This window comes from Musca domestica, unplaced genomic scaffold, assembly GCF_030504385.1.
Source record: "Musca domestica strain aabys unplaced genomic scaffold, Musca_domestica.polishedcontigs.V.1.1 114, whole genome shotgun sequence".
NCBI lineage: Eukaryota > Metazoa > Arthropoda > Insecta > Diptera > Muscidae > Musca > Musca domestica.
Genome location: NW_026712144.1, coordinates 2,000,425 through 2,072,513, shown reverse-complemented (window position 1 = coordinate 2,072,513; position 72,089 = coordinate 2,000,425).

Here is a 72,089-nt window from a genome sequence, read left to right as displayed (position 1 = left end):
ATTGCAAATGGTGGAGGGTATTCACCGGCCGAACTTATTGCTTTTTAACTTGTTATATTTAGTTTTCTATTTATGAAGTGCATTAAAAGTACTTTCCTGCTGAAATTTACAGTTTTCTATATTTGTTCCTCTCTTCTTAAAGTTTTATTAATATTTTCTCTTTTACCTATTTGTTAAAGGTTTTTATACCCTCCACTATACTATGGAGGGTATATTAATTTTGTCATTCTGTTTGTAACTCCTCGAAATACTCATGTCAGACCCAACAAAGTATACATATTCTTGATCAGCGTAAAATTCTAAGACGATTTAGCCAGTCCGTTTGTCTGTCTGTGTGTCTGTCTGTCTGTCTGTCCGTCTGTCTGTCTGTCCGTCTGTCTGTCTGTTGTAATCACGCTATCTTTCGAACAAATTGAGATAGAAGGCTAAATTTTTGCAGACGTGTATATTTTGCCAGTAGGCAGGTTAAGTTCGTAAATGGGCCATGTAGGTCCAAGTTATCATATAGCCCCAATATAACGGTACCTCCCGATATTCGGTATTTTGATGATTTTAGCGACATTATTTAACGGAATTGTTTGAAATTTGCCATTTGAAGTTCGTAATGGATACTACCGCCTAAGACAGAAATTATCTGTGCAGGTTCACGTCTTCGTATAGCCCCCATATAACGGTACCCTCCGATATTCGGTATTTTGATGATTTTAGCGACATTATTTACCGGCGTCGTTTCAAATTTGGTATTTGAAGTTCGTAATGGATACTACAACCTATGACAGAAAATTGTCTGTGCAGGTCCATGTTTTATAACTCTCATGGTACCTCCCTATATTCGGTATTTTGATGATTTTAGCAACATTATAAACTGATTTTTTTCAAGTTTCGCATTTGAATATTGTATCTCATTTGAATATTATGACAAGAGCTGCTTATGCAGGTCTATGTCCTCGTAGAGACCCTAATATACGGCTACATTCAGTATTTTTAAAATTTTAAAATAATTTTTAACGGATTTTATTATTATTAATTATTTATATTTTGAAAATTATCACATTTGTTCCAAATCGTGGAGTGTATTCAAAGTTCGGCCCGGCCGAACTTACAGGTTTATTACTGGTTTTGTATTTAGTTTTCTGTTTATGAAGGGTATTAAAATACGTTCCTGTTGAAATCAATATTTTTTAAAATTTTTTCCGCTCTGCTTAAAGCTTTATTTATATTTTCTCTTTTACCTATTTGTTATAGGTTTTTTGTTATTTAATTTCTTTATTATTTTTAAACACTACCTATTTCTATTTCAATATTGGTATTTTTTATTAATTTTACTAAATTCATCCACATCTCTCCCAGACTGCAACTACTTAATTGCAAGTATTTTTTTTTGTGAATGATAAATGAATTGACAAAAGGAAACCAAACACAATACCGAACTCAACAAACATAAAGTTCATTTTCTCACCCACTGACCTACCTACCCTCCGGCACAATAATTAATGTATATCACATTACTGACATACAATTGAACAGCGGCAACTACAGCCAAAGTTTAGCATAGCGAATTAATGCGATACAAAAATATTATTTGTTAATAAATTATAATTGCCAAAGGTATAGCATTTCATAAAACAAAACATGACAATCAACATGAACAAATGGTGGCACCGAACAAACAAAAAAGAAAAAAGGAACGCTCAATGATCCATAGCCAAGTGGAGTTCAACCTCCCAACGGATTTCTGTCATTCAAAATTTTGGTCCGAAAAGATCACTGCTATTGTTCCACAAAATTTCAATTGAAATGAATACACGATGTTTAATTGAATTGAAGTTAACGAAATGAATATGTCAGTCAGTCAGTCGGCGAGTGAATCAATGCGAATGCAGTGGCAATCAAATATGTTGCATTTGAAACGGATGTTGGGGTTATTCGAGTGGGGATGGCTGACTAAGGATGACTAAGGCGTTTGCGATTACATAAATGCCAACTCCCATCGAACCACCCCGACAAATTACACATGCCACACAAAATATCTCACATCGGAATATAAATTCACCTTTCGGTGCCAAGAAATGACATTAAATCAGTCAAGATGGCGACATCATCAATCTTATGACGAACAACAAACACTGCAGCAACAGCAATCTCTGGCCTCATCGGGTCGACACGCTATGTCATCTGAACATATTTGGCACTACAAATGCATATTCGAAAAGCAACAACAAAAAATGTATATAAATATCAAAACTGTATAAAATTCAATAAACAAAGCAATGACAATAACGATTGCAATAACATTAGCAATAGCAAACGCTTCTACCATGCGATCTCTCGAAGACAATGCCGATGATAAACGTCATATATGAATGATAAAAACAAATATTATAATAAAATGCACATTATGCAAGTTTGTATGTTTCTAAGGGTGCCTCATAGAGAGTGGAGGAATGGGAATGTGCGAGAATGAATGGGTCACAACATTGACCCCACTGTCCATTAAGATATTGTAATTACGCTGGAGGGTTGCGGAATTGAAGTCAAGGAGGTGTTGTCAAGAAACTTCGCTGCATTCGGAAACTCCATTCTGACTCCGGATATATCTCTTATTTACACGCCAGAACAGTATGTGTTGGGGGTGACAAAAAGTTTGTAACACCTCAAAATATTGGTATTGGACAGTTGTTCTGAGAGTTTAAAGTGACGTCTTTACTAAGTATTGTTTGGCAAATCATCATGAATAGGTTAACTTCAGAACAACGCTTCCAAATCGTGAACATTTATTTTCAAAAAACAGTATTCAATTAAAATTTTTATAGAGCACTTTATGGATTTTATGGTGCTTATGGTCCGTCCGAGACTATCAGAATTACCAAATTTGGTCTATATATACTCTTCTTGATACCAAGCCACCGAAAAGAAGAAAATATTGCTGTCTTTTGAAAAATGACAATTTATAGATTCGTCGTCGGGACTAGAATTTGACTTTGGTGCAAGAATTAAAGCCACACGATCATCATAAGGGCCATGAATACAGTAATTGGTTGCTTAATCAATTAAACGAAGATCGGCCTTTTACCGCAAAAATCTCTTCAGTGATTTTGGTTGAATGGATTTCCCTGATTTTAAAACCACTCTGCAGGCTACAATTATACACGAATTGACGTGTTATTTTGCACGGGGTAAGACTTTCAGTCAGGGCTGAAGCCTACCGATTTGGATGGTCATCGGATAATATTGAAAAAGTGAAAAAATAAAGAGAAAAATATTCAATCTATCGGGCGGGGCCGATTTTATGATACCCTACACCATAGTAATAATTAAAAGTCCAAAGGACTAATATATGGGAGGAAAATCCTCCTCTGATTCGATTTCTACTAATTTTTTAAGGCATTTGCGCCTTTTCAATTAGAGCTTTTATTATCCAATTGGGGCACAATTAACTTGAAATCGGATAGATATATATAAGAGCTATATCTAAATCTGAACCGATCTCATAAATTTTGGCAAAGGTATTTCTGAGTTGTATTTGATGTATTTCCCTGAAATATCGTTACTACGGAGTCCATATTACGGCTATACAGGGCAAATTCAACAAATCGGAAGAACAATATATATGGGAGCTGCAGCTATATCTGAGCTGATTTTCACCAAATTTGACATACGTGTTTCTAGACTCAATTTGATCGTAAGTGCCAAATTCCATCTTATTGGGGCAAATATTAAAGGTTTGGTGCACAATTAAAAGGTAAATCGGACGAAGATATATATGGGAGCCATATCCAAATCTGAGCCGATCTCGATGAAATTTAGCAAAGGTATTTATGAGTTGTATGAGTTATGGCGTTGCCAGATGGGTCCGTCGAATATGGGCAACCCTGTATATGGGAGCAGTATCTATATTTTGACCGATTGCTTCCAATTTCAATAGGGTTCGTCTTTTGGCCAAACAAATTATTTCTGCAAAATTTCAACTGGATCGGACAATAAATGCGACCTGTACTTTGTTTACATAATACATGGAAAGACGGACGGACGGACATGCATAAATCGACTCAGAAAGTTATTCTATGCATATCATCAAAAAGAACTATGGGTCTATCTCCTTTCCTTTTGCCTGTTACAAAAAATACACAAAAATATAATACCCTGACCACCCTGTGGTGTTGGGTATAAAAAATATATATATTTATGTATGAAAAGGGTAAAAATTAAAAAAAAAAAATGTTTAACTTTTTAAGTTGATTATGACTTTACATTTGTGTGACTGTTCGAAGTTTTGAGGACTGGTATCTAGAAAAACAAAAATCGGAACATTTTTCTGAGTAAATTTTTGACATCAGTGGGGATAATTTTCTTTTGGAGTCTCGCTTGGAAGCCAAAATTAAAAGCTAAAAATAATACTGATCAAACTGTAGGTAATACTGTATTATTTTTTCTACAGCATACGACAATTTGAATATACAGGTAAGGATTTTGATAGAAAACCCGCACATCGAAAAAGTTATTTGTAGTGCTGTCAATACATAGAACTACTGATGGAAGGCTTTATATTTTATTTATATGCAATATTTTCTACGCAGTAAATAATCTAATACCCAATATTTTTTTTATTAAGTTCATTTTGGTACCAGTGTCTTTTTTTACAAAACAAATTCCAAACCTATTACCTACTCCATGCAGTCACTACTCATTATCTAGTGTGATGAAGTTAAATTTTTGTTACCATGCAAATAAATAGGAACTTATAGAGAATAAGTCTTCTGCCAATTCTAGAGATGTTCTATATATAGATTTTCCATTTCAATTATTTTATCCAGTTAAAAATCCCTGCAACTTTGTCTATGATTTCGCATTATTTCATTTTTTGGGGTAAAGAACTATTCAACCCAATAATAAATATCTTAAAATTCACTAAGAACCATAAAAAATCCATCAAAGCGTAACTTCTCATTGAATCTAACTTTCATTAAAATGATGAAATATTTATAATGTAACATTGGTATGCTATATAATTTATGACTCTATGTAATAATATATGCTCATCCATTGGAAACACCCTTTGATTTGAGATAGCATACCAATGATGCAGTGATAATAATCATTAATTTCCTAACAAATATTTTTAGCTTTGGAATTTTTATAAATATTTATTACTATTTAATTGCACGTAACTTTGGTGACAGCAAATTGCAGAACACTACAAAGTTCGTAAATGCAACAAACTTAAAATTCTCACGCTACAGAATAGCAATGATGTATTAGTTGTGAATTAATTTAATTTTTGTGAAATAATGTTGATTTTAATTCATAACAACCGTCTATAAAACAAACATACTAAAAATAAAAACTTTTAATTTAATTTTCCTGCCAGGTTTATGTTGTACCTCCATCTAAGTTTCATTGTTTAAATAATACTGTTTAGTATTAAATAATTGACATATTGTCAGTTTATAATTTATGTATAGATAGAATCGAAATTTACATTTTCTAAATGTCAATGGGGTTAAGCGAAACGAAACAAAAAACGAAGTTATTTAACAGCTCGCGCTGTTAACACTGATGGTGGGCTATGATAAGCTGCTACACAGGGTGCATTGGTTTAGTGGTGCGACAAGAAGCAGAAGAAGAAAAACATTATTTATTTGCATCTTAATTTGTTAATTTGCTGATTTTAACAAGCTATTGTTTTCCTAAATGTATCATGATAACCTTAAATTGAATATTATTTAATTTGTTTATTTTTATTATTTAATGGGAGACAACAATGATTGGTGAGACTAAAATGATTAATGTGGTCTAAAGAGAAAACAACTCATTTTTGTTCGAAATGAGGAAAATGGAGTAAAATAGCTGACATAGCCGAATAGAAGAATATTTTGAATTATTGAAAATATACAGGGTGAGATGAAAAAACTGCAACCAACTTTGACTGCTGTTATTTCTAGGCAACTCGTCCGACAGCTGTTAAAATTATTCCAGTGACAGCTTATATATTGTTTACAAGTGTACAAAAGCATTCTGGTGAGAATTTTCAGAAAAAAGTTATTCGTGATGGAATTCAAGCGTGATAGTGTGATTTCTTTATATTTGGCTGGAAAACCAGGGGCTATCGTTAGAGCACTCCAGCATTTAAATGTGAATAAATCGTTACCGAGACACTGGTAGCGTCGCCCGATGCCAAGGTAGTGAACGGAAGAAAACAACGACATCAGCAGAAATGGTTCGAGCGACGAAAGTAAAGAAACGTCTTGATCGAAACCCGCGTCGCAGTTGCCGAAAATTGCTCATGAGCTGAACACATCGCAATATTCCATTCGGCAAATATTGAAAAATGAGCTCGGGGTAAAGCCATTGAAATTCCAAAAAGTGCAAGAACTTACATCGCAACAGAAAGAAAATAGACTCAAAAGAGCTAAAGAGTTGCTTCGCTTGGCCGAAAGTGGTGAACTGCCGAATTTGGTTTTCTCCGCTCCGATGAGAAAACATTCGTTGTCCAGCAGTTTATAAATAAACAGAATGATCGTGTTTATTTGCCAGAGAGTTCAGCTGAAAATGTTCACCTTTTGTTGGCCACCGGAACTCAAGCGCCGGCCATGGTGACGGTGTGGGCCACCATAACTGCATATGGTCGCTCTCCGCTCGTATTAATCGATCGTGGCATCAGAATAAATTCCGAATAATATCGCGAAAATATTCTGGAGGGTGTATTAAAGCCTTGGACACGCAAACATTTTGGCCGCAGACCTTGGACATTCCAACAGGACTCAGCACGCGCCATCCAAAATGGTTACAAAATGAGGTTCCTCACAATGGCCACCAAAATCTCCGGATACCAATTGGTTGGACTATTGTGTTTGCAGTATTTTGAAAAGCAAGGTTGGCATTAAAAAATACCAAAGTGCCGATCACCTCAAGCAAGCGCTTCACCGGAAATAGGCCAAAATACCGCAGAGCAACATTCGGGTAGCGTGTGACGGTTTCATTGGCCGTTTTAAGGCCATAATTCGTCCCAAACGTGACCAATTCGAACAAATCTAAACTTATTCTAAAATTTGATGCTATTCTCGACATTTTTTTGCTTTCATCCATTAAAATTTACAAAAAATGTAAAAATTATTGCGTTTGATATTGTTACAGTTTTTTTATCTCACCCAGTAAATGCGAATTATCTACTGCTTCATATTGAATATTTATGCACACATATGTTTGTTACTTTGTAATTAAATTTCTTAAATTAACATTAATTTTTCATTATGACTAAAACCATAAATATAAAAATGTCAATCAAAATTGCCTATAAATAGCTATCTTTTTTTGATATTTCCTTCGCCACCTACTGATGATTTATTTTCAATTTATTTATTAAAATGAAACATTTATGGTGATTGTTTCGTGGTTGAGGCGCTATCTTTGAAGTGTAAATAATTTATAAACTAACTATTACTAACTTCAAGTGACAATAAAGCAAAATTAACCGCGTGCATATTTCAAACTTTAATTCGTGGCTTGCTCATCTTTAAAGTAATAAAAAAATATATGAAAAAACGTGCAACTCAAGAATGCTTTATATTTTTAAACACTATTGAAGTAAAGTAGAATTAAAAATGAACTGATTGACAATTTATATCAAACTGTTTTATTATTAGCGCCTAAAGGTATGCAATGAATTTGTACAATTAACGGAGTCCCAAAGAGCAATTTATACACACACTCAAAACGAAAGACTTAAGACACAAACCTTAGTTTTACAAATATTTTGTTGCATGCGAGAACAATAAGCTTAATGGAAATAAAATGTAAAAAATCTAGTTAAGCTTCATGTTAGCAATAAAGCCCTGTTGAAACTTTTACATTTAATATTATACGTTAAGTTATTAGAAAAGGCGGTTCGTTGGAATATTAACTGCACAGATTTTTTTTTCAAAAACTTTTAAAACACGTTCTTAAAACCTTTTGCACTTCCGTCGCGACTTTTGAATGCTGCAATAGAAGTGTATTTGACCAGAATTTATGCATAATAAGTTCAGAAGAGGCCACATATTATTTTCTGTTGTTATCCAGAATAAAAGAAAAATGGGAGATTCGTGTCATTAAAATATTGAAAAGTTTTTCTTCGTTTAGCTGAGATATTTGAAGATAGCGTTGAGTTTACTAAAGGCTTGCATCTTTTGTGTGAATATTAGTCAAATGAATTTATTGGTGATTACAAAACAAATTTAGGGAAACCTGTAATTAGGGGATTTAACATTTTTACATATCGATATGGATATTTTAAAATTATTTACACCGGTCAAATTCTTAGGTTTTTAAAATAGGTCCAGGTGTTCAAAATTGATTCAAGTGCAAATTCCAAACATTTGATATTTTTATTTTTTCGTTCCGTTTTTAAATACATTTTATTTTTAATCAAAATTACTGTCGAGCTCTACAATATTATTTGTTTATTTCTTATTTTTATTTATTTATTTATTTATTTTTTATTAGATCTAAGGCTGATACAAAATATTGAAATACACTAAGTTTGAAGAAAATCTCTGACATGTTTCACGAACTACGATAATTACAATAATTCAAAATGTTAGCCCTTTGTGGGGGAGGTACCAGAAGAAATGTGTGGATATATTCCATATGCACGCTAGATCTAGGTGAAAGTATTGCGTTGTGTTAAGTTAAAAGAAACAGCGAATATTGGAATTGAATTTTTGGAATTTAATGAAATTTAAAATTTTTCAAAATTTTGACCTTTTGTGATCAGAAGATCAGTATCAGAAGGAGTAGATCGAAAATTCCCCTGTTCACATCAGATCTATAATTGCGTGCGTTATTGTTATATTCTTAGTTAAAAGAGAATCTCTGAATGAGCGAAGTTAGAATAAAAGTCGGATGTTTTTTTTTTCTCAATTTTAAGCGTACTTCGAAAATGTTACTCTTTGTGTGTGAGGTGCTTGATAGAGTGGGCTTATAGTGTTTATTTTCGCACTTGACCAAGCACTAGTACAAATGGTAGTATTTGCTAAGTTTAAAAAAAATGGGACTATCATTTCAATTGAGACAATTATACAACCCATCTCTTAACTCGATCTAAGTTCGATAATAATATTATGATGTATCAAGTTTGGGCCGAATCGAATACTCCGGAAGTTATCGTGCGCACTAGCTAGACATACAGACACCCCTAGATCGAGTCCAAAGGTCTTGAAACGTATTTGGTCCAAGGAGAACTAGGGTTTAAAGCCGTAATTTCGATGAGACACGTTTTCGTCGCATCAAATGCTATTTACTTTTCTAGACACATGGTTGAGGATATAAAAATCGATGATTGTGGTCCTGATGGTCCTTTCAAAGGATTTCCCTAAATATCCATAAATTTTGCTACCAATACTATCGTACAAAAATATCTTTAAAATTCCGCGTTTATGGACTTGGATGTCTTCAAAAGACTTTAAAAGTCCACAATTTAGATTTAAAGAACTTTCAAAACATTTTTTAAAAATGTACGATTGTGTGCGAATGGTCCTTCAAAGGAATATGTTCAAAAATCCACATACCTTTCACTCTGATGGACTTTAGACATTTTTTTTAAACATTAACGATTGTAGATCCAATGATTCTTTAAAAAAACGACTCTCAAAAATTCACCATTGTGGGCATGAACACACAATAACTTTTTTTTTAAATACAAGACAAGTTACGTGATTTTCCTTCAAAATAAAAAAAAAAAAAAAAAAAAAAAAATAGTACGAACCTCATGAACATTTTACATAATTTCTTTGAAAATCCCTGATTACAATCCTGATTATCCTTCAAAAGAACTTCTTAAAAAATTCACCATAACGAACCCGATGAACCAAAGTAATTTCTTTAAAAATTATCCACTTCGGAACTGATGGGCCTTCATAGTTATTTCTCCATAAAGCATCCATTACAAAATTAATGGACCTTCAAAATAACTTCTTTAAAAAAAGAAGTTAAACGGTTTTTTCGAATCGATTTTAGATATGTATGAATCTTTTAAATCGAATTTTTATGATCTTTGAGAAAATGTCGTTAAATATACACAATTTTGGACAAGATGGTCTTTTAATTCCTCGGTTATGGTTCCAAGGGTCCTCCAACATAGTTTCCTTGAAAATCCACGATATGTGGCTTCTCAAAAGGATTATTTTAAAAACCAACGATTATATACCCGATAACCTTTGTAAAAATTATTTAGACCTTAACTTGCCTCCATACTATGGTGGAGAGTATACCATAGTATGGAGGCTATATTAAGTTTGTCATTCCGTCTGTAATACCTCGATATAGTCATGTTAGACCCTTGATCCAATGACGATTTAGCCATGCCTGTCCCTCTGTGTAAATCACTCTAAATTTCGAACGATGTTAAAATGTTACTCGAATGTAATTTTGGTCAGCAGTTATTGCAAATAACTGTATCGTATAACTGTACCCAAACAATTTTAAAGCGAATTCCCTGCAAATTGGCAGTTTGTGTTCCCATTATGTGGGAAACATTATTGCAGGGGACTGTCTAAATAGGTCAAAGTTTCGGTATAGTCCACATATAGCTGTATCCCCAAATACTCGGTATTTTTGTGATCTATGTAACTTTGTTCCCTCCACCCCAATTATTTTGGTATTTGGAGTACATGACGGATATTATCTCCTTTTTCAGAAAAGTGCCTAAACGGGTCCATGTGTTCGTTTAACCCCCATAGAAGTATATCAAAATATCCAGTTAAGAACTAAGAGTACGAAATGGGTACTACTTCAAAAACCTGCCTTATCGAAATAACGGTTTTAGACCCTAGGTCTCTTTGGGACATTTGGAGTCAATCTAGCGATGTCCGTCTGTCTAACTGGTTCCAACTTTGCAAAACCTAATATTTGCATCTGTGCTAGGTCAGGAGCTAGAATGGACATCAAGTACCTGAATGATTATAAATCTTATAAAATGTGATATAAGAGTCCGTTTGTCTTCAAATTATATATATCACGATATTTTTACTAACCCAAGGTCCGGTGTGAAGATAAAACATATCGCTCCATTCCTTCTGCTACCTCCCCCACAAAAACATATTTTACAGCACAGAAAGGGGAAATATAATCCGATTTTGCTCCAACTTTGCAAATCCTATTATTTGTATCAGTGCTAGTCAGGTGAGAAAATGGACAATATTGGTCCACTCCATCATGTACCTCCCCCACAAAGGGTCAAAATTTTGAATAATTATAACTCTTATAAAATGTGATGTAAGTGTCCGATGGTCTTCAAACTACTCACATTACATTATTTTTATAAACCCACAGTCTATTGTGAAGATGGAATATATCGGTCAACTCCTTCTGGTTCCTCCCCCACAAAAGGTCAAAATTTTGAATACCCATGAAGCTTGGTACTTCTCAATATTTCCACCAACACAAGATCTGTTATAAAGGTGATCTCTACTCTTTCTTCGGGTACCTTCCCCATAAGATTTTGAAAAACAAAACGATCGGCTGTACATCTGTCGGCAAAACTGACTGACCGACTGATACTTTTTAACCCATGAGGGTCCACGTCTTCGTATATAATAGTACTCCATATGATGGTACCTTTCGGTATTCACTACATATCCTTCTTTTCACTCTTCAACGAAATTGTCTCAAAATTGCTATTTGAAGTTAACAATGTGCCTTCTCTGATAGATAAATAGAAATACTATCACATACCCCCATATAACTGTACCACCACATTATTCGGTATGTACCACACTATTCGGTATGTAAATTAATTTAGAGAAATTGTTAACATAACGTCAATATGAGGCTGTTCATAAAAGCTTATTATTATATTATGTGACCCCATTCATAAAATTGAATTTACCAATATTATTACCCTTATAATTTTACCCCAATTGAAATTCCTTTGAATTCACAGTCACCTCCCAATGTGAAAAATTGTAAAATATTTGCAATAACAAAAATTTAAATATAAAAACTAAATTTTAAAACTGTTTTCCGAGAAGAGACAAATTCGAAAAATTTACTTAGATTAATAGTTTTTTGTTAATGTTTTAAGGTTATCGATTTTGGTCACACACAAACCAACACATTGCCTGTAAAATTTGAAAGCCAATTAAATCACATGTCATTAAAACAATGAATTATGATGCGAACAAATAATATTTTCCACTTGGAATTCAGTCATTAATCATTGCAAATTTACTCTAGATCCAATGACAAATTATTGATGAAATTCGAGAAACACAAAAAAAGATGAGGTTTGTTTTGAAAAAAATGAAAGTGGTTGGATGAGTTCGAAAATCGCACATCGAGAAATGACAAATAATCTGCACCCACAACATGTCAACGAAACTAGTTTGCTTGTCTCATATCAACATATATGAATATTTCTTTTTTTTTTTGCATAAATTGGTTTGTTTTAATTATATAAAATATATTGGATGTTTGTTCGTGTTAGTTGTAGATAAATTAATTTTATTAAATATTTAAATTGATTTCAAATGTCAACGTCAACAATGAAAAACAAGCGGAAGATGCTAAATTCCCCCGTCACTTTTACTATGGTTCAGCTGGTTCAGTGGACTCTTCTGAGTGACTAAGTCAAGGTTTGAGCCAAACACACAACAGATATATCAATTCAATATCAAATATCTTTGAAATCTGTGTTACGACGAAGCGTTCCGTTGGATCAAAACAAAAAACGGCGACAAAACCCACAGATTAACATCATCAGCATGATCATCAATACAGCCAAAAAATCGTTTATTTTTTTTAACAATCTTTTTCAATCAAATAAACAAAAAATAAATAAAATAAAGCCTGCAGTTAAACATAGTCCGACATAGACAGTTATCGACCCCAGCACCAACGGAAGACGTCACCATATCAAATTTACATGAACATAATTGGTGACTGGTGAAGAAGAACGCAACTCCGAACACAACAAATTAAATTAAAAAGGCATTAAAAAGACGCAACACAAAAGTCATTGCCATGGCTAACTGAAATACAATCGACGACGAGCTGTGGTGACAACAAAGCCAACTAAATTTCCCGCCAATTTGGAATGAATAGAATGCCTAGGTTAAGATTTAAATTCAATCAATGAATGAATGGACAATCGTGAAGTTTGTAGAGAAAAATGTTATTATTTAGCCTTGGCTAATTCTATTCATCTGAGGAAGCATGATCTTGTTCAAACTTTGTTCAAATCTATTGTTCGCTTGAGAGTGGGTCACTTTTTAATTGTCTGATAGAAGTGATGAACTGTGTTTTTGGCACGTTCACAATTCTGGATATTAGATTTTTAAATACACTGTCAAAACAAGTAAGCAAAATCTGTAGGCGTGCGGGGCCGACCAGATGACACCTTAAAGTCATTTTGCTAGCAATTTAGTGGACATTTTGTATTTTTTTTTGTTTTACATAAAGTTTTTGGTAAATTGTATCCGATGACCAAACAAACTCGTAGGATCCTGTCCAGCTCCACACTCTAGCCCCATTCTGAATTGCATTATTGCCACTGAAAGGTCTTCTGGCCACAGAACACCACGAGATATTTTTTGGGCTTCAGAAGTCCGATGAGACGTCTAACTACTGAAGATCTCTCAACGGCCTTCTGGCTACAGAAACCCTCTCAGAGATATTCTGACTTTATTCTGTCTTCTGTAGCAAGAAGACCTTTGGGAGGTTTATTGTAGCCAGAAGACCATTGAGAGGTCTATTGTAGTCAGAGGACCTGTGAAAAGTCTTCCGTAGTCAGAAGACCGTTGGGAGGTCTTCTAGTCAGAAGACTTTTGAGAGGTGTTCTTTAGACAGAAGACCTTAGTTAAAAACCGCTGAGAGAAGCCCTCTCAACAGTTTTCTGACTACAGAAACCAATCAAAGGTCTTTTGGCAACAGAAGAACTCTTAAAGGTCTTTTGGCTGCAGAAGACCACTCAACGGTCTTATTGCTATAGAAAACCTCTCAAAGGTCGTCTAGCTACAAAAGACTTCTCAGCTACAGAAGACTTCTAGCTACAGAAGACTTCTGACTACAGAAGACCTGTAAAGGGTCTTCTACCTACAAAAGACCTCTCAAAAGTATTCTGGGTAAAGAAAACCTTTCAAAGGTCTTCTGGCTAAAGAAGGCCTCTTAAAGACCGCTTTTTCATCGCAACATATAAATAAATAATTGAAATGAAATAAAGTGATTTGATAGTGCAAATGTGCAACCTTTAGAGCAATTGCATAACCAATAGATTTTTTGCGATTGGTTCTATTCACCCCCTAAATATTTTTCCGTCATCTCAAAATGCAATGGTCTTCTATTGCGACCATAACCCCACCCCCATGCAAAATTTAATGAGGATTGGGCCATAATTGCTATTCGTACCATGATTACATATTAACATGGACAGACTAGCGGACGGACGAACACACATACCTAGCTCGACTCAGCTCGGCGAGACAGGAATTTCCATATATAACATCGTGCGCCTACCACCATTATTTCGAGGTGTTACCAACTTTTTGGTCCAATCAAACTTATAATACCCTAATATAAAAATTAACTTCTGATATACACTAGGCAAGTAGAATTGCCGCAAGTCCCATTTTGTGCGTACAATGGCCACCAAAATCTCTGGATACCAATCCGTCGGACTATTGTATCTGGAGTATTTTGAGAGAAATTGAGATATATCGATTAACATTTTGGTATAGCTACAATGTTATGGCACCTCCCGATATTCGGCATTTTGATGGTTTTAGTCACATTTGTTTATGGATTTGTCCAAAAATTGCAATTTTAGTTTCCAGTTAAGGTTGCTAGCTCCGGTGGTGTACAGGGTGAAATAAAAAAAACTGCATCAAAATCAAACGCCATAATTTTCAATTTTTTTTTTTTAATTTATTGAACGAAAGCAAAAAAACGTCCAGAATAGCATCAAATTTTGGAATAAGTTTGATTTGTTCAAATTGGCACGAATTACGACCTTCAAACAGCCAATGAAACCGTCATACGCTGTCCGAATGTTGTTCTGCGTTATTTTGGCCCGTTCCCATTGACACTTTGGTATTTTTCAGTGCCAAATTTTCTTTCCAAAATACTCCAGCTACAATAGTCCAACGGATTGGTATCCGTAGATTTTGGTAGCCATTGTGCCCTGAAAATGAAGCAAGGAACACCATTTTCTAACCATTCTTGAATGGCGCTTGCTGAGTGGGATGGTGCTGAGTTCTGTTGGAATGTCCTAGGCCTGCGCCCGAAATGTTTGCATGGCCAAGGTTTTAATTCACCCTCCAAAATATTTTCGCGATAATATTCTGAATTTATTCTGATGCCACGGTCGATTAATATGAACGACTATCGGCTGTTATGGCGGCCCACACCATCACGATAATTTTGTTTGTTTACAAACTGCCGGACAACGAATATTTTCTCATCGGAGAAAACCAAATTCGGCAGTTCACTACTTTCGGCCAAGCGAAGCAACCCTTTAGCTCTTTTGAGTCTATTTCTTTTCTGTTGCGGTGTAAGTCCTTGCACTTCAATTCAATTCAATTCAATTCAATTCAATTTCAAAGGCCTTACCCCGAGCTCACTTTTCAGTATTTGAAGAATGGAATATTGGGATATGTTCAGCTCACGAGCTCACATTTTTCGGTCACTGCGACGCGGTTTTTGATCAAGTCGTTCTTTACTTTTCGAACCATTTCTGCTGATGTTGCTGTTTTCTTCCACCCACTTCTTTGACGTCGGGCTACGCTACCAGTATCACGGTAACAAGCGATGGTACGAAACACAAAATATTTATTAACATTTAAATGCTGCAGTGCTCTATCGATAGCCACTTGTGGTTTTCCAGCCAAATATAAAGAAATCACACTATCATGCTTGAATTCCATTACGAATAACTTTTTTCTAGAAAGTTCTCACCAAAATGCTATTGTTTGCTTATAAACAATATAATGAACTGTCACTGGAATAAAAGGCACTCGTCCGACAGCTGTTAAGGACGAGTGCCTTGGAAATTACAGCAGTCTAAAGTTGGTTGCAGTTTTTTCCATCATCATTTTTTCATCATTTTTCATAGTCTATGTTACAATCGGGCAATGTTGTAGTATACTTGGAAATTTTCAGGAAAATCTGTGCAGCGGTTTTCGAGCCCATAAATTACAAACATTTTCTTCTTTTATAGATATAGATTTGTGTATATCTCTTTTGGAGAATGTTGATCTTTTGATCGGGAGATACCAGAAACTGTGGTCTTATATATTCTATATTTACATTTTATGTAACACTGATAAAAGCAAGTAAAAAAGTATCGGTCGGTTTTGCCGACAGATGTATACCCTCAGCCAATGTTTGATTATTTTAAAATATTTTAACTTTTGTGATGAATTTTCAAAGTTTTGATCCTTTATGGAACGTTTATTTCGTATCTGACTTAAAAAAATATGACATAAATGTTATTATGAATATATAAGATAATCGAACATTTATATTCAAATTATTGGAAATCTTAAATTCCATATTCATCTCAGGATTCTGGTTGAGAGACATATATTTAGATATAGCAAGTTGTAAAGAATCGCTAAGTTGTTTCGCAATTTATGACAGATAAAAGTATTGAAAATTGTGTCCCTTTTTGGGTGAGGTACCAGAAGGGGTTCGCAGACATATAGCATCTTCACAACAGATTTTGTTTTAGCAAAATTGTTTGTATGTGTGAAGTTTGATTAGAGTTGGATTCTTATTTCGCTTTCTTCGAACCCTATGTGGAGCAGGTAGCAATAGAAATGGTCCGATCTCTACCATCTTTATAACAGATCTTGTGTTGATGGAAATATTTTAGATGTACCATGTCTGGAATGGAATCGGATGTTGATGTCACTTTTTATGATCTTCATGGATATTAAAAATTTTCAGCGTATGTGAGCGAGGTACCAGATGTATTCCATCTTAACACCAGACCTTGGGTTAATATAAATATTAGGATGTGTGAACTTTGAAGACAATCGGACTCTTACATCACATTTTATGAGAGTTGTAATTATTTAAAATTTTGAATCTTTGTGGGGGAGGTACCAGAAGGAGTGGGCCGATATTGTCCATCAGACAGACAGCAACAGACCTATCACTGACGCAAATATTAGGATTTGCAAAGTTATAGCAAAATCGGGTTATTGTTTCTCTTTCTGTGCAAAAAATACAAACGTTTGAAAATTTCGACCATTTGTGGGGGAGGAACCAGAAGGAGTGTACCTATATATTCCATCTTAACACCTGACCTTGGCTTAATATAAATTTTGGGATGTGTGAAATTTGAAGACAATCGGACTCTTACATCACATTTTATGAGAGTTGTACTTATTCAAAATTTTGACCATTTGTGAAGTGCTTGATGGAGTGGACCGATGTTGTCCATTTTCGCACTGATGAAAATATTAGGATTCGCAAAGTTCGAGCAAAATCGGATTATCCTTTCGCTTTCTGTGCAAAAAAATATTTTTTTTGAAAATTTCGACCTTTTGTGGGGTAGGTACCAGGAGGAGTGAACCGATATTGCCCATCTCCGAACTCGTTCTAAGTTTGACAATAATATTACGATGTAACAAGTTTGGACCAAATCGGATACTCCCTTCGAGAGTTTTCGTGCGTACCAGCCAGCCAGACAGACAGACAGACGGACGGACGGTTTAAGAAAGTTCAGACTAATTCAGCTAAACATTTTATGTTTTTTTTTTTTAGATTGAATTTCATATAGTCTTGTATCCCAAGAATATTACGATTACTAGTCTTATTCTGAAATTAAATATCAATTTCTCTCTGTGTATAGGTTGCATGTTTCGTGCTCAGAACGCCCTTCTTTAACATTTTGCTGTCACCCGTTATTAATACAAAAGAATTATAATTACTGTCAGCTTGACTTTGTGTCAAATGTCTACTTCAGAAGTATAATTCGACAATTTGTGTGAATGGCCCAGCACAAAAAAGACAGACAGACACACACAATGGGACAACAATAGATATCATCACCGCGCAACCTATTCATGTCATCTGACAGAGAAGAAAACACAGCTCAACAAAGCATTGTTTGAGGCGAACATAATTATTTTGACCATGGCCTTAGCCTGCGGTAAAAAAATAGCAAAATAGTAACATCCAGTTAGCTAAGATCCAAGAAAAAAAGAAAAAAAAAAGAAAAACAAACAAACCAACAATAGCACATGTCAAAGTAAGTGTTGCCAATAATTGATATATGTATGCATGTATGGTGTGTGGTGTGTTTGTTGTCATGGCTTGCGGGTCAAATTGTGTTAGAAAATTGGGTTGTGGCGCTAAAATTAATGTGAGCAAATTATCAACATTCTAACAGATTAAAAATAAAAGACACACGAATATTAATAATTGTTTAAATAGTTTGGTGGTAACAGGAAATATGCTAGCCAAAAGTAGTTATGTGTCAATTAATAAACTCTAATTTGAGCTGAGATACTTTTGTTTGGTGAATCTTAAAGAGAATACAGTATATGAGACGTTCCATGAGAAATGGGAAAACTTATTTTTATTTTCTTTGACTTCAAATATTAGATTTTTTTTTCTTTATTATTCATACCACACAAGCATAACTATCCGTTAATAACTGATTTTTTAGATTTTTTTTTTCAAAAATTAATAAACTTATATTTTTTAGAAAAATATTTTAAAAATTTAATAAGAGATTTTCAGAATATTTATTGAGACATACAGAGTGAGATGAGAAAACTGCAACTAACTTCAGACTGCAGTCAATTCTAAACCACTCGTCCGACAGCTGTTAAAATTATTCCAGTGACAGCTCATTACAAGCGTAAAAAAGCATTTTAGTGAGAATTCTCCAGAAAAATTTGATGGAATTCAAGCGTGATAGTGTGATTTCTTTATATTTGGATGGAAAACCACAAGGGCTATCGTTAGAGAACTCCGGCATTTAAATGTGAATAAATCTTTTGTTTCTCTTACCATCGCTCGTTACTGTGGTACTAGTAGCGTAGCCCGACGTCAAGGAAGTGGAGTGGAAGTGGATGGAAGAAAACAGCAGCATCAGCAGAAATGGTTCAAAAGGTAAAGAAAAGACTTGAGCGAAACCCGCGTCGCATTGGCCGAAAAAATGGCTCGTGAGCTGAGTATATCTCAATATTCGATTCGGCAAATATTGACATTGAAATTCCAAAGAGTGCAAGAACTTACACCGCAACAGAAAGAAAATATACTCAAAAGAGCTAAAGAGATGCTTCCCTTGGACGCATTTGGAATTTGCTTTTCTCCGATCAGAAAACATTCTTTGTCCAGCAGTTTGTAAACAAACAAAATTATCGTGTTTACTTGCCAAAGAGGTTAGCTGGATGGCGACGGCCATCGATGGCGACGGCCATCGTGATGGTGTGGGCTGCCATAACAGCCGATGGTCGCTCTCCGCTCGTATTAATCGACCGTGGCATCAGAATAAATGCCGAATATTATCGCGGAAATATTCTAGAGGGTGTATTAAAGCCTTGGGCACGCAAAAATTTTGGCCAGTTACAAAATGCGGTTCCTTGCTTCATTTCCAGTGAACAATGGCCACCAAAATCTCCGGATACCAATCCGTTGGACTATTGTGTCTGGTGTATTTTGGAAAGCAAAGTTGGCACTAAAGAATTCCAAAGTGTCAATCGCCTCAAGCAAGCGCTTCGCAGGGAATGGACCAAAATACTGCAGATGACCATTCGGACAACGTGTGACGGTTTCATTGGAGGCCATAATTCATGCCAAAGGTGACCAATTCGAACAAATCTAAACTTATTCTGTACAAGTTAAGATACGGTCGAAAGGACTTATAGGGATTCTAATTCTACTTTAATGCTATTTTCGACATTTTTATATCCTGCACCATAGTATGGAGGGTATATAACGGTACCCCCAAACATTCGGTATTTTTATGATTCGAGCGACATTATTCACCAGAATTGTTTCAAATTTGGTGTTTGAAGTTCGAAATAGATACTACAGCCTAAGACAGAAAATTGTCTCTACATTCGGTATTTTTAAGATTTTTTTTTGTAAATTGCAAAATCAATCAAAATGGTGGAGGGTATGTAAAGATCGGCCCGGCCGAATTTAGAGCTTTTTTATACCCTCCACCTTGGAAAGGAGGGTATATTAACTTTGTCATTCCGTTTGTAACATCCTTAAATATTCGTCTTAGACCCCATAAAGTATATATATTTATAATCAGCATAAAATTCTAAGTCGATTTAACGATGTCCGTCTGTCTGTCTGTCCGTCTGTCTGTTGAAATCACGATACAGCCCACATTATTTGACGTAGAGCGTCTTTAGCAGAGCTATTGCATTGTGTCTAGGATGGTTGGTATTGAAAATGAGATATATCGGTCCACGTTCTGGTATAGTCCCCATATAACGGTACCTCCCCATATTCGGTATTTTGATGATTTATGCCACATTTTTTCACGGATTTGTCTGGAAATTGGTATTTGTAGGTCAGAACGGGTCCCTGAGCGTGTGGCATGTATAGGTCCACGTTGTGGTATAGCCCCCATATAAAGGTACCTCCTGATATTCGGTATTTTAGTTTTTTTTTGTCACATTTTTTCACGGATTTGTCTAAAAATTGGTATTTGTGGGTCATAATGGGTTCCAGATCCGGTGGCGAAACATTGCATGTAAGGGTCCATGTTTTGGTATAGCCCCCATATAACAGTACCTCCCGATTCGGTATTTTTATGGTTTTTGCCACATTTTTTCACTGATTTGTCTAAAAATTGGTATTTGTGGGTCCTAGTTTGTGTAGCGAAACATTGTAATTATAGGTCCACGTTTTGGTGTAGCCCTCATATAATGGTACCTCCCGATATTCGTCATTTTAATGGTTTTGCCACATTTCTTCTAATGTTTCTTTTACCCTAAGGTGGAGGGTATTAAAAGTTTGGCCCGGCCGAACTTAATGTTTTTTTACTTGTTTTTTTAAGTTTCGCATTTGAATATTGTAATGGCTTATGACAATGTTGTCATATAGACCCTAATATAATAGCTACATTCGGTATTTTTAAGATTTTAACAGAATTTTTAACGGATTTTATTGTTTTTGAGAATTGCCAAAATCGTTCCAAATGGTGGAGGGTATTCAAAATTCGGCACAGCCGAACTTACAGCCTTTTACTTGTTACTTTTTACCTTGATTCAATAAAATTAAAAAAAAAATTAAAAATTATGACGTTTGACTTTATTGCAGTTTTTTATCGCACCTGTATAGGCCATGTATAATCGTGGAATTTTATATGTTTTTACATATTTTCTGAAGAATCGTTTGAGCTAAAATCGAGGATTTTTCAAAATGAATTTTTCGAAGGACCATTTGTGCTTTGTTATTAAAAAAATATTTATTTATGTACTTTTTTATTTTATTTACTTATTTTTTTTTTTTTTTTTGAAAGACCATTTGAATTACAATCTTTATTTTTTTATTTGTCCTGAGGTGTAATCTTGAATTTTTAAAAAATATTTTATGAAAGGTCATTTGGGCTACCTTGTTGAATCTTTTTCTAACCATTTGATTTGTGGTCCTGGATTTTTTAAATATTTTTTAAAAGGCCATCTGACTTGTAATCATAATCATAGAAGAACAGTCTGAACTATATTCGTGGATTTTTTAAAAGTGCCTTTGAGAAACTTCTCAGCCGAACATTGGGCATTTGTTGAAGGACCTTCTGAATTATGTAATATAATCGTGAATTTATATAATATAATATTTTATAATAAAAAAATATATAATATTTTAGAAGAACCATTTAAAATGTACCTCTAAGTTTTCAACCATCCAAATGCTCAAATTTATAAAGAACTGATCAATATCAGCTACCAATTTCTAGTAAAGGCTTTCGGCGTAGATAGAAACCAATGGTAAGAGTAGTCAGAAATAAGCAAGGTCACAGCTGCTCAAAATATCCATTATTCTTCGCGATCTACCAAACTTATAGCAATCACTTAGTTGCCATGCCAATCGATGCTTTCTTTTCCCTACATCTTTATTATTAACCAATCAACTGCCATCCGATTGGATCTGTTTAAATATATGAATGAATTTCTAAAAAGCTAAAATTAGTTCTATCGATGACAAAACTAGCAATTTTATTCATCTCCAATGTGTATAATTTTCAAACCCCCTAGAAAATCGTTATAAGATGGTCCGCTAAATGATAATTATTGTTTATGCTAATTTTTTAAATATGATTTATGATCCATTTGAACAGATGAATACACGTGCGCCGTAACCTAATACTTTTGTTCTACGTCAAATGACAGCCCATACAGAAATGAAAGCAAAAACTTCTCGAATATTTGTTTTTCAACATTCGCCGATTTTCAAAAACCAGACACACTGGCAACTTGTTGTCGTAATGATTGGATTTGAATGGATTCTTAATAGTTTAGATTATGCTAAAATATTTATGATACAGGTTATTCTATCTATCGATCGGTTTGTTTTTTTTTTTCGCTGTTATAGAATTTTGGTTGTCGTAGAATTGTGGCCATCAATTCTATAAAAAAAAACTCACACACACGCTCCACACATCTTGGTTCGCCTCATTCTTGCCAAGTGGTTAGGAATGTTGGTTAAAACAAATTTGCTGAAAATTACAAATGTACTAACGTCATTTTAAGTTCTCCCACTAAGCCTCCCTCAAGCGTTTCCCTATGTGGCCGTAGCATAGGGTGGTCCATGCTTTTACATAAATTAATGATACACTGACCCTTTAACATATTTTTCTTAAAAAAGATTTACGATCAACTAAAAGAACTCTTAGCCCAGAAGAAACGGCTGAAGGTAGAATTTTGAAATTTCCCACGTAGGTCAGTCATGGTGCGTGGGAGTGTGATACGGCTGATTTTTTGGAAATTCGTACTAAGGGTGCGAAAAGTACAAAAATGTACTTAAAGTCGAATGCTTAATATTGAACAAACGGAATGAGCTAGAATTCTGAAATTTAGAATGAGGGTCACTGAAGAAATGCAGGATAGATGAACCAAGGAGTTTTTTTGGGAAATTCGAACATTTCATATTATTTGGTATTATGCGAACGGATAGAACTAAAGATTGAAATTTGATAGGGAGATCAAAGTTGGAAAGCAAGTTTCATATATGAAATTGGTTTTGGAAATAGGTGAGAAATGTGCGAACTGGCCTACATAGTTCTAAAGATGGAACTATTTGGTTTAGGGTGAAGGGATGAAGCTGGAATTTTTAAATTTTGTACTAAAAGAATTCGACAAGAACTAATATGTTCTAAAAATTATCAATAATGTACAGGATAGATGTACCAAAGGGTTTTTGGATATTCGAATTTTAAGGTTATGAATAGTTCCAAAATGTTACCAATGTCCTGAAATGGTACCATTTGGTATTATGTGAACGGATATAGCTAAAAATTTCAAATTTAATATTAGAATCACAGTTGGCAAGTAAATTTGTTATAAGAAGGTGGTTTTGGAAATATGTGCTAAGTGTGCGAACTGTACTAAATGTTACCAAATTTGGAACAGTTTTGGTTAAGAATGAACGGATGAATCTAAAATTTAGAAATTTTGTATTGGGGTCCCTGTTGATGGCAGGTTTGTGATAAAGAGATGGTTTTGGAAGTTTGTACTACAAGTTTACCGAAAAGTACTAAATAGTTCTATATTTAGTACGATTTAGTATTGTTCACCCAATACACCCAGATAGTGCTTGAAATCTTTACTTTGATGTTAGGGTCGCTGTTCACGTGTAGTCTGGTCATATGGAGGTCGTTTCGGAAATGTGTACTACAATTGTACGAAAAGTACCAAATATCATATTGGGTACTGGATGAGGAGATAGAGCTGGAGTCCCGAAATTTGATAATTAGAATACTGTTGATATCTGGAATTGAGATATGGAGGTGGTTTCGGAAATGGGTACTACAATTGCAAGAGAACTACTAAATAGTGCTATATTTGGTACAATTTAGAATTGGGTGAACAGATAGTACTTGAAATCTTAATTTTTCTATTAGGGTAGCTGTTCATGTGTAGCCTGGACAAATGAAGGTGGTTTCGAAAATGTGTACTATAATTGTACGAAAAGTACTAAAATTGGTATTGGGTGAAGGGATAGAGATAAAATTGTGAAATTTGATGTTTAGATTACTGATGATATCTTTGTTTGAGATTTGGACGAAAAGTACTAAATGGTACTAAATTTGGCATTGGGTGAGGGGATAGGCCTGGAATCCATAAATTGTATATTGAGGACTTTATTGGCATCTGGTGGTGGTTTTGAAAATGTGTGCTATAGTTGTACGAAAAGTACTAAATAGTACTCAATTGGGTAATGGGCGAAGGAGTTAATCTGCAGTCCTGAAATTTGGTAAATGTCACAGTTGGGGTCTATTTTTAAGTTATGGAGGTGGCTTTGAAAATGTAACCAATATTTGTTCGAAAAGTACTTAATGATACTAAATTTGGTATTGAGTGAGGGGATAGATCTGGTATACCCAAAATTTATATTGAGGTCTCTACTGCTATCTCGTATTGACATCTGGTGGTGGTTTAAGAAATGTGGTAGTTGTACAAAATGTACCAAATGATAATAAATTTTGGTGTCTAGGGTGGAGACATAACTGTACGAAAAATTTGGTAATAAGGGTGGGATTGGATCTTAGGATAGAGCTGGAATTCTGAAATGTTCTATGGAGGTTACTGTTGGCATATAGTTGTAAGCATTTATTGAGAAGTACTAAATGTTACCAAATTTGGTATTGGATAAAGGGATTGAGCTGAAATTCTGAAATTCGATATTTAGCTCTTTATTGGTTTCTAGGCTTTAGATTTAGAGACGTTGAAGTAGGTTTGGACAAAAAAATTGGGTGTGGGATGTTCTAATATTCTCCTCGGTAAACTTCAAAGTGAAAGATTTTAAAGGGCCTTTTGGAATGTAACTGTTATGTGTCTATACGACGACGTGTATAGGCAACTTTTTAGACTTTATGCGAAACTTCGAAAATGCGAAACTTCAAACCGAATATCGGGAGGTACCGTTATATGGGGGTTATACGAAGACGTGGACTTGCAAAGACAATTTTCTAACTTAGGCTGAAAGAATTCCGGTGAATAAAGTCGCTAAAATCATCAAAATACCGAATATCGGGAGGTACCATCCATTTTCAAAACCAAAAGTCCTGCAGACATAATACACATTTGAGTAAAATTTTATAAACCTACTTCAGTTCGTTCGGAAGCTAGAGTGATTTCCACAGACGAACAGACGGATAGACGGACGGACATCGCTAAATCGACATAGAATTTTATGCAGATCAAGAATATAAAGGGTGATTTTTTTGAGGTTAAGATTTTCATGCATTAGTATTTGACAGATCACGTGGGATATCAGACATGGTGTCAAAGAGAAAGATGCTCAGTATGCTTTGACATTTCATCATGAATAGACTTACTAACGAGCAACGCTTGCAAATCATTGAATTTTATTACCAAAATCAGTGTTCGGTTCGAAATGTGTTTCGCGCTTTACGTCCGATTTATGGTCTACATAATCGACCAAGTGAGCAAACAATTAATGCGATTGTGAGCAAGTTTCGCACTCAGTTTACTTTATTGGACATTAAACCAACCACACGAATGCGTACAGTGCGTACAGAAGAGAATATTGCGTCTGTTTCTGAGAGTGTTGCTGAAGACCGTGAAATGTCGATTCGTCGCCGTTCGCAGCAATTGGGTTTGTGTTATTCGACCACATGGAAGATTTTACGCAAAGATCTTGGTGTAAAACCGTATAAAATACAGCTCGTGCAAGAACTGAAGCCGAACGATCTGCCACAACGTCGAATTTTCAGTGAATGGGCCCTAGAAAAGTTGGCAGAAAATCCGCTTTTTTATCGACAAATTTTGTTCAACGATGAGGCTCATTTCTGGTTGAATGGCTACGTAAATAAGCAAAATTGCCGCATTTGGAGTGAAGAGCAACCAGAAGCCGGGATGCTCATGCATCCCGAAAAATGCACTGTTTGGTGTGGTTTGTACGCTGATGGAATCATTGGACCGTATTTTTTCAAAGAAGCTGTTGGACGCAACGTTACGGTGAATGGCGATCGCTATCGTTCGATGCTAACAAACTTTTTGTTGCCAAAAATGGAAGAACTGAACTTGGTTGACATGTGGTTTCAACAAGATGGCGCTACATGCCACACAGCTCGCGATTCTATGGCCATTTTGAGGGAAAACTTCGGAGAACAATTCATCTCAAGATATGGACCGGTAAGTTGGCCACCAAGATCATGCGATTTGACGCCTTTAGACTATTTTTTGTGGGGCTACGTCAAGTCTAAAGTCTACAGAAATAAGCCAGCAACTATTCCAGCTTTGGAAGACAACATTTCCGTATAAATTCGGGCTATTCCGGCCGAAATGCTCGAAAAAGTTGCCCAAAATTGGACTTTCCGAATGGACCACCTAAGACGCAGCCGCGGTCAACATTTAAATGAAATTATCTTCAAAAAGTAAACGTCATGGACCAATCTAACGTTTCAAATAAAGAACCGATGAGATTTTGCAAATTTTATGCGTTTTTTTTTTTTTTTTAAGTTATCAAGCTCTTAACAAATCACTCTTTATATACTTTGTGGTATCTAAAATGTATATTTCGAGGTGTTACAACCGGAATGATAAACTTAATATACCATTCATACTATGGTGGAGGGTAGGTATGGAAATACGTGTATAGATTTGGACATAACTTTATCAGATATGTTAATTTTATCTACATCGTGTCCATCTTCGAGATAGCACTGTTTATGCAAGTTTATTTTTGTGTTTGTTTTTCTCTCGTTCGATATATTAATAATAATTAACTGTCATCAGTAATTTAACATGCCCTCGCCGACGACAAAACTTTAATCAAAACCATTTTCAAGAATTTCAGATTGTGGAATATTAATATTTAATTCTGAAATATATGTATAAGAATTGTCGAAAAAAAAAAAAAAAAACAATTTCGAAGAATATAATATATGTGCGTTTCGAAAACATATATTCCGATTTCACCGACAAGTCTGCTGCACAACTTGTGATTGATAATGTTTTGATAGCGAAGTGTGTGTTTTTTTCTTCTATTTTGATGCTGAATAATTTTTTGAAAGTAGTTTTGGGACAACATTATGAAATCAAGCATTAATATTTTTTGCCGAAAAATTTATTTCGAATAATTTATTAATAAAATATCGGTTTTGATGTTAGTGAAAAAAAAAAAAAACATTTTGATTAATTTTTTTGTTTATGGTGCACACTCGTTTAGGAATGCGTTGCAATTTTTCATTTTGACCTAATAATTATGTGGTGTTTGACATTTTTCTGTACTGCATATTTCTTTTAATCGAAAATTAAAAATTCACCTTTCAGACTCAAACTTCATGAGAATTTAAAAAACGAAATGTGATCCAGATCCTCGGAATTGAGTTGATCATGGTCTACAAGACCAAATAAAATCAACCTTATGCAGGTCCACATCTTTGTATGGTCAATATTCGGTATTAGACATTATTCGGTATTCGGACATTATAAGCCGAATTGTTTCAAATTTCATATTTGAAGTTCGTAATGGACACTTCAACCTATGACAAGAAATTGTCTATACATATATCGGTAAATACCATATATATATTGAGATGTTATTGTCAACATTATTCAACGGAATTTTTTTAAATTTCGTATTTGCAGGTTCTATTTTGTACTACAGTCTATGACAAAAATTGCGTATACAGGTCGTGATTTTCGCATAGCACACATACATCAGTCTTCATTTAAACAGTATTTTTCGACAAAATTTTTTTAAAAGTTTATCATGTTCCTTGCAAATTGTGGAGGGTATTAAAAGTTTGGCCCTGCCGAACTTAGGTGCTTTTTTACCTATTATGGTTACTTTTTTAAGTTACTCTAAGCACATATATACCAAGGTGCCACAATATTCAAGATTTAATAAAAGCAGAAAATTCCATAGTATATGCAGGAAGTGCTAAAAATACAAATGGAGGACGTAATGTTTGGTATTAAGAATCTTCGGAAATCGTGAACTTTAGGTATTCAGAGTGAGATGAAAAAGCTGCACCCAACTTCAGACTGCTGTCATTTCTAAGCCACTCGTCCAACAGTTGTTAAAATTATTCTAATGTCAGCTCATTATATTGTTTATAAGCGTACAACAGCTGAGAGAATTTTCCAGAAAAAAAGTAATTCGAGATGGAATTCAAGTGTGATTGTGTGATTTCTTAATATTGGGCTGGAAAACCACAAGTGGCTATCCTTAGAGCACTCCAGATGTGAATAAATCTTTTGTGTCTCGTACCATCGCACGTTACCGTGATGCTGGTAGCGTAGCCCGCCGTCAAGGAAGTGGACGGAAGAAAACAGCAACATCAGCAGAAATCGTTCGAAAAGTAAAGAATCGACTTCAGCGAAACCCGCGTCGCAGTGGCCGAAAAATGGCTCGTGAGCTTAACATATCGCAATATTCCATTCGGCAAATATTGAAAATTGAGCTCGGCTTCACCAGCAAAATTTCAAAAAGTGCAAGAATTTACACCACAACAGAACGAAAATAGACTCAAAAGACCTAAAGAGATGCTTCGCTTGACCGAAAGGTGTGAACTGCCGAATTTGGTTTCCTCCGTCTCCGATGAGAAAACATTCGTTGTCCATCAAACATTCGTTGTTGTAAGCAAACAAAATGTTCGTGTTTACTTCCCAATGAGGTCGGCTGAAAATGTGAACCTTCGGTTGACCACCAAAACTCAAGCGCCGGCCATGATGATGGTTTGGGCTATCACAACAACCGATGGTCGCTCTCCGCTCGTATTAATCGACCGTGGCATCAGAATAAATGCCGGATATTATCGCGAAAATATTCTGGAGGGTGTATTGAAGCCTTGGGCACCCAAACATTTGGCGTAGACCTTGGGCATTCCAACAGCACCATTGCAGACAGAACTCGCCACCCAAGAATGATTACAAAATGAGATTCCTCGCATAATGCCCACCAAAATCTCCGGATACCAATCTGTTGGACTATTGTGTCTGGAATATTTTGGAAAGCAAGGTTGGCGAAAAAAGATACCAAAATGTCGATCACCTCAGGCAAGCGCTTCACCGGGAATGAGCCAAAATACTGCAATATTCGGGCAGTGTGTGACTATTTCATTGGCCTTTGGTAAGCTATAATTCGTGCCAAAGGTGACGAATTCGAACAAATCTAAACTTATTCTGAAATTTGATGCTGTGTCAGAAATTTTGTGCTTTCATTCAATAAAATTAAACAAAAAAAAAAAAAAAAAAAAAAAATAAAAATTAACATTTGTTGCAGTTTTTTTTTTTTATCTCATCATGTATTTACTCAATTTCAAGTTTTAATTTAATTCTGGATTATATTAACAATTTAGTGCACAAATTGTTTATATGAGCCCGAATTAAATAGATTTTGGCTTCTTCCGATTTCACGTTTATTGTGCCTTAATAGTGCAATATCACCTGAAATCGGTTCAGGCACAAATGCCTCCGTCAAATTCAGTGTAAATCAATTCAGAATAGGATATACCTCCCATATCAAAACCTGCCATCTCAAAAACGATCATAGCTGCTATGATTTAATTCTCAAAACTTCCCCATAAAAAGGTTTATTTTTTAGGGGTAGCTCTGCTAAACATGCAAAATGGTGTAGAGTATCATAAAGACGGCCATGCCCGACTTTTGGTATTTTTTAGTGGTTCACATATAAGGTCTTGAGAAAATAGTTAACAACTTATGTTATAGTTGTACATGGATATACAAAATTCTCTAAGTTTGTTGCCAGAGAACAAACATTTTTTAACTTCTTCTTCAAAGTTCTTATGTTAGATGGATACCAATTATTAGGTCCTTACTGTATAGTTTATTGTAATTATTGATTTTGTTTGGTTTCATCAAGGCCTAAAAAACATTCTTGTTTCCTTGCATTGAGTTGCATATAAACTTCGACACAATAGAATTTGACGTCATTCTTAACTCAGTTATTCTAGACTAACCAATTCGGCAGATGTGCAAACATTTTAGCTGTTGTATTCATTAATTCAAAACACCAATATGGAATTTATTTTCGGTAAGAACAAAAACAAAAAACCGAATTTTAACATATATACTAATTTAAAGCTTGTGCCTTGGGTTGTTGTTATTTTAATGGGTACGATTAAAGATATCGTCAAAAAGTATCTAATTATAAAACGTTGATAAGTTGTTCACATTTCCGAATTGTATAATTGAAATAAAATATAGAATTGATATTTATTTTTAATGAATCGCAGATGCAGGGATTTCAAGAGACCAAAAATGCAGTTGGTGCAAATGTTTCCACAAATTCACACAAGTGTCGATAGTAAAAAAACGGATTTAAAAAAAATCTACCGACAGATGTATACCCCCAGCCTTGACTTATGATTATTCAAACTCTTGACTCTTTATGAGGTAGGTTCCGAAGCAGTTAGCCAATATTGACCAATTCGTATCTGATCTAAGACTAATATAAATATTACAACGTTACAGATTTTAGCTATATCGAATATTTCCTGTACTTTATATGAGATATGTGCAAATTTTTGGAAAATGTGGAAATTTGCGTGAAGTAACAGAATAGTGGACCGCAATATTCCGTTTTCATACTTCATTTAATACAGCTAAAAATATTGGTAAAAATATTGGTATTGGTAAATTTGAAGGAAATAGAACATTTATAGCCAATAAGTTACGATAAGTTACATATTCATATCAGATTTCTGGTTAAGAGAAATATTTAGATATAGTAAGCTGTAAAGAACCGCCGACTTGTTTGGCAAGTTATGACAGATATAAGTATTGGAAATTGTTACCCTTTGTGGGTGAGGTACTAGAAGGGGTTGGCAGATGTATATCATCTTCACAGCAGATCTTGTGCTAGCAAAAATGTTTGTATGTGGGAAATTTCAGGGCTTTGTTTTTCAAAATCTTGAACCCTGTGTGTGGGAAGGTACCAGAAGAAATGGTGCGATCTCTATCATCTTTATAAATCATTTTGTGTTGTCGGAAATATTGAGATATATCAAGACTGTGCCAATTTTGACACTTTGTGGGTGAGTTACGAGAAGGAGTGGATCGATATATCCCATCTTCATACCAGACCTTGGGATAATTTTAAGAGAACCACATGCTTATATCAGACTTTATGATCGTTTTTGTTATTCAAAATGTTAACCCTTTGTGGGGGAGGTACTAGAAGGAATGGTCCGATCTCTACAGTTGATAGAAATATTGAGATGTGCTTAGTCTGAATGGAATCAGATTTTAATTTCGATTTTATTGAGTGTCATGTATTTTCAAAGATTTGACCCTTTGTGGTGGTACCAGAAGGACTGGACCGATATATTCCATCTTCACATTATACCTTGGGTTAATAAAAAAATTGTGATGTGTTTAATTTGAAGAGAACCGGATGCTTATTTCGGATTTTATGATCGTTTTGGTTATTCAAAATTGTAACCCTTTGTGGGGGAGGTACCAGAAGGAATTATCGGATCTCTGCAGTTGATAGAAATATTGAGATGTGCCAAGTCTGAATGGAATCGTATGTTAATTTCGTATTTTATAAGCTTCAAGAATATTCAAAATTTTGACCCTTTTTGGGGGAGGTATCAGAAATAGTGGACCGATATATTTCATCTTCACACCAGACCTTGGATTAATAAAAATATTGTGATGTGTGCTACTTGAAGACAATCGGACCTTTATAGCATATTTTATAAGAGTTATATTTACTCCAAATTTTGACCGTTTGTGGGGGAAGTACTTGATGGAGTGGACAGATATTGTCCATCTTCACACCTGATCTAGCACTAATGCAAATATTAGGATATGCAAAGTTGGAGCAAAATCAGGTTATCCTTTCTCTTTCTGTGCAGTAAATTATTTTCTTTGAAAATGCTGATATTTTGTGGGGTAGGTACCAGGAGAAGTGAATCGATATTGCCCATCTCCGAACTCGATCTAAGTTTGACAATAATATTACAATGTACCAAATTTGGATCAAACCGGATACTCCTTTCGAGAGGTATCGTGCACACCAAATCGACCCCAAATGTCCTGAAACAGATTTGATCCAAAGAAACCTAGGGTCTAAACCCGTTATTTCGATGAGGCACGTTTTGGCCGTATCAAATGATATATACCCTCTATAGCCATATGTCTGAGGGTATAATAAATGTTTTATAAATGACATGGGCGACTATCGACGAAGCCGAGCCTCTTTGGATCTGAACTTACGTACGATTAAAGAAGTAAAATAACTGTAAGTTCGACCGGGCCAAACTTTGAATACCCTCCACCCTTTGGAACGAATTTGGCAATTCTCAAAAACAATAAAATCCGTTAAAAATTATGTTAAAATCTTAAATATACCGAATTCAGTTATTATATTAGGGCCTATACGACTACATGGACCTGGATGGGTATCATTAGTCATAAGCCATTACAATATTCAAATGCGAAACACAAAAAAAAAGTCGGTAATAATGTAGCTAAAATCATCAAAATGCCAAATATCGGGAGGTAACCTTATATGGGGGCTATACGAAGACGTGGACCTGCATAGACAAATTTCTGTCTAAGGCTAAAGTATCCATTACGAACTTCTAATACCAAATACCAAATTTGAAACAATTTCGACGAAAAATGTCACTAAAATCATCAAAATACTGAATATAGGAATGTACCGTTATATTGGGGCTATACGAAGACGTGGACCTGCACAGACAATTTTCTGTCTTGGGCTATAGTATCCATTACGAATTTCAAATACCTACTTTGAAACAATTCCGGTGAATAATGTGGCTAAAATCATCAAAATACCGAATATCGGGAGGTACCGTTATATGGGAGCTATACCAAAACGAGGACCTACATTGCCCATTTTCAATACCAAAAGTCCTGCAGACTTAACATACATTTAAGTGAAATTTTATCAATCTACTTCAATTCGTTCGGAAGCTAGAGTGATTTCCACAGACGGACAGAGAGATAGACGGACATCGCTAAATCGACATAGAATTTTATGCTGATCAAGAATATATATATACTTTGTGGGGGTCTAAAATGTATATTTCGAGGTGTTACAAACGGAATGACTAACTTAATATACCCTTCATACTATGGTGGGGGGTATAAAAAAGGCAACGTCGGCAAAGCACCTAATCTAATTTTAATTCGAAGAACACGAAATAATATATTCTCAGCCAATGTTATTTAAATAAGGAAATTGTAACATCCATTCAAATTTTATTTATTGATATTTAATTAAAATTTCTCTATTGTTTATCTAAACCATACTGTCTTTCCATGACTCAAACTTTCTTTCTGTATTAAATTTTAGGAAAAAAACTTTCAAGAATATTCTAGTGCCATAAATTAACATAAAGCCCTCGAGTCGAAGATTGTTTGCCTTCTTTGCATTATTCTTAGCACCATCATGCCGACGTGTGCCATGCAAATTAAACAAAATGATTTCTTTGTCAAAATTAATTATGGCACGATAATGGGTCTCGGACAAAGACAAAAAAAGAAAGAGAAGAAATAAAAACGTTATGAGTCCACTTAACTGGATATTGCCATTCTTTTGCTTTGTTGCTATCTGTTACCTCTCCTCTAAAAATTTGCAAAATTGGAAATAGCCCTAGGCATTATTTTCGGCGCGTGAATATATCAACGATATGCTGGGCAAAATGGAGCAAAAAAGAATAATTAAATAAACAAAATAGACTCAAGTGGGCAAAACTGCCAGAATCAAGAAGTGCTTAAATGAGTATTAATCAAGATACAAATTTTTAAAAAAAATGTGAAGGAATTAGAATGTGTGTTAGGTCATTTTTTAATTCGCAAGATTCTATTTTTGGGAAAGGGGAAGTAGTCATACACAATTTATATAACATTTAATTTTTCGTCACATTAGGAGCATTCGATATGATGGGCTTTAATGGTATTATGATATGATACACAATTTGGTTGGGTTTTAAAAATGTGTGACCATCTGTAACTAGGAGGCATCCGCTCCATTGTTATTACCATACAGATTACTAAACAATGCAGTGTGGGTAGAGAAAGAAATGTTGAACACGTAAAAAAGCTGCAAGTTCGTCTGGGCCGAACTTTGAATATCCTCCACCATATGGAACGAATTTGGCAATTTAAAAAAAGAATAAGTAATAAATCCCTTAAAAATTCTGTTTAAATCTTAAAAATACCAAATATAGCCGACATATTAGTGTCTAAATGACGACGTGGACCTGCAAAGGCAAATTTTGTCATAAGTCATTACAATATTCAAATGCGAAACTTGAAAAAAAATATTCGGTGAATAATTTAGGTAAAATAATCAAAATACCGAATATACCGAATATAGGGAGATACCATTATATGGGGTCTTTACCAAAAAGTCGACCTGCAAGATAATTTTCTGTCATAGGCTGTAGTATCCCTTGCGAATTTCATATATCAAATTTGAAACAATTTCGGTGAATGCAGGGTGAGATGAAAAAACTGCATACAACTTCAGACCGCTGTAATTTCTGAGCCATTCGTTTGACAGCGTAAAAGCATTTTGGTGAGAATTTTCCAGAAAAAAAGTTATTGGTGATGGAATTCAATCGTGATAGTGTGATATCGTTAGAGCATTCCAGCATTAAGGTGTGAATAAATCTTTTGTGTCTCGTACCATCGCTCGTTACCGGATATCAAGGAAGTGGACGGAAGAATAGGTTCGAAAAGTAAAGAAGCTACTTGATCGAAACCAGCGTCGCAGTAGTCGAAAAATGGCTCGTGTGCTGAATATATCGTAATATTCAATTTGGCAAATATTGAAAAATGACTCGGGGAAAAGCCACTGAAATTCAAAAAATTTCAAGAATATACACCGCAACAGAAAGAAAATAGACTCAAAAGAGGTAAATAGTTATTTCGCTTGGCCGACAACATTCGTTGTCCACCACCAAAATTATCGTGTTTACTTGTCAAAGAGGACAGATGAAAATCAGGTTCATGGTGATTGTGTGGGCCGCCATAACAGCCGATGGTTGCTCTCTGCTCATATTAATCGACCGTGGCATCAGAATAAATGCCGAATATATTCTGGAGGGAGCATTTAAGCCTTGGGAACGCAAGTATTTTGTCCGCAGACCTTACAGATTCCAACAGCACCATCGCATTAAGCACGCGCCACCCAGGAATGGTTACAAAATGAGGTTTCTCGCATCATTTCCGGCGCACAATGACCACCAAAATTTCCGAATACCAATCCGTTGGAATAATGTGTCTGGAGTATTTTGGAAAGCAATGTTGGCACTAAAAAATATCAAAGTGTCGATCACCTCAAGCAAGCGCGTCGCCCGGAATGGACCAAAATACTGCAGAACAACATTCGGGCAGCGTGTAGCGGTTTCATTGGCCCTTTGAAGGCCATAATTCGTGCCAAAGGTGACAAATTCGAACAAATCTAAACTTATTCTAAAATTTGATGCTAGTTCCGACATATTTTGCCTTCATAACTTTTTTCTGGAAAATTCTCAACAAAATGCTTTTGTACGCTTGTAAACAATATAATGAGCTGTCATCAACATCAACATCTGTCGTCATCAACATCTGTCGGACGAGTGACTTAGAAATGACAGCAGTCTGAAGTTTGTTGCAGTTTTTTCATCTCAACCTGTATATCGTGATTTAAACAAACAGATAGACGGACATTGTTATATCGATATATGAAGCATATATATATACTTTGTGGGGTCTACTACGAATATTTAGAGGTGTTAAAATGGAATGATAAATTTAATATATCCTCCTTTCGTGGTGGAGATTATAGAAATTATTAGAAAGACTTTATTCACCTGAGTTGTTGTGGAAAATTTTTTCATCGATTCTAGCTAAAAAATACGTTTTCATTGTCAGGAAAACACTCCCCACTTGTTAACGGGCCAGTATTTTTTGATCATAACCAAATAAAAATTGAATAAATATAAGACTCATTACCGATATTTTAAATACTGTTAACTTGGAATATCTCAATATTTTTAATCACACTATATTTAATTTGGTCGACCATAGATATAATTTGGATAAGTCTGTCAACTCCTTTTGATACCTCCTATACTTCTAGGAAAATGTGAGAAAAGTCGAAGACGCCGATCTTCATAAGTATTTTTTTCACAGGCTGAAGAACCGATTCTCAACTTCAACCACGAAATTTTAAACACATTCGGTGAATAATGTCGAATGTCAAAATATCGAATATAGGAAAGTATCGTTGTATGGGTGCTATACGAAGATTTCGTAAAATTTATTTTCGTGGTAAGAAACCCTCACTAATAATTATGTTTCACTTAAAGTTTTAAGGCGTTAGCTACATTTTCAATCTCGTGCAAATATTTGTTGAAGAAAGAATGGATATGGAAATTTCCCCTAAAAAAAAAATAATAAATAAATAAAATAAAAGGAAATCTTCTTCGACGTTGAAAGAGATTTTATCCTCTTCATTGTCAGATAAGGAAGGATAAGGATTTTATGAATGAAAATCAGTATATCTCGTCTCAGAAAAAGGTTATTTTTAATTGACGTGTTATTTTCCTATATTGAATTATTTAACAATTTTGTCTACTCACAATTTCGATAATTTGCTTTAAAAAATAGTCTAAATTATTTATGTTATAATCACTTTTTAAAGGATATACGCCAATCAACAAAATTTTTATTTCAAAACTATAACAATTTGAATTTCCCATATGTGGCTATTCATGCAACATTGCCTAGTCAAAATTCTAATGATGACATAAATTATTTTGAAAGTAGTATCATGTTGGGTTAATTATTTATATAACTAAACTTAATGCTAAAATAAATATGCAATTTTTAGAATTTAATAATAAATAAAACGCACACACAAGTCTCTTAGCAAAAAAATCCAGTTCCTTGCATAATTCTATGTTATTTTCGTATTTAGTCCATGGCGACTTGAAATCGAGCAGATTAAAAAAAAAAAAAAAAACAAGTAAGCAAAGGCTACAGTCGAGCGGGGCCGACCGTTGAATACCCTACAACACTATTATAAATGATACAGTTTATATAGGCGAGATACTCGAAAGAATTCCACAAGATATTGTGACAAATAATAAAAGAAAACCATCAGGTTCCGTTCTCTAATTTTCGAATAATAGCAACTCAAACTAATTTGCTCATTTCCAATTTATTGGAAGATTTTGCACGTAAATGGTCTTTCTAGATCTGGAACCAATATTACCCAAAGACCTATAATCTCTCAGAAGTGGCAAAAGATTATCATTTAGTATTGGTTTTTGACTGAAACGCATCTATATGAGATACAGCCATTTGACTATATTCTTCAACGAAATCGGCGTTAAGGAAATAGTCAGAAGTGCGTCTTTCCAGTATTTGTGAATTCTCCAAAAAGTCACTGGAATGGACGTTTTCTTATTTTGTCTACAAAAGATGGCAAACTACTTCACACATTGCATATTTTTGGATGGCCATCCAAAACTGCTTGGCTTTTGCAATGACCGGTAACACCCATTCAAATGTGCGTGAGGATCGGGCGATAATTAAGACCTGCTGACAATTTTGCAGTTTTGTTGGTCCATTTCAACCGCTAAATATATGGCGATCATCTCCAAAAAGAGTAGGCTTATATTCTGACCCTCATTTTATCCCCATGCAAAATTTCGTAAGGATCGGGCCATAAATGCGATCTGTATATGATATCCTGATATCCTAACTACTTAGTTTTAGCTGTAGAAATATTACCAAATGTTTTATTCAAAATGAAAATATGCCAAAAATATGACAAAATTGAAAAAATATGAGAAAATTTTACAAAACCAATACTTTCATCTTTAGAGAGATATTTTTATGCGATTTTTTAGACGTTTTTTCTTTCCAAGGAGCCATTCTGAATTAATGAGAACTGTCGAAATCAGTTCAGCCGTTCTCGACATATAAGAGATTTTTCAAGCATGTCTTCTTTGATAAACATATATATCGCACATATTTTGCTATATATCCGTTTTGTTGGATGTTAACATCAATGTAAAGATCAGAAGTAACCTCGCCATGGCTTTGTGATTTCGCCGGGATTTAAAATATTCGCGGTTTAATGAAAAATTTTGAATTTTTTCAACACAAAAGATATGGTCTATTTTACCCGCTAAATATTATCCGATGACCACCCAAATTGGTAGGCTTCTTCCCCGCCCTTAACTCTAGCTACATGCAATCCGCGTCGATTGGTCTATAATTGCGACTTGTATAGCTACTGCAAAATCCGACATTTTTTCAGTATTTGCTCCATTTCAGCCCGTTAACATTTGGCGATCATCTCCAAAAGAAATAGGGTTCTATTCTGACCTAAGCCCCACCTCCATTCTAAATTTCGTGAAGATCGGGCCATAATTGCGACCTGTAGAGTGATTACAAATTAACATGGACAGACGGACAGACGGACGGACGGACACACATAGCTAGATCGACTCAGCTCGGCGAGCTAGAAAGATCCATATATACTTTCCTATGTGGGAAATCAATATTTCGAGGTGTTACATAATTTTTGGCCCAATCAAACTTATAATACCCCCAACACATAGTGTTGTAGGGTATAAAAACTATGGCAATTTTTGTAAATTTCGTATTGAAAAAAAAAAAAAAACAAGTAAAAAAGTATCTGTCGGCCAATGTTCGATTATTTAAAAATATTTTCACTTTTGTTATGAATTTTCAAACTCTTGACCCTCTATGGAGTGGGTTTTGAAAGAATGTGCCAATATTGTCCATTCGATATCGGGCCGAAATAAATATGATATAAATATTATTATGAATATATAAGAAAATCGAACAATTATATCATATTTTAAATTCCATATTAAATTCCTCAGGATTCTGGTTGAGAGACATATATTTAGATATAGCAAGTTGTAAAGAATCGCTGAGTTGTTTCGCAATTTATGACAGATAAAAGTATTGAAAATTGTGCCCTTTATAGCATATTCACAACAGATCTTGAAGAGAATTGGATTCTTATTTCGCTTGAATATAATAATAATCTTGAACCCTATATGGAGCAGGTACTAAAAGAAATGGACCATCTTTATAACAGATCTTGTGTTGATGGAAATATTGTAGATATACCATGTCTGGAATGGAATCGGATGTTGATTTCGCTTTTATGAGCTTCATGGATATTCAAAGTTTTGAATATTTATGAGAGAGGTACCAGAAGGAGTGGGCCGATATTGTCCGTTTTCGCACTAGACCTAGCACTGACGAAAATATTAAGATTTGCAAAGTTGGAACAAAATCGGGAGGTACTTGATGGAGTGGACTAATATTTTCCATTTTCACACCTGACCTAGCACTGAAACAAATATTAGGATGTGCAGAGTTGAAGCAAAATCTGATTATCCTTTCACTCTCTGTACAAAAAATATATTTTTTGAAAATTTCGACCTTCTGTGGTGGAGGTACCAGAAGGAGTGGACCGATATTGCCCATCTCCGAACTCGATCTTAGTTTGACAAAAATATTACGATGTACCAAGTTTTGACCAAATCGTATACTCCCTTCGAGAGTTATCGTGCGCACCAGCCAGCCAGACAGACAGACGGACGGACGGATTTGGTCCAAAGAGACCTAGGGTCTAAAACCGTTATTTCGACTAGGCATGTTTTGACCGTATCAAATGGTATATACCCTCTGTAGCCATATGGCTGAGGGTATAATAATTAGCTATATCTACACACACAGCCATGTTTTGATTATTTGTTCGCACTTAAGTATATAAGTTTAGATACAATTATAAAATTAAAGTTTTGGATCCTTAAAATTCAATCAGTCAATGTTGGAAAATTAAATTCAACGTCATAGAGGCAAGAATTAGTTGTCGCCGTGATCAGATCCAGATCGCAGTGGCAGGGTACAAATATTCCGTTTGGAGAATTGTTATATTCTTTTAAAATACATACCTTCGTTTGTATTAATTCTAAGCGAATATGATTGATATTAGCTGATAATTCTTCCATTCCCAATACTTCATTGATTTTAGTAAATAAAGCTTCGATTAATAGCGACTAATGTGGTGGCAAAAATTGTTTATTTAATAAAGAAGAATATGTGCGATAAAAAGTCCAATAAAAGAATTCTGCAAAAAATTTATTTTGAAGTTTCCGAAAATATATTTCTGTTTCTTGACTTTTTTCTGTATGTTTGCTTTTTGAATTTCATGGCAATTTAAATTGTGTTCCCAGGCTGAACAAGAAATACCCCTCATCTTTTTATACCCTCCACCATACATAGTATGAAGGGTATATTAAGTTTATCATTCCGTTTGTAACTTTAGAGCTACTAATAGGCGTCACTTTCTCTGGCAAAAAATTATCTTTAGCAGTATACCTTTTTGTAAAGCCTACATACAGTGGGGCCTCCCTATATTCAGTATTTTTATGATGTTAGGCAAATTTAATACCAGAATTGTTTCCAATTCGGATTTGAGAGTTTGCAATGGGTACTGTACCTCCCATTATTCGGTATTTTGAGGACATTTTTTTTGGCTTTATTATTTGAAACTTAGTGTTTGGAATTCGTAATAGCCACAACTTTCTCTGGCAGATAATGTTTTATAGAGGTCCACTTTTTCTGATTTTTCAACGGAATATTTTTAATTTTTAAAGATTCTTCCAAATTTTGGTTGGTATTAAAAGTTAAATTATGTTATAAAATTCGAATATATATTAGAGGTCGAACCACGAAGTGCGCAAAGACAATAATCTAGCTGGACCGACCATGTGATACCATAAACCAAGGTAACTTTTAGTCCAATTCATACTGAAATATAATGACCGATGTACTGCACGCTGGACCTATGATCATTTTTTCGACATTTAGAACATATCAATTTAAAAAGCATCAGCAGATTTGCAGAGAGATACATGTACCAATTTTTGTATATCCTTTGTGGGGGAGGTACCTGAACGATTCGATTTATAAAATTCTAATTCACTAGACCCTAAAAGGGCCCGGTATCAATTTTTTTCTCAACAAGTATATATTTCTGAATGACAATACTTAACCGATGTCTGTCTAGAAATATAATAGATTTATCCTTCCGCTTAACCAATATGGTTGGGTAATGGTTACGAAAATTGCATATGAATTTTGGAAGAAGGGAAGCACCGTCAGCACCGAGCCACTGTTTGGTTCTGATGCATAAAAGGGCTATTTTTCTTCAAAGATGTGCAATGAGTGGCCTTCAAAATATTATTATTATTATTATTATTATTTGGCGGACCCAATGTTTGTAATGATGGAAGTTTAAGAAATTGGTTTAAAAATGTTGATGTTGCCAATCTCCGAACTTGACTTGGATAACAATATTAAGTATTCTCAATAAATTTGGTATTTGAAGTTCGTAATGGATACTACAGCCTATGACAGAAAATTGTCTGTGCAGGTCCACGTCTTCGTACAGCCCCCATATAACGGTACTTCCCGATATTCGGTATTTTGATGATTTTAGCGACATTATTCACCGGAATTGTTTCAAATTTGGTATTTGAAGTTCGTAATGGCAGAGAATTGTCTGTGCAGGTCCACGTTTTATAACCCCCATGGAACTCCCCTATATTCGGTATTTTGATGATTTTAGCTACATTATAAACAGATTTTTTTTTTCAAGTTTCGCATTTGAATATTGTAATAGCTTATGACAAAAATTGCCTATGCAAGTCCACGTCGTCGTATAGACCCTAATATACGGCTTCTTTCGATTTATTAAGATTTTAACAGAATTTTATCGGATTTTTTTTTTTTGAAAATTGCCAAATTTGTACCAACTGGTGGAGGGTATAAAAAGTTCGGTCCTGTCGAACTTACAGCAAAAGCAAGGGTATTTTTTCGAAAAATTTTGAAAGAGAAATAACTCAGAAGTACTTAAATGTACGAAACGATTTTCACATAACAAAAAAGTATAAATTCAAGGTGTAGTTCAACAGCTGAAAAATCGTCTATAACAATGCAGTCATCTTGATTTCTATATTCGGTCAGCATAAGATAATATGACTACATGTGCAGAACCATCCCCGCATAGCCACGGTCTTCGAAAATTCCAATTTTTTTTTAAGTTTTTATACCCTACAACACTTTGTGTTGGGGGTATTATAAGTTTGATTGGGCCAAAAATTATGTAACACCACGAAATATTGGTTTCCCACATAGGAAAGTATATATGGATCTTCCTAGCTCGCCGAGCTGAGTCGATCTAGCTATGTATGTCCGTCCGTCCGTCTGTCCGTCTGTCCGTCTGTCCGTCTGTCCATGTTAATTTGTAATCACTCTACAGGTCGCAATTATGGCCCGATCTTCACGAAATTTAGAATGGAGGTGGGGATAAGGTCAGAATAGAACCCTATTTCTTTTGGAGATGATCGCACAATATTTAGGGGTCGAAATGGACCAAAAACTGAAAAAAATCCTGATTTTGCATTTGCTCTACAGGTCGCAATTATGGACCAATCGACGCGGAAATTAGCATGGGGCTAAAGCTTCGGGCTGGGCAGAAGCCCTCCGATTTTGATGGTCATCGGGTAATATTTAGTGGATGAAAAAGACCATAACATTTGTGTTAAATAAAACACAAATTTTCCACTAAACCGCCAATATTTTTAATCCCGGCGAAATAACAAATAGACGAACAAGTCAATCCTGACCGTTACGTAGATGCCGATAGTAAATATATCGGATATGTATAGCGAAATATATACAATGTGTATATACAAAGGAAAGGAATGTTAGATGGAATGCTTATATTTCAAGAATGGCTGGACCGATTTTGACAAATTTTGTCAATTCAGAATGTCCTCTTGACATAAAAGTATAAAATCTAAGAAAATCGCATAAAAATAAGTCAAAAATGATCTTAATGTAGATTTTTTTGTATTTTGTGACATTTTTTTATTTTTTCATATTTTTTATCGCATGCGATTTTTTCAATTTGACTTATTACATTAAGGTGTACATTTTGTAATATTTTTCCACCTTACAACACAGGTTTGGGATATTATATACAGATTGCAATTATCGTCCGATCCTCACGAAAAGGGTAGGGTTAGGCTCAGAAGGACTTGGCCTATTGTTTATAAAGATGTCCGCAATATATTTAGGGGCTGAAATGGACCAACAACTAAAAATGTTCCTGATTTTGCAGCCGTTATAAAGGTCATAAATAGAAACCAAAGGACACGAAATCTCGCATGAAGTTAGAGTTAAGGACAGCGGGTAGAATGGACCACTACTTTTGTCTGAAAAATACCAACACTACTTACAGGCGATAGCCGAAATACACAAAATGCGAACTTCTGCCTATTTTTGCTGATTTCGTTGACGAATATAGCGAATATCGTAGACAAGAAGATCGTATAAAAGAGTCTAAATTTGGAGATCATCTCTTGCTTTTGGAGATGATCACAAAATACGACGGAGTGCGTAAATATTGAGCAAATGTCCCTGGTCAAAATGCTAAGGGTAATATCTGGGCAGTGCTCCATGATATAATTTCAAAAGCGAAATCTTCCAAAATGGATTTGGACATAAGGGGGCTTCTAATCTATTGTAGTGTTGTAGGGTATCACATGGTCGGCCCGCACGACTATAGCCTTTGCTTACTTGTTAAGATTAACTTCTTGTTTTACGTCTCGACAACTTTGTGACGTATATCGTAAAAATTTTCTATAATCCAATACTACACTTTTTAGTGAATGTTGACTTCAATTTTGTAATCTTTATCATATTTACTGCTTATATCATAGCACCTTACTTAATTCCATAAATAGAAGCTAACTTCCTTGTTTAATAAACAATAAACTACACACACCTATCACTCCAGACAATGATTCATATTTTGATTATTCTCTAAATTTTCTTCAATGCTGATCTAAATCTGCCTGCTATACTTCTTAAATTAAATCAACAGCGAGTAAGACATTCGATTGGTCTGTACCGACATGTGATATCACACGTTTAACACCACATAATTATATTTGTTTATTTTTCTTTGGTTTAACACAAACACACGTACACATCATATTTTAAATGATTGTTCAATATTAATCAACATCGCATGGAGGCGTTGCCAAATATTTGAATTGCGTACATTGTCCGGAATGGAATATTGCTTCAATACTTTGCGTTATATTTTGTGTATAAACTTATGGTTCGTTATTTCTTTATGTATGTATATTTACCCCAATAAATCTGAATCTAATTATGAAAATGTTATCGCTGCTGTTCGCCACTCTTTGTGGATTATGAAAAGATGAATGATTTATTTAAGTCAGTTTCAGCGGGACACCTGTTGTGTTAACCGTTCTAGGAAAATAAAAACAGGCACATAAACTAATTTGAATATTTTCTGTTATTTATTGTTAGAATATAAAAAGAGTTTTTTTTTTTTAATTTTAACTATCAACAGATAATACTGTGAAATGGGGAAGTAAACATATGAAAAACACAGACATAAATTCAAGCAGCATAAATAAAATATTGGAAGTTAATCAAACATAAACAAAAGATTTAAGACACAAGCGTGAAGCCACAATGGTATTGTGTTTACAACCGTTTGGAAGAAAAAGTGGATTTTTTTTATAAATATTGTATATTTGTTTGCAAAATGAAATTTTTGATTAAATCAGACGGAAAGTCATAGAATTCTCAAGAAATAAAATCCTCAAGAAATTGAAGCCCTGATTTTCCAACATAATTTAGGAAAGGTCATATCTTCTTGGGGAAAAATATATATAAAACTAATAAGTTCACTGTACTTCGTCAGCAAGAGGTCGACCTTAAAATTTTGGAATCGTTGCAACAGTTCGTGTTCGGCCTTGTTAGTACTCAAAATGCACAATTTCTGCAGTTTGAAAAAATAATGTTTAATCAAAACTTTTTTACAGACAAAACCAACTTACATGGTTATGCTACTTCGTTCAGGTTGAACGAAAGCATAACAAGTGGAGAAAGATGTAAATGTTTATGAGTGCGGTTGTAAGATTTAGAAGACTTTGCAAAAGAATTTTAGTTTTATTTAATTCTTTGGTTCCTCTTCTATTGAGCTTACGATTTCGTCACTTGGGTAAAAAATGTTTTTTGTCATAGAAGTTATTTTTAAAATAACTTCTGGGGAGAATATGCCAGACAAAAAACAAGGGAACTGGTGCCCCCTGGTAAACATTACTATCGTTCTCCATTAATAAACAAACGTTGTTTTTATAAAAACAACAATAAAGGGATAAAGCCTGACCTTTTTGCAACAACAAAATACTACGGTATCCCGAACAAACAAGCCACACTGTTCTGTTTAATCAAAACTTCATACATACTTAAATTTTAGGCGTTGGAGGTTTTATATGTTATTTTTTTTCGAAAGTTTTTCCTTTTGTGAAAATAATAATAGGAAAATTATGCCAAAATGTGTTAAATTTTTTCATTCAGAGGTTTACAAGGAGGACATTAGTAAAAATATTATATATTGGAACCATATCCAATTTTTCTGTACAACACTATTTCAACTTCTCCAAATGTAAATTCTAGAAGCCATCAGGGAACCCAATATAACATTTTAGAATATCGGCTCTATCCCTTCACCTAATACCAAACTTAGCAACATTTCGTACATCTTTCTATCCTAGACACTTTTCAAACAACTATAGCCGCCTCCATATTTCCATATAAACAAGCCGCCTCCATATTTCAATTCCAAATAAAAACCGTGACCTCAATATCAAATTTGAGGATACCAGCCCTAACCCAATAACACATGTAGTACAAATTAGCTATTTTTGAAAAAAATATAATTCCCATTTAAAAAACCATGCTCATAATTTAATTCAACATCAAAGTTTAGGATTCCAGGCCCATCCCCTCACCTACTACAAAATTTAGTACCATTTAGACCTTTTCGAACAATTATAGTATGTATTTGCAGAGCCACCAGCAGATTTCTACCCCAAATACCAACGGAGACCTCAATATAAAATGTCGGGATTCCAGCTCTATAGATTCACTCAATACCAAATTTAGTACTCATTTACAAAAGCGTTCCATATCTCGCATACAGTTGTCGCAAAATAAAATTTCGGAACTTCAGATTTTCCTTTCACCCAATGCCTAATTCAGTACCATTTAATACTTTTCGAACAATTATGGTAAACATTTCCAAAACCACCTCCATATCTTAACCACAGTTACCAACAGCGACATCCATATCAAATTTGAGGATTCCAGACCTATCTCTTCACTCAATACCAAATATTGTACCATTCAGTACCTTTCTTACAATTTCTTTCTTTCTCGGAAATGCATACTATCATTTCCGAAATCACCACTATATGTCCAGGCTACTCATTAACTTGAAATTTCAGATTTCTAGCACTAGCACCTAATACAAAATATATAGTACCATTTAGTACAATTATAGGACACATTTAAAAACTACCTCCATATCTCAATTGCAGATACCAAGAGAGACCTCAATATTAAACTTCGGTATTCCAACTCTTCGACTTTCCAACCTTAATTCTTGTACCAAATGTTAAGTTTAAGTTCTATCCAAATGGTACCATTTTACAGGGTGAGTTAAAAAAGCTGCAACAAAGTCAATCGCCACTAAATTTTAGAATAAGTTCAGATTTATTCAAATTGGTCACATTTGGCACGAATTGTGGCCTTCAAACGGCTAATGAAACCGTCACACGCTGCCCGAATGTTGCTCTGCGGTATTTTGGCCCATTCCCGGCGAAGCGCTTGCTTGAGGCGATCGAAACTTTGGTATTTTTTAGTATCAACCTTGCTTTCCAAAATACTCCAGACACAATAGTTCAACGCATTGGTATCCGGAGATTTTGGTAGTCATTGTGCTCTAAAAATGAAGCGAGAAACCTCATTTGTAACCATTTATTCTGATGTCACGGTCGATTAATACGAGCCGAGAGCGACCATCGGCTGTTATGGCGGCCCACACCATCACCATTGCGAGCGCTTGAGTTCTGGTGCCCTGGTAGTCAACCGAAGGTGCACATTTTCAGCTGACCTCTTTGGCAAGTAAACACGATCATTTTGTTTGTTTACAAACTGCTGGACAACGAATGTATTCTCATCGGAGCGGAGAAAACCAAATTCCGCAGTTCACCATTTCGGCCAAGCGAAGCAACTCTTTAGCTCTTTTGAGTCTATTTTCTTTCTGTTGCGGAATTTCAATGGCTTTACCCAGAGCTCATTTTTTAATATTTGCAGAATGGAATTTTGAGATATGCTTAGCTCACGAGCCATCTTTCGGCCACTGCGACGCGGGTTGCGATCAAGTCGCTTCTTTACTTTTCGAAACATTTCTGCTGATGTTGCTGGTTTCTTTCGTCCACTTCTTTGACGTCGGGCTACGCTACCAGTATTATGGTAACGTGCGATGGTACGAGACACAAACAATTTATTCACCTTTAAATGCTGTAGTGCTCTAACGATAGCCACTTGTAGTTTTCAATAATTTTTTTACGAATAATTTTTTGTGGAAAATTCTCACCAAAATACATTTGTACGCTTGTAAACAATATAATGAGCTTTCACTGGAATAATTTTAACAGCTGTCGGACGAGTGGCTTAGAAATGACAGGAGTCTGAATTTGGTTGCAGTTTTTTCATCTCACTCTATAAACATTTACAAAAACATCTCTTTATCACAAACCTACTACCAACAGAGACTCCGATACGAAATTTTAAAATTCCCGCACTATTTTAAATATGTAGTACAATTTTAGAATTTTTTTCGACTTCTTTTCGAGTTTCAAAAAATTTCCCATTGCAGCATCTACCCTGCACTCTTTCAGTGATTCTCATTCCAAATTTCAGAAACTTATGAGCTAGCAATAGGTGTGTCCAAAAAAAATTATTTAACTTTTAGTGCATTTTCGTTCCCTTTCAGTGCGAATTGCGAAAATGCCAGCTTTATCACATTGTGGGAAATATGAGACCAGGAGGTCTTGCGTGGGCAATATTAGAATAGTAGGTATTTTATGAGCAAGACTGAACTTTGTGCAAAATTTCAAGATTCTAGTTTCAGCCGTTTCATCTGGGCGTTTACTCATAATCATTCAGCCAGTCAGGCAGTCTGTTATTTCAATACTCTTTCATATATCAGTCGGTTTTGCCGAGAGCAAAATGTCTTATGCTTATGACCTGATAGATAAATGTATGGTCTTACTTTTCGGATGAATTTGGAGGAAAGGACTTATCCCTTCCCTGAAGCTAATTTTCTAATTCAATATTTTAAAACATTTATGTGCGCTGTGTGGTATCGGAAAGAGAGCCTCTATAAAGCCCGCATTTATATTCACATACGTTTTTTTTTCAAAAATACCAAACAATCACTTGTTTGCAGATAGGTCAAGTTTGAAAATGGACTTACTGGTCCCCGATATCATATAGTCACGTATAATGCTATCCGGTATATACCGGATTTGTTTGAAAATTACAAATATTCTCAATCACTGTGCTGTATATAAAGCATCATTTAGCATTACAACAGGTATTCAAAATTATTTTTATGTCATTCACTCGTTTACATTAATTTGCATTACAGGTTCGGAACACCCCACCATAGAAAATATATGATATTTCTTTACACGGAACCTCCACATTTTGTTGTTAAATTTTATTTTATTTAGTGAAGTGATTAACATTTTGTGGTCTATCGAATCGGAATGAATTTTTAATTTGTTTTTGATGGGAAATCGTTGATATGAAACATCAAATATTTTCGTATAATTTAAAAACAACATTTGATTCAATTAGAGGGTGATAAAACGTCACACGATCGTATCTCAAGGACTTGGGTGTTAAGTTACAAATATTTACAAGGAAAAAGATTCTCAGATTTTGACTTCAAAAAGTCTGAAGTTTTTTTCCGAAAGATATCCATATTGCTTCTCAACGATGGCGGAAGCTTGTTGGTCTTTTTTATCGTTTTGATTTATCATTAATATTTATAAAAAAAAAAATATTCTGACGAAAAAAACCCAACACAATATGTCGTTTATTCATGTCTTTTGATTTTATTAATTATTTTTATTTTATTTTCTTTAAATGATTCTTAAACATTTCCAGACATCAGAATGAAATTAACATAATTGCCTTCGTAATGTTGTGATCTCTGGCGAGCCTATGAACCTGTTTTGTGGTGGTTAACACATTATAAATTAAAATTCGATTCCTGTTAATAGATTATGTCACTATATTTTAATTGCGAAATAATTTATGTTGACAAGACAAATGGCCTTGATTATTGTGGAGGCATGTGCGAATTACATCCTCCAAATGGTAAACAAATAAAGACATAACAAGCACACTTATCTGATCAAAGTGGATCAAAAAAGTTTGAAAATATTTGTTTATAGTTTGGAATTTTTGCTACAGTGGTTATGCCCCAATTTATGTGGTCGAAAATTAAACTCTTTTAAATAATCACTTTGGACCCCATGTTCCCAGGGGCGAAGTCAATTTCAATACAATTCGAGTGATTTTAGTCATGTCACTGGAAAAACTGCAGGTGGCATATTCTGAAGCATCTAAAGTGAGTAAAGTGAGGAGTTCACAGCCTCATAAGAGCTTAGAGTTTCCTGCTAACTAATACCCATTGTTAAACTAAATCTGCCAACCGTAACCATTTTCATAATGTCTTTCATACACTGGAGGGTATAAATAATTTCGTACGACCCAAACTTGACCCATAGAACCAATGGACTATGACCCAATCTATTATTGAGCAAAATCCACTTCAGGATATTTGGAGTTAACATAGCATCGTTCGACATTCTCTTTTTTTCTTTTTGTAACCCTCATAATTAATTTAAAAAAAATTTGTTACAAAGTTTTTATAAATTTATATTTAACAAGTAAGCAAAGGCTATAGTCGTGCGGGGCCGACCATTTGATACCCTACAACACTACAATATATTAGAAGCCGCTTTATGCCCAAATCCATTTTGGAAGATTTCGCTTTTGAAATTATGTCCCGGAGCACTGTCCAGATATTACCTTTAGCATTTTGACCAGGAATATTTGCCCAATATTTACGCACTTCATCGTGCTATTAGTTGTTGTGGTCCATTTTGCAGCTAAATATAATCCAAGGGTCATCCAAAATGCTAGACTTCTTTCCTGTCCTTAACTCTCTTTTCAGGCGTGAATATTGGCTTCAATTGTTTGATCAGGAATTTTTTTCTATTTTTGGTTCATTTGAACCCCTAAATATTTTGCGATCATCTCCAAAATTAAGAGTCCTCTCTGTATTCCAAATTTACACTCATCTATATGATTTGCTTGTCTACGATATTTGGCTATATTTGTGAACGAAATCAGCATAAAAAAGCCAGAAGTTCGCATTTTGTGTACTTCGGATATCGATTGTAAGTAATGTTGGTATTTTTTTAAACAAAAATAGTGGTACATTCCACCCGCCGTCCTAAACTCTAACTTCATGCGAGATTTCGTGTCCTTTGGTTTCCATTTGTGACCTTTATAACGGATGCAAACTCAGGAACATTTTAAGTTGCTGGTCCATTTCAACTCCTAAATAAATTGCGGACATCTTCGAAAACAATAGGCTTAGCCCTTCTGGGGATCGAACGGTAATTGCAATCTGTATATAAATATAAATATTAGGATTTCCAAAATTTGGAGCAAAATCGGATTATCCCTTCTCTTTCTGTGCAAAGAATAAATTTTTTGCAAATTTCGATCTTGTGTGGGGGAGGTACCAGAAGGAGTGGACCGATATTGCCCATCTCCGAACTCGATCTAAGTTTCACAAAAATATTAGGATGTACCAAGTTTGGACCAAATCGGATACTCCCTTCGAGAGTTATCGTGCGCACCAGCCAGCCAGCCAGACAGACATACGGACGGACGGACATCGCTAGATCGACTTTAAATGCTCTGAAACGGATTTGGTCCAAAGAGACCTAGGGTCTAAAACCGTTATTTCGACCAGGCACGTTTTTACCGTATCAAATGATATATACCCTCTGTAGTCACTCCTCACTCCACATTTTTAAAAAAATTGTGGATGAAAATTAATTGGATTCATTGAATTTTTGATAAATAGTGTATCCGGCAATATTTCTGATGACAACGCGAAATGTTTTTGTCACCTGAAGGACTTATTATTTATTTATATATATATTTTTTTAACATAATCTCCATTTAAACGGATTCGCAATAAGTCAAAAAAATTCCACAACATTATTTTCCATAAAATGTAACTATTGATCTCAGCGTACATCAAAAATCTAGATCCTACCTAAATTCTATGAATTCATACTAATAAGCACGTTACGCCACGCCACTATGCATATTTAGTAGATCTACTTTCATAATCTAAGTTCTAAGTTTTCTAAGTTCTTAGGCTTAGGGCACACACCTGTCGTAGAGACCGACTCATAATTTCTCGCTTGTTTTCATAGCATTTTTATTTTCATATCATAATTATTCTACGTATATTTAAATATCGTTATTTGACTCTGTCTTCGGCAACGATAAAATTCACAAGAAATAGAAAAAAATATATATATCTACATCCGGTAATTAACAAAACAAATTGTTATAATTTAGAGTAGTTAATACCTTAATTATTGGTCTAAACGTTAATATTATGTCTCTTGCGAACAGCTGCTGTCAGTAGGCACTTGACATGGCTGTCAGTTTGTTTGTTTGTTTACCTCCTCTGCGCAAATATTTATGATTTTTCGAAAGCAAAGAAACCACCACCAGAACTGCGTACGTTTACTGTTTGTTGTGTTTCTTGACCACTTAACTGGCCATTTTTACCATCAAATCCGATATATTTATGGCAGCACAATGAACACTTGACGACAGTGGCAGGTTGATTAACTTTTTCCTCCAGCGGTTTAAGCATGTAAATGTCGTAATAATAAAACAACACTACCTTTATGAGAACATTTCGAAAAAAAAAATTAATAATAAGAACAAAAATTTGAATCTTCTAGAGTCAAGTGGACAGCTATTGTGATACATTTCAGAAATTTGGAAGGGCACATCATTTTTGGTGATGTTGTTGTTGAAACCAAAAAATGCCAAATTCTCAGTCCAAATAAAGTTCAGTTCATAACCACAGCGGCCGTAACTAACAAATCAAACAAAACATAAATCAAATAAATTGGAAAAAGGCGGAAATCTATTGAAATATGTTTAACAACTGTAAATAAAGCAGTCAGTCCGACAGTGTGTCTGTCTATCTTTGCGGTAAGACAGAAGACGCTCATCGGCAGCTCCATCACCAGCAGAAGCAGCGAACCATGCATAATGGGTTTCCCAAGCAAGACATTTTAAATTTTTGATCTTAAGAGAGTGGCATTTAACCAATACCGACCGTGACGGTGATGATGATGACGACTTCTAATGCCACGAAAATGTTAATAATAAAATGGCCATAAATACTTTCAATTTAACGTGGGCTTCTTCATCTTCCGTCTCTTTTTTTTGTAGTAAGTTGGGTTTGGGTTTTAATTTAATTTGTGATTCGGTTACGCTTAGTTCGATTCAATATTTATTTAAGATTTAATCGGTTGTATAATTAAATTGGACCTTAAAATGATATTCACAGATATTAAGAAGGTCAGTAAGTTATCTGTAACAGAACGGATGTGGATGTTATTTAAATTGCTTAATTGGGAACAAGTCTAAAAAGGGCGTTTAATTTGGCCTGGAGGAATTAAATTACATGTAGGTATTTCACAATGTAACAGTTCCGATTAATTATTATAAGTCACTAGCAAGTGCCTGCTAATTCGTCAGCGAAAAGTACACCTTGAAATTTCAGATTGGTTGCGGCAGTTGGTGTTAGGTCTTTTTAGTACTCCAGATGTACAATTTGCTCATTTTGGCAAAATGATTAAAAAAAATTCTTACATTATACCAATTTTTCAGACTTTTAAGGATTTACATATTATCCAAGTTCTTATACCCTCCACCATAGTATGGAGGGTATATTAAGTTTGTCATTCCGTTTGTAATACCTCAAAATATACATTTTTGACCCGTCTGTCCGTCTGTGGAAATCACTCTAGCTTTTTAAAGAAATGAAGTAGGCTGATAAAATTTTACTCAAATGTATACTATGTCTACAGGACTTTTGGTATTAAAAATGGGCCATGTAGGTCCACGTTTTGGTATAGCCCACATACGACGGCAACTTCCGATATTCGGTATTTTTGATGACTTATGCGACATTATTCACTGGAAATATTTGGTATTTGGTATTTGAAGTTCGTAATGGATACTACAGCCTAAGATAGAAAATCGTCTGTGTCTTCATACAGAACCAATATAACGGTACCTCCCGATATTCGGTATTTTGATGATATAATAATAATAATGTTGCTATAACATTATTCACCCGAATTGTTTCAAATTTGGTACTTGAAGTTCATAATGGATACTACAGCCTAAGACAGAAAATTGTCTCTGCAGGCCCTCGTCTTCATATAGCCCCTATATAACGGTTTGATGATTTTAGCGACACTATTCAGCGGAATTTTTTTTAATTTGGTATTTGAAGTTCTTAATGTATACTACAACCTAGGACAGAAGATTGTCTGTGCAGGTCCACGTCTTCGTAAAGCCCCTATGTAACGGTACCTCCCTATATTCGGTATTTTGATTATTTAAGGGATACTATTTACCGTAAAAGTTTCAAACTTGGTATTTGGAGTTCCCAATTTTGATGAGTTTTGCGACATTATTCACCGGAATTGTTTCATATTTGGTATTTGAAATTCGTAATTGATATTACAGCCTATGACAGAAAATTGTGTGTGCAGATTCTTGTTTTGGTACCTCCCTACAATTATTTTAGCTATATTATTCACCGATTTTTTCAAGTTTCTCATTTGAATATTGTAATGTCTTACGAAAAAAGTTGCCTATGAAGGTCCACGTCGTAATATACACACTAATATAACGGTTACATTCGGTAGTTTTAAGATTTTAAAATTAGATTTCCAGGTCTATCGGTTCACCCAAATCCAAGTTGTACTAAATTTAGTACTATTAATTGCACATAAGTACGAATTTCCACAGCATCCTACATACCCCAATCCTGCAGCTGCACAGCATTCCCAATTTCAAATTTCAGGACTCAGGTACAAATTGTACCAAATTTAGTACCATTTAGTTCACGTATGTATGAATTTCCAAAACTACCTACATACCTAAGTCCTACAATGCAATGATAATCTTATTTTCAAAATCCCAGTTCTATCGGTTCATCAAAATCCAAATCGTACCAAATTGAGTGGACATACGTACAAAATTTCGAAAATTCCCTCCATATCCCGATTCTACACTTCGTCAGTAATGTTAATTTCAAATGTCAGGATTTCAGCTCCATCCGTTCCTCCAAATTAAATTTGTACTAAATTAAGTACCATTTAGTACTTTCCGTATACATGAGTACACACTTTCAAAACTACTTCCTTGCATCGACTCTACTCGTCAACCCTGACCTTAACCGTACCAAATTTAACAAAATGGTACCAAATTTAGTACATTTTAGTCCTTTTCGTACACTTTTGGTGCGAGATTCCAAAAATATTTTGGTAGCCCTACTGGCTACTGCTTTTTAGCCCTACTGCATCCTCAAATAAAACGGTTTAATACTTTTCGTACCGTTCTAGTACGAATTTTCAAAAACCCAGCCTTATCTGACCTTTCGAACCAAGAGTGACCCTCAATACCAAATATTTCTAGTTTCAGCCGTTTCTTCTGAGCGTTGATGATCAGTTTCAGGATGTTTGGAGTCGATCTAGTGTTGTCCATCCGTCCATCTGGCTGGCTGGTGCGCATGATAACTCTTGAAGGGAGTATCCGATTTGGTCCAAACTTGGTACACCGTAGCCACATCGAGTCAAAATTTCGAATATGAGAGACTCATAAAATACGAAATAAACACTCGATTCTTTTCAAATTTCACACATTTAAATGTATCTATTAACACAAGATATAATCTGAAGATTTTTTATGAAGATTGGGTACATCTGTCCACTCTTTCTGGTATCTCCCCCACGAAGGGTCAAAATTTTTAATAATGGAAACGCTCATAAAATGCGATGTAAGAGTCTGTTTCCTTTCAAATTCGGTCATCTCAATATTTCTATCAACACAAGGTCTCTTGTGAAGATTGTAGATATCGACTTCTTCTGGTACCTCCCCCACAAAGGGTCAAAATTTGGAAAAATTACAGCTCTTATAAAATATGCTGTAAGGGTCCGATTGTCTTCAAATTTTTGTCAACACAAGAACTGTTATGAAAATGTGATGTATCGATACACTACTTCTGTTCCCTCCCACACATCGGGTCAACATTTTTTATAGCCTTCATGGCTCGTAAAACGCGAAAGGGGCATTCAATTCCTTCCCAAGTTGTCACACCCCAATATTTCCCCAAACATAAGATTTATAGTGAATATGAAATATATCGGTTCACTCCTTCTGGCACCTTCCCAAAAACTTTCAAAATTTTGAATGATTGAAACGCTCATAAAATACGAAACAAGTCAGAAATGATCACATATTTCATATAGAGTACAGGCAGTAATCGATATAGACCAATTCTGGCACCTTATAATATGTATATTATTATATTTGGAAATGTTGGAACCTCCTCCATGAAGTTTCGGAAGTTTGAATAACCATGAGTTATAATAATCATAATCGTAAGCCAATATATGTACAGCAGCAGACATTGAGTGGGGGGTATGATTGTTTTAAGTTCTTTTTAAATCTCCAATAATATTTTAACATGTTTTAAATGATACCCACTTAAGTACCTACAAACTAATTCTCGACTCATTTCGCCAAATCTTTTGAACACCCCTCCTGTTTGGTGGTTTCAAAACAGTTTAGACTAGAACTATGTCTAAACTGTTTTGAAAACACAAAACAATCACCCTTAAGCGAGTGAGTTAATGGCTCAATCAAAAACTAATATAACGCTTTATTGAATTGAAATGAAGATATCGTCAAACATCGCTTAGCCGGAGCAAAATATGAATTTGTTATCATATTTATCATCGATAATCTATTGTTCGTTGAAAACAAAGGGAAAAATATTACTTAAATCTAAAATACTAATCACAATAATAGATAAAACAAAAAATAAATTAAATATGCAAACATAGTTCTTTTGTTCGTCGTCAGTCGGAGAGGTGTTAATTGTCAACTTTTAGTGAAATACGAACACGAACAAACTTTAATGTAGCCATTCAATATTTTATGAAAATTGCCGACATTTTGAAAGGTACGCTGTGTTCTATTCTTCAATCTGTCAAAGTCACAATTCATTGCTACTAATTCAAAATATTATTAAATCCTTCGCTTAAAATCGAAAATAAATAATTTTTGAATGGAAATCGAACCTGTTGGAGAGCCTGTTTTTTTTTTTTTCAAAATAGAACTATCAAAAATACATTTAAAACACAGACAGGAATGACTAGATAGGGATTTATGTTATATTGTTTTTTTTTTTTTATAGAGATTTTATTATAATGTCAGTCATGTGGCCACAGGGGGTATACATCATTTGATAGACCCGAAATGTCTGGCTGGTGCGTATGACAAGTATCAAATTTAGATAGAGTTTGAAGATAGACAATAAAGGCCCATTCCTCCATTTTATGGTACCCGCTTAAATTATATATATATATATATGTATATATATATATATATATATATATATATATATATATATATATATATATATATATATATATATATATATATAGGGCGAGATAAAAAACATTTTTCTTAAATTTTATTGAATGAGAGTTTAGATTTGTTCGAATTGGTCACTTTTGCCACGAACTATGGCCTTCAAACGGCCAATGAAACGGTCACACGGCGCCCATTTCCGGTGATGCGCTTGCTTGAGGTGATCGAGACATTGGTAATTTTTGTACCAACCCTGCTTTCCAAAATACTCCAGACACAATAGTCCAACGGATTTTTTGGTGGACATTGTGCGTTGGAAATGAAGCGAGGTACCTCATTTTGTAACCATGCTTGGGTGGCGCGTGCTGAGTGTGAGGGAACCCTGTTGGAATGTCCAAGGTCTTCGTCCAAAATGTTTGCATGCCCAAGGCTTTAATACACCCTCCACAATATTTTCGCGATAATATTTTGCATTTATTCTGATGCCACGGTCCATTAATACTAGCGGAGAGCGACAATCGGCAGTTATGGCAGCCCACACCATCACCATTACCGAATGTGTACATTTTCAGCTGATCTCTTTGACAAGTAAGCACGATCATTTTTGTTTACAAACTGCTGGACGAGAAATGATTTCTCATCGGAAAAAACCAAATTCGGCAGTTCACCACTTTCGGCCAAGCGAAGCAACTCTTTAACCTCTTTAAGCAACTCGGGCTACACCACCAGTACTACGGTAACGAGAGATAGTACGAGACGCAAAAGATTTATTAACATTTAAATGGTGGAGTGGAAAATTTGGTAAAAATATGTTAGGATACAGCTCTAGATTCACTTAAGGACAAGTTTACTGATATGGCTGAAAATTGGTGAGGAAGTAGCTCGAAGCCAGGAGACAAACATAGGGTACTATTTATTCCTTAAGTGTACTAAAAGGTACAAAAAATTAAATCCACTTGGTCAAACCTCTATCTGTTTGGCCAAGAATTCGGAAGTTTGGGCGAAGGTCGCTGATGAGGTGTAGGATAGATGCACTATTGGAGTTTATATCCCATGACACTTTGTGTTGCAGTATTATAGGTTCGATTGGGCTGAAAAATATGCAACACCTCGAAATATTGGTCGTACACATAACATGTTATATATATATGGATCTTCATATCTCGTCGATTGAGTATATCTAGCTATATGTGTCCGTACGTCCGTCAGTCCATGATAATTTGTAATTACGCTAAAGGTCGTAATTATGACCCAATACTCACGGAATTTTGCTTGAATGTGGGGATTTACATATGGGGGGTAAAAATGGACCAGAAACCAAAAAAATCTTGATTTTGCAGTTGCTCTATGGTTGGTAATTATAGGAATTTTGCGCAGGGCTAGAGTTAAGGGCTGAACAGAAGCCTGGACCATAAATTTTATGTAAAAAAATTCCATTAAACAGCGAATATTTTAAATGTCAGCAAAATCACAAAATATATACAATCTTTTATATCAAAGAAGGGGAGGTTAGTTAGACCGTTTATAACTCAAGAACGGCTGGTCGAACTTTGACAATTCTCACTTTTTCAGAATGGCCTTTGGGCAGGAAAAACTAAAATCTATAAAAAGAGAAAAGAATAAAAGAGGATAATAAAATGTGAATATGTATCTGTAATATATGTTTATACCCTCCATCATAATATGAAGGTTATATTAAGTTTGCCATTACGTTTGTAACACCTCGAAAAATACATTTTAGACACCACAGTGTATATATATTCTTGATCAGCATAAAATTCTATTCAATTTAGCGATGTACGTCCGTCTATCCGTTTGTCCATCCCATATAATGGAACCTCCCAATATTCAATATTTTAATGATATTAGCGATATTATTCATCGGAATTGTTTCAAATTTGTTTTTGAAATTCGTAATGGATACTACAGCCTATGACAGAAAATTGTCTATGTAGGTCCACGTCTTCGCATAGCCTCATATAAAGGTACCTCCGTATATTCGGTATTTTGATATTTTTTTTCAAGTTTCGCATTTGAATATTGTAATGGCTTATGACAAAAGTTGCCTATGCGGGTCCTGTACATTCGGTATTCCTAAGCACTTAACATAATTTTTAAAGGATTTTTTTTTTTGTAAATTGTCAAATTCGTTGCAACTGGTAGAGGGTATTCAAAGCTCGGCCCAGCCGGACCTACAGCTTTTTTACTTGTTTTATGCTTTGTCATATTTTTTATCGCATGAGATTTTTTCAATTTAAAATACAATATTGGATTTAATGTATTGTAACATTTTAAAACCATGTTAAACTATGCGTTGTGGGTTTTATATTCAGGTCGCAATTATAGTCCGATCTTTAAACAAGTTTGGATGGGGGTAGGGTTAGGGTTAGAATAGAAGCCTATTGCTTTGGGTTTATTTAGGGTTTAAATGTACCAAAAATTTATTTATAACATTTAAAAGCCAGGTTTCCTGTAGTCAAAACAAACAAAACAATCCCATTGGGTGCAGTTGTACGCATTTCATTTAATATATTTTTAACTGTTTTAAAGGCTTTGCATACAGTTGCATGCCGGTTTGATGTGACAATTTCTGGCCAAAGCATCAGTTCCACTTTTATAATGTTAATAGTATATTTCCACACTTCCTTAGTGTGGCTCAAATAAAACTATAATATATGTTTGTTTTTTTTTTTAATTTTTCTTTTTGATATATATTCTATCAACAACGTATTCATACAATAAATCTTAGAAAAAACAAGATACACACTCCTTAATATTAAAAAACCGGATTCATGTTGCACACGACAAGGCATAACATTATAAAAGTATTCTATAAATTGCTTATCTATATTTTATAGACTCTAGTCGTGTGAGAATTTAAATTTAAACTAAATTTGGCGAAAACAAGAAATGTTTTATGCTGACTTTGTTTGCATATCTTTGATCTTTGAAATGATGAATTTTATTGACATAATATTGAAGTGGGAAATAAATGCTTGCAAATCAATCATAATAAATTGAAAGGGGTAGATAGACATCTATATCTACATAGTTGACGAAAACAAATAAATATTGAGGAAACATAAGTTTTGAGCATTTTTTAAGCAACTGGAAATATAAGGGAAGCATTATTTTCTAGTCACATTAATTAATTATTGGAATAATGGGAGACTTTAATTATATTGTGCTGCACAAAAAGAGGTTTACTTCAGTAAATTATGAAAGTAGAGAAAGATGGTCGCAAAATGTTTAGAGGTTAGAAAACGGACCAAAAAATTTGATTTTGTAGTTGCTCTAGAGGTCACAACTATAGACCAATCGACTCGGATTTTGCATGGAGCTAGAGTTTAGGGCTGGGCAGAAGATTACCGGTTTGAATGGGAATAAAATAATATATAGCGAGTAAAATAGACCACGATTTTATGTAAATTTTTTATCTAAAATTCCCCCGAAATCACAAATACACTTCTGACCGCTACATTGATGCTGATATACAAGATATCGCATATAAAGCAAAAAGAAAGAGTAAGTTAGTGAGACCGCTTAAAACTTAAGAATGGTCGGACGTATTTTGACAATTCTCGCCAAATTTAAAATGGGATTTTTACAGAAAAGAATAAAATCTAAGAAAATCGGGTTAAAATGTGTCAATAAAAAAGTGAATATTTTTGTTATAGTTTTTCTTTTTTTTGTTATTTTTATGTCCTATTTCATCGCAAAAGATTTTTCCATATTTGACTACACTTTTCATTAAATTTTCACATTTCACCCTCAGGTCACAATTATTGTCCGATCCTCCCGAACTTTTGAATGGGTATAGGGCAGATGTCAGCATTGTTTTAGGAAGGACAACTAAAAGTTTTCTTATTTTTAAGTCGATATACAGATCGCAATTAAAAATGGGTTTATGACAGGGCAGATGTCTACCATTTTTGACATATGGCACGACATATGGCGTAAATATAGGTAGCATTTGTGCGGGACTGTATGCCATTATTTCGAAAAATCTACTAAAACAAGTTTGGTTTACTTTTTTTATACCCTCAGCTATACGGCTACAGAGGGTATATATCATTTGATGCCGCCAAAACGTGCCTCACCGCAATAAAGGTTTTAGACCCTAGGTCTCTTCCGTTCGAGGACATTTGGAGTTATTCCACATAGTGGTAAGAGTATTATGTCTTAGTGCATTTGTTTGTATAGGATCTTTGTGCACCAAATGGATGAATTTGGGGAATTCCGACTGAATTTATTCCAGAAACAAGTACAAGTAAGCTCCCATATACAGGGTGAAATGAAAAAACTGCAACCAAATTCAGACTGCTGTCATTTCTAAGCCACTCGTCCGACAGCTGTTAAAATTATTCCAGTGACAGCTCATTATATTGTTTACAACAGTACAAAAACATTTTTGTGAGAATTTTCCAGAAACAAAGTTATTCGTGATGGAATTCAAGCGTTATAGTGTGATTTCTTTATATATGGCTAGAAAACCACAAGTGGCTATCGTTAGAGCACTCCAGCATTTAAATATGTTTAATTGCTTGCTTCATTTCCAGCTCACAATGGCCACCAAAATCTCCGGATACCAATCCGTTGGACTATTGTGTCTGGAGTATTTTGGTAAGCAAGGTTGGCACTAAAAAAACCCCAAGGTGTCGATCACCTCAAGCAAGCTCGTCGCCGGGAGTGGGCCAAAATACCGCAGAGCAACATTTGGGCAGCGTGTGACGGTTTCATTGGCCGTTTAAAGGCCATAATTCGTGCATTCGAACAAATCTAAACTTATTCTGAAATTTGAAGCTATTTCCGACATTTTTTGCTTTCCTTCAATAAAATTAAAAAAATGTAAAAATTATGGCGTTTGACTTTGTTGCAGTTTTTTTATCTCACCCTGTATATGTGGTTTAAAGTCCCTCGCATGCCTAATATGCACTCAACGGCAATAATGTTTGGTACAAGATATTAGATACCGCTCAGAAATAAGTGTTTAAAATTTTGTCAATATCGGTTGTCAATTGATTATAGCTCGTATATATTTTTTCAATTTCAGGTTTTTTGTGCACCAAATGGCCCAAATGAACTGAATTTAAGCACTTCCGACGGAATTCAGTATAAAAGCAAGTGGTTCAAATTTTTATTAAAATCGGTTCAGATATACATACATACGCCCCTCACATGCGTAATATGTACTCCACAACTTGGTATAACTATTTTTTTTAAACTGCCAGATATTGATTTGAGTATGGATTTTTTCAACTCATTCCTTCTCGTACCGCCCACACAAAAGTTAAGAATTATGATTAACAGTTATTCTCAAAAATTGATAAAAGCTGTGTGAATTTCTTCAAATTTTCTACATCCAAATATTTTTATTGGTAATAGATGAAGTGGAATGCTTTGGTCCAATATATCTGGTACTTAACGAATACTTCAATATTTTCTAAAAACGATCACATATCTCAAATAAAGTGAAGGTCGAAATATTCCAAATCGGGCAGATTGTAATGTTTATATCAGAGTTAGTTCACATGAGAAGTGCATAATATTGAACCGTTCCTTCCGTATCTCCTTCATATACATTTTAAAAACTGACATAGGCAAAACCGACCGATACTTTTAAGCTTCTTTTTTTAGTGTTTATTGTTTTCCTCACTGCAGTTCACTTCAGAATTTTTTGAAGCAGTAAAGAATATGAAAAAGATGATACAAAAAATTTAAAATCTTTAAAAACACAGTGCATAAATTCACAGAAATTTAGAATAAATTGGACATTTTAAAAAGAAACATATCTTAAACATCATTTAGAACCTGCAATAGATTCAACACAATTCGACTTGTGGAGCAGAGTTGTGGCTCGTTAAATGTTGAGAAAAAAATAAAACGAAACATCAGCGTGCCTTTATTGCTTCCGGACACAACATTAATTTGCAATTAAACGAGCAACGTGTAGCGGTCGTATTCAAATGTTTCAAATTTTGAAATCTATAAAAACACATTATCGATATTCCTTATTTAAATATTTCGATAATCGACAGTTGATGTGAATGATGTTTCGAATTGTGGTTGAAATATTCAAGTTAACTTCTTATATATGTCTGGGTTTTAAAACGAGTATCGTTGATAGCTATTAAAAAATATTAAAACAAAATTGAATTATGTATATTGCATTAGGTTCCAACTGTGATTTGGCATGGAACAGATTTTCATGATTTGAAACTCACTCAACTTTTAATGATTCATGACTGACTGCAATTAATCATATTTATAAAATATTAGTAACGCTTCTCATGTTCCGTAGTATAAGGAGGTGTTGCATATGTCGATTTTGATATACGTCAATTGGATTGGAGTTTCAAAAACAAGCAGTTATAGTTATATTCGTTGTTGTGTATTAAATAATAAAGACCGTTTCAGGATTATATGTTATATAAGAATTTGCAGAACAAAAGAGAGATTTAAATTACAATGTTTTCCCGAAAATAAAAGTACAACCATAATGGGGGACATACAGAAAAATTCGCAAATGATGTCGTTATAATTTTCAGTTTATACAGAGTGATGTAAAAAAAATGGAAAAAAAAAATTAAACGGCATAATTTTTACATTTTATTGAATAAAAGCAAACAATGTCGGAAATAGCATAACATTTTAGAATAAGTATAGATTTGCTCGAAGTGGTCAGCTTTTGCACGGATTATGGCCTTCAAACCGTCACTCGCTGCCCAAATGTTGCTCTGTGGTATTTTGGCCTATTCCCGGCGACGTTCTTGCTTGAGGTGATCCACACTTTGGTATTTTTTAGTGCCAACCTTGCTTTCCAAAATACTCCAGACACAATATTCCAACGGATTGGTATCCGGAGATTTTGGTGGCAATTGTGCACTGGAAATGAAGCAAGGAACCTCATTTAGTAACCATTCTTGTTTGGCGCGAGCTAAATGCGGCCAAAATGTTTGCGTGCCCAAGGCTTTAATACACTCTCCACAATATTTTCACGATTATATTTGGCATTCGCGGAGAGCGATCATCGGCTGTTATGGCCCATACCTTCACCATGGCCGTCGTTTGAGTTGTGATGGCCAACCGAAGGTGCACATTATCAGCTGACCTCTTTGGCAATAAACACGATCATTTTGATAGCTTACAAACTGCTGGACAACAAATGTTTTCTCATCTGAGCGGAGAAAACAAAAATCGGCAGTTCACCACTTTCGGCCAAGCGAAGCAACTCTTTAGCTCTGTTAAGTCTATTTTCTTTCTGTTGCGGTGTATGTTCTTGCATTTTTTGGAATTGCAATGACTATTATTTGGCGAATTGAATATTGCAATATGTTCAGCTCACGAGCCATTTTTCGGCCACTGAACGCGGGTTTCGATCAAGTCGCTTCTTTACTTTTCAAACAATTTCTGCTGATGTTGCGTTTTTCTTTCGTCCATTTCCTGAAGTAGGCCTACGCTACCAGTATCACGGCAACGATCGATGATACGAAACACAAATGATTTATTCACATTAAAATGCTGGAGTGTTCTAACGATAGCCACTTATGGTTTTCCAGCCAAATATAAAGAAATCACAATATCACGCTTGGTCACAAATAACTTTTTTCTGGAAAATTCTTACCAAAATGCTTTTGTACGCTTGTAAACAATATAATGAACTGTCGCTGGAATAATTTTAACAGCTGTCGGACGAGTGGCTTAGAAATGATAGCAGTCTGAATTTGTTTGCAGTTTTTTCATCTGATCCTGTATATTCTTGATCAGCACACAATTCTATAACACCTGATGATTCGGAAATTTTAAAAAATTTCAAGAGTTTTTTATATCTAAATAGTTTAGGATTTTAAAAGTTCAGCCCGCCAGAATTTTATTATTTTCATTGTTTTTATACCCTATACCACATAGCGGCAAGTGTATTATGTCCTTGTGCATTTGTTTGTAACATGAAGAAGGAAGGGATATAAACCCATACTTACTTTTGAGGATCTTCATAGAATCACTTTCTGAAAAGATTTATGCATTTCAGTCACTCTGTCCACCCGTCAGTCCGTCTGTCCATGTATTCTTTTGAACAAAATGCAGGTCGAATTTATTATCCAATTGAAATGAAATTTTGCAAACAATATTTGTTTGTCCCAAGGACGAATCCTATTGGATTTAGTGATAGGATCAGATTTAGATATAGCTCCCATATTTATATCTGCAATCGATATCGGCCAATATCACCAAATGGCCAATATAAGTCCAAATGACCAGAATTTTGGCACATCCAACCGAATTCAGTCTAGAAGCAACTAGATCAAATTTGGTGAAAATCGGTTGAGACACAGCTATAGCTCCCATATATATGTTTCATCCGATATGGTGTTTAAGTCCCTCACATGCGTAATATGCATTCGCCCAGAAACATATCTGCCAAATTTTATAAAGATCATTTGGATATAGCTCCCATATATATCTTCAACCAATTTCGGGTTAGTTGTGTACAAAATGGCCAATATCAGTCCAAAAGTCCGAATTCGGAGAAAATCGGTTTAGATATAGCTTTTTCTTCCATATTTTGGTTTCATCCGATTTGGAGTTTAAGTCCCCCACATTCGTAATATGCACCCCACAAGAATGATGTTTGGTTTGGTCAATTTGTCAAGATCGGTTCAGATTTAGATATAGCTCCCATATATATCTTCAACCTATTTCGAGTTAATTGAGCACCAAATGACCAATATCAATCCAAATGACCTACATCCGACCGAATTCTGTCTAAAAGCAAGTAAGTCAAGTTTGGTGAAAATCGGTTCAGATATAGCTATAGCTCCCATTATGCATTCGACAACAATGATATATGGTATCAGATATCCTATAGAGCTCTGAAATACATTTGCCAAATTTTATCGAGACCGGCTCAGATTTGGATATTGATTCCATATAAATCCTTAATCCTATTTCATGTTTATTTTGCCATTATTCGGCTAAAATCAGTCCAAATGAAGTGAATTTCGGGACATATTTTTATACCCTAGAATACTATGTGTTGAGGGTATTAAAAGTTTGATTGGGCCAAAAATTATGTAACACCTCGAAATATTGGTTTCCCCACATAGGAAAGTATATATGGATCTTCCTATCTTGCCGAGCTGAGTCGATCTAGCTATGTATGTTCGTCCGTCTGTCTGTCCATGGAAATTTGTAATCACTCTATAAAGGAGGTGGGCTAAATCCAGAATAAGAGATGATAGCAAAATATTTAGCGGTTCAAGTGAACCAAAAACAGACAAAAACTTAATGATCACACAATTGAAGGCAATCGACACGCCTGAGAAGAGAGTTAAGGACAGGGAAGAATTCTAACATTTTGGATGACCATTGCATAATATTTAGCTGTTAAATGGACCACAAAAACTAACAGCACGACGGAGTGCGTAAATATTAGGCAAATGTACCTGGTCAAAATGCTAAGGGTATTATATGGGCAGTGCTCCGTGACAGAATTTTTAAAAGCGTATTGCATATTGTAGTGTTGTAGGTAAGGTATCACATTATTTTTGACTTTTCCTTACTGTTTAATTATTAAACTATCTCTGTCGTAACTGAATATCCTCTGAAAAAAAAAGATGAGTTCTAAAAACTTATGCGGAAATGGTTGGCCTTTTGAAATGATTTTTGCCCTCAGTGTCCATAAGGATTAGGTACTCAATGTCCCATCAAAACGAGTTTCTTATCAGAACTACAAAATATGAAATATTAAGAAAGGCGAAAAAATTTGCATGAATAAAAGATTTTTGTTTTATGATATTGAAAAAAAGTGCGAAACTATTAAATTCTTTCTTTGGTACAGAGCATTATATCTATTTGTAGCACAAATAAGAAAGATTATTGACCACTTTCCAAAAATTCCAAATTCAGTAATAATTTTCCTGTACTTTAACAGCATGTTACTTGATTTCGAATACAATTGCCATTCCCATGTACCTGTTACTTTTTTGTAAGAACAAATCATCATCAAACACGTCTAGAATTTATGACGTGTGTTTGTGTGGTGACGTCAATTGTTTGATGTTGTGTGGTTATTTCTCATTCCAAAAAAAAAAAAAATCAGCCATCATTAAGATTTTATGCTCGTATTGGAGCACTTATTGTTCAATCTAACCTTGTTATAATAATGTTCGAGCGAATTTGTTTTTTACGTTGGTCGAAATAACTACTTGAGACGGAACAAATTTTTCAACAATCTAAAGTAATTCCCTAACCATATTAAGAATCCTATTAATCAGCAAATAAAGAAGAACAAGAAGAGGAAAAAAACAACATGAGATTGTATGATTTATTTCGTTATAATTGGACATTTATGAACTATTAAATAATAATGTGTTTCAGGTGGATTTATAACACACCCTCACACATTGTTCGATATCGTCTTTTTGGACACACAGCAATCGAGATCATTTTATTACCAAACGAAGTCATAAAAAAACGTTATGAATGGGTTGATTTTCATTCATTCATAGCTTCCTATTTGAATATACTTAGTAATTAGACGAGGTATTGACTGCCTAAATGCCCAGGTCGATTTTTAGAGGGTCAAACGCAGATGCACATTTGCAAAATTTAGAGTTTGAAATAAGTTCAGATGCCGAACATATATCCTAAAGAAGAAAAAAAAACTTGAGAAAAAACTTGAAATTATTTTGAAATTTTATAACCTCCACCATAGTATGGAGGGTATATTAGGTATGTCATTGCGTCTATAACACCTCGAAACATACATATAGGCACACGTCTAGGTATTTTGATGAATTTAGCGATATTGTTCACCGGAATTGTTTCAAATTTTGTAATGAAAGTTCGTAATGAGTATTACAGCCTGATTTCGAAATTGGCTATACAGGCCTAGGTCTTCTTATAGCCCTCATATGTCGGATCCTCCCCTATATTCGGTTTTTGCTGATTTAAGCGACATTATTCACCAGAATTGCTTCACATTTCGTATTTGAAGTTCCTAATGGGTACTTCAGCCTGTGACAGAAAATTTTATATTCAGGCCTAGGTCTTCGTATAACCCCTATTTATCGGTACCTTCCTATATTCGGCATTTTGATGATTTTAGCGACATTATTCAGCGGAATTTCGTATTTGAAGTTCCTAATGGGTACTACAGTCAATAATAGAAAATTTTCTATACTGGTCCAGGTCTTCGTATAGCCCCTATACAGGGTGAGATGAAAAAACTGCAACCAACTGCTGACATTTTTAAGCCACTTGTCCGACAGCTGTTGAGATTATTCCAGTGACAGCTCATTACATTTTTAAATTCGTACAAAAGCATTTTGGTGAGAATTTTCCAGAAAAAAAGTTATTCGTGATGGAATTCAAGCGCGATAGTGTGATTTCTTCATATTTGGCTGGAAAACCACAAATAGCTATCGTTAGAGCACTCTAGCATTTAAATGTGAATAAATCCGTCAGAGAAGTGGACGTAAGAAAACAGCAACATCAGCAGAAATGGTCCGAAAAGTAAAGAATGGACTTGATCGAAAACTGATCGATCGTCGCTGTAGCTGAAAAATGGCTCGTGGGCTGAACATTTCGCAATACTCCAATAAATATTGAAAAATGAGCTCGCCATTCGGCAAATATTGAAAAATGAGTGGAAGAACTTAGACCGCAACCGAAAGAAAATAGACTCAAAAGAGCTAAAGAGTTGTTTCGCTTGGTCTATTGAAAATTTTGCACCTTTTGTTGGCCACAAGAACTTAAGCGCCGGCTATGGTGATGGTGTGGGCCGCCATAACAGCCGATGGTCGCTCTCCGCTCGTTTTAATCGACCGTGGCATCAGAATAAATGCCGCATATTATCACGAAAATATTGTGGAGGGTGTATTAAAGCCTTGGGTACGCAAACATTTTGGCCGCAGACCTTGGACATTCCAACAGTATGGGTCTTTGAAAAAATATTTTTAAAAATCCACGTTTGGTATGGGTCTTTGAAAATTTTGTTTCAAAATCCACGTTTGGTATGGGTCTTTGAAAAAATATTTTTAAAAATCCACGTTTGGTATGGGTCTTTGAAAATTTTGTTTCAAAATCCACGTTTGGTATGGGTCTTTGAAAAATATTTTTTAAAAATCCACGTTTGGTATGGGTCTTTGAAAATTTTGTTTCAAAATCCACGTTTGGTATGGGTCTTTGAAAATTTTGTTTCAAAATCCACGTTTGGTATGGGTCTTTGAAAAAATATTTTTAAAAATCCACGTTTGGTATGGGTCTTTGAAAAATATTTTTAAAAATCCACGTTTGGTATGGGTCTTTGAAAAAATATTTTTAAAAATCCACGTTTGGTATGGGTCTTTGAAAAAATATTTTTAAAAATCCACGTTTGGTATGGGTCTTTGAAAAAATATTTTTAAAAATCCACGTTTGGTATGGGTCTTTGAAAAAAAAAAAAAAATTTAAATCCACGTTTGGTATAGGTCCTTTAAAAAATATATTTAAAAAATCCACGTTTAGTATTGGTCTTTGAAAAAATATATTTAAAAAATCCACGTTTAGTATTGGTCTTTGAAAAAATATATTTAAAAAATCCACGTTTAGTATTGGTCTTTGAAAAAATATTGTTAAAAAATCCACGTTTGGTATAGGTCCTTGAAAAAATATTGTTAAAAAATCCACGTTTGGTATTGGTCTTTGAAAAAATATTTTTAAAAGTCCACGTTTGGTATTTGTCTTTGAAAAAATATTTTTAAAATTCCACGTTTGGTATTTGTCTTTGAAAAAATATTTTTAAAAATCCACGTTTGGTATGGGTCTTTCAAAAAATATTTTTAAAAATCCACGTTTGGTATGGGTCTTTGAACAAATATTTTTAAAAATCCACGTTTGGTATTGGTCTTTGAAAAAATATTTTTAAAAATCCACGTTTGGTACTGGTCTCTGAAAAAATATTTCAAAAATCCACGTTTGGTATGGGTCTTTAAAAAAATATTTTTAAAAATCCACGTTTGGTAAGGTCTTTGAAAAAATATTTTTAAAAATCCACGTTTGGTATTGGTACTCTAAAAAATATTTTTAAAAACATCCACATTTGGCATTGGTCCCATAAAAAGTATTTTTAAAAATCCACCTTTTGTATAGGTCTTTGAAAAAATATTTTTAAAAATCGAGTGACAGAAAATTGTCTATGCTGGTCCAGTTTTCGTATAGACCCCAATATACGGCAACTCCCTATATTTGGTATTCTTAAGATTTTAAAGGAATATTTAATTTTTTTTTTTTGAAAATTTCAAATTCTTCAAAAAAGCTGGAGGGTATTTAAAGATCGATCCGGCCGAATTTATTGCTATTTTACTTTTTTATTTTTAGAATTTGTCATTCCGTTTAAACAGGAATTTCAAAAAATCCTGCCTCATCCCAGTATTTCCCTATAATTTCCTCTTACTTAATATTGTAAAAAATTTAAAAAATATTGTACACTTTTCTACCTTTTACCACAGATCGCAACCTTAAAGTACGAGTTTCCAGAAAATCTGCATTTATTTCAATTCTTCAATACATGCAGTTTCTTTAGAAATATATTTCCTTTTGCAATATATTTCAACCCTTTCAAAGAATCGAAAGACAAGTGTCCATTAATTCTATTCAATTAATCAATACTTCTCATTGGTATTCTCAAAAAATACAAATTAAGACAATGATATTGTTTAGCTGACATAAATATATGTCTGATACGCTATAGGACTTCAACAAAAAATTAATAAAGTTAAGCAAATTAAAGAAGAAAAAAAAAAAAACATTGTGTGAACAAATAAAATAATGTTAATAAATTCAAAAGACTTAAGACACGAACATACAACGATTAACACCCATTGTTGCAGCAACTGACCAACCGTCCACCACACACTCAAACACACATTCCGAAAATGATTTATGAAAATCTTTAAATTGTTCGAAAGCACCGCAAAAGTTCTTTGCTCACTGACTGACTGATGGTCTTGCAATAAATAATTGATTATTATTTATTTCAAGAACAATAAAATGCCATAAATTCTCTCATTGTTAGAAAGAGTTCAATAATAAGGGTTAAAGACTTAATCTTCTTAATAATCCGTTTGCAATTTGTTATAGTTGCAAAAATTCGAAAGTATTATTAATGAGAAATAAACAGATGTGAATAAAATCAATCAATTTCAGCAGCATTTATTTATTTAATTTATCAAAAATTTAAGATAATCACATTGTAGTAATATTAAGTGTCGCCAAATAGCAAAAAAAAAAATGTAAAACAAGTTTTTTTCAATCTATGAATTTTTGAAATCTTGAAAAATCAGAAAAACAAATAAAAGGAGCTTGAATAGGTCAGAGTAGACCATGGGATATCCTACACTACTATATTAGCGGAAATAGCAATAATGTACTTTGTGTACCCTTAGATTATGATATTCTGAACTGTCTTATACTCTTATCAATCAAATTTTGAAGCCTTAAAGTGTGGAGTTCAGAAAATCTCCTTATTAAATATCAATATTTTGGCTTCTATCGATCGCTCATTAACGTTGAAGACCAAATTTGTAACTTTTAGATCATCTCGTGTCCTATTTCTGCCCGTATTCGAAATTTCAAAGTTTTAACTCTGATTCTGACCATAACAATATTTTAGCTTTTTATATTGTTCTCAGCCAGAAAGTAATATAAATCTTATCATAGGCTCCTAATGACTTAATTACAGCCAAAAGACATCGGAATGTCTCTTAAGAACATATGCATGTACAAGGTGGCGCAAAATTAAACTTGCGATGTTTTTTTGGCTGCAATTAAGACATTCGGGATCAATGGTAAAATGTATAGAATGTTCTGATAGGATTACTTTTGGGCCACCTTGTACAAATATCCGAATATCCTGCCTAACACCACCAAAGAGACACCACTTCGCAAATGTTCATAGCTATGGCGCTAATCGACAATGATGTACTCTCTGAAATTTAGAGTACAAAATTCCAAAAAATAAAAAAAAAAAAAAAATTAAATAAATAAAATAAATTAAAAAAAAATTATTTCAACTTCTACTTCATATCGACCTATAAATAACTATATTACACAGTTTTGTAATAATGTTACTGGAAACGAAATATACCGGTAACGCTAAATTTCAAAATTCTATTACTTATAGAT